Source organism: Sphaeramia orbicularis, chromosome 16 (assembly GCF_902148855.1).
Source record: "Sphaeramia orbicularis chromosome 16, fSphaOr1.1, whole genome shotgun sequence".
In the NCBI taxonomy this organism is placed as follows: domain Eukaryota; kingdom Metazoa; phylum Chordata; class Actinopteri; order Kurtiformes; family Apogonidae; genus Sphaeramia; species Sphaeramia orbicularis.
In genome coordinates this window covers 11,506,099-11,578,187 of record NC_043972.1, presented here as the reverse complement: position 1 = coordinate 11,578,187, position 72,089 = coordinate 11,506,099, and the positions used below count along the sequence as shown (strand labels likewise).

The 72,089-nt window shown below is 36.9% G+C and overlaps 1 long non-coding RNA gene across 1 annotated transcript; it reads right to left on the bottom strand.

Moving 5' to 3' along the window:
• Nucleotides 1-51,179: 51,179 nt before the first annotated feature.
• LOC115436169 (uncharacterized) lies at nt 51,180-59,873 on the bottom strand. Its single transcript, XR_003937781.1, has 4 exons — nt 59,819-59,873; nt 59,441-59,533; nt 54,366-54,369; nt 51,180-51,192 (listed from the first exon to the last, which is right to left on the bottom strand). It is a non-coding gene; the product is annotated as an uncharacterized LOC115436169 (long non-coding RNA).
• Between the last annotated feature and the right edge of the window lie 12,216 nt (nt 59,874-72,089).

Sequence of the window (72,089 nt, the reverse complement as noted above, 5' to 3'; positions counted from 1 at the left end):
TCCAAATGGGTCATATCTGATGACCATGAAAAGACAAAGAACTGTATTTTACACCAATTATTTCCATGTATTGATAGGATTAGTGGATCAGCAGGTATTAAACAGTTCCACCAGTGAATGGTTTTGGTCACTGGTGAATATTTGGGTCTTATGGGTTAAAATATTTTACCTACACCAACTGAGATGCATGGTAAACATCGACCTCAGATTGAACCTGGACGACACTCTGCTCGTCCCCATCCAAACTACAGGAAACACAGGATTAAAAACACACCAAACTAGAATCTAACAGAATAAATGAGAGCCAATCATTCCCTTCATTAATAATCACTGAACCCACCGTCTCATGTGGAATAGCAGGGGGCTAGTTCCAGAGCCGGACTTTAATCCAGCTCCTGCTCCACATAATAAAAGACGGAAAGAAGACGGAAATGACTGACACGACTTTGGCAGCGGCTGAAACGTCGATGTCGAGGAGAATCCAGTCATGTTCTGGTTATGGCCGAGTGTGAGGACGCCTACAGAGAGTGTGTTCTGATCCAGACTCCGACAACACAATGACACACAGCAGCATGTAGAGCAGAGGGCGGGGGTCTAAATATAAGGCCCATGGGCCAAAACTGGGCCGCCAAAGGGTCCAAACCAGCCCACGGGAGGAATTAATGACAACAACAAAGATATTAACAATAAATGATGACGAAATCATTTTAGTTCAGGTTCCACATACAGAAGAATATGATCTAAAGTGGATCAGAACCAGTAAAATAAGAACAGAATAATCTGTAAATAATGGCAAATACACGTTTCTCTTTGTTTTAGTGTGCAATGTTTGTTTCCTGCTGTTGGTAATTTAGTTCTCTCATTATTGTTATTATTATTATTATTATTATTATTATTATTATTATTATTATAATTATTACCTCCACCAGGAGGTATTGTGATCACTTTGCTTTGTGTGTTTGCATGTTTGTTTGTTTGTTAGCAAGATAACTCAAAAAGTTATGGACGGATTTTCATGAAATTTTCAGGAAATGTTGATACTGGCACAAGGAAGAAATGGTCAAATTTGGTGGTGACCGGGGGGGAGAAGACATCTGTCTTGGCGGAGGTCTGCGCTCTCCGAGTGCTTTTCTTGTTATTATTATTATTATTATAACTTATATTACTTGTATATTGCTGTTATGACTACTAATACTATTATCAGTTATAATTTTTATTCCGTGATTATTAAACTATTTCTTCTTCTTCTTCTTCTTCTTCTTCTTCTTCTTCTTCTTCTTCTTCTTCTTCTTCTTCTTCTTCTTCTTCTTCTTCTTCTTCTTCTTCTTTCTTCTTCTTCTTCTTCTTCTTCTTCTTCTTCTTCTTCTTCTTCTTCTCTTCTTCTTCTTCTTCTCTCTTCTTCACCACTCAGTGTTAGATATTTTCTTGGTTGATTTTGTTTTGATTTCACTGTCTACATGTTCAAAATAAAGATTTTAATTGTATTGTATTATTCTGCTGGTCCAGTTTAGATCCCAGTGGGTTGAATTTGGCCCCTGAACTAAAACATGTTTGACAGCCGTGGTGTAAAGGCAGCAAACGGACTCAGCTGTGCGTGTGTTTGTGTGTGTGTTTGTGTGTTCATGTTTGACTACTTGCTTTGGCTGACATCACTAACCCTCTGGACTCGGGCCTGTTTCTGTTTCCATGTCCAACTCTTACACAAAGTTCCATCCGAGTCAAACAACAGGAGGTTTCTACTAAAGTACTGAACTGCACAAGTCAGAGATTACAGCTGGATTTTCTTCTGTATTCACAGATATCACTAAGTGGCTAAATTAAGAATTAATTTTACCAGTATATTGATGCTTGTTCTTTTAACAGTGATGCTTCATAAACTTCAGGGACTGTAACTGGACACAGGAAATATACAAATGAGTAGCATCTCTGTAATAATATTTTAGGATTATCTAGTTGTTTTTAGAACAAATAAACAAAAAAACTACATTTCTGCTACTGTCTTGTTTTTATCCTGGGTACAGTATGTATGACATTTTAATTATTTATTTTAAGCTTTTATTAACATTTTATTCTAAACTGTAAAGCACTGTGATTTTATCTGTGAAAAGTGCTATATAAATAACATTGACTTACTTACTTAATTTACTAAATTTAAGTGCCACTCAGAGTCAGAGTCAGCTTTATTGGCCAAGTATGTACAAACAAGGAATTTGACTCAACCTCATCGAATGTTTTACAGAATAAATATATGTAGAAAAAATATAGAATAAAGCATAAGAATTTTCTACATAAATCTCACAAATAGTACCAGACAAATAGTCACAGAATAGTGTGAGTATAGAAACCTACAGTGCAGAAATAGTCTGGTGGTTTATAGAAATAGAAGGATTAAAACAGAATAAATGGATTATTTTAATACTAAGGGTAGCAACCTACACCTTAAATTACCCAAGTTAATCAAATGTATAAAATTTCGTAAAAAAGATAAAATGAAAGTAAAGTCAGTGAAGTCAACTACCATAGGTACATATATATTATATATATATATATATATATATATATATACACATATATATACATTCATATTTATAACCTCAGTATTATCTGTTTTCTCTGTACTCCCTCATTTTGTACGACTACTGCGCAAAAGTTTGAGGCGTCCTTTAGATCTGTTGTTTTTTCAGCGTTGAAATAAACATCCATATTTATTTCTCCTTTTTCAGACATGCACTTGTTGTTATTTTAGAATAATGTCGTTTTTGTTGCAGATTTAGAATAATTTAACACACCAACACAACCTAAAACTAGTGATGTCTGAATCTGGATTTTTTTTGCTTCTGATCTGATCTTTTGGGATTAGTTTTGCCGATACCAATATGATACCCAATTTTACTAACTGCATTTTGATTTAAATTTGGAGTCATATTTAGAGGTTATTATACTATTATTTTACTGAATCCCAGTTGGGCTGAATGTGGAACCTGAACTAAAACAACTATGACACCTTTGACTCTTGATAACTTTAGGTTTTTTTTTGTTTTGGGTTTTTTTTTTATTTTTCTAATGCCACTAGAACTGGGCCCAGATCGGCCTGATCTCATGACAAAATCCAATCCGATCCAGTCTTCTAAAAAAAAAGCCAGCTCGGCAGCCAATACCAATCTTTAGATCAGATCAGGATATAGAATAGAATAGAATAGAATAGAATAGACTTTATTTGCCATTTGCACAGATACGTTGCAGTATAGGTTCAGTGGAATTCTTGTGTGTTTCCCTAAGTCACGGAATTAAAAAAAGACATGAACAAAAACGGAAAGCAAACATAAACACAGTTAAAACATATAGGAGCAGTTATTGCACAGACAAACACAAATACACACTTGTAAAACAGAGTACTGTAACAGAAAAAAAAAGATAATAAAAGCAGTGGGAGGTAGAGCAAGTACAGGGACGTCCCTCAGTAAAACCTTTCAGAGTTCATGATCCTCCAGGACGCCTTCAGCTGAACATGTTCTCTTTAACACATATTTACAGTGGGTTTAACAGTGTTCCTGACATTTGGACTGTGCAGACATGATCCTGTTCACATGTTTTACACTGATGTAAAAAAAGCTGGTCCTGCAGCTGCTCATACGATTACAAACTCCAACAAACACAGCTTATTCTGTCAAACAACAGCAGCGTCACACTCCTCAGCTGTCGGAGGACGAACCATGAGCCTCTGTTTCATAACCAGAGGAACGAGGGTTATGAGGAGCACGGCGTTTATCAGGATGAGCTATGTGCTTCTGCTCAGGTTATTTGAACGAGCAGAAAGCCTGTAAATCACCAGGGTCTATTTATTAAAGCCTGCTTTGGAAATGTTCTCACTCACAGTCAAAGCTGCTGCGTTCGTGACGACTTTATCGCCACAAACTGTGTCACTTTATGACCTTTTTCAGGTGAAAGAAGCTGGAGGATGAGCTCAGTGTGTGTTTAGTGACTGGATTTATTGGACCAACACTCCTCAGCCCCCGAAAAAACAGCTCAGAACTGATAAAGAGTGTGACGTCGGTCTGTCAACCAACGTATAACAATGTTTTAGTGCAGAAACTTGACTGTATTTAATACTAAGTGGTAGGGCTGTGCAATTAATTGAAATTCAATTACGATTTCGATTATTACACGCAACGATTACAAAAATTATGTAATCGAGAAAAAACGATTATTAATTTGTAGTTGTTTTAATTCACGCGCACGCAAGCTCCCATGAGCTGCTCTGCCCCGCCCCCCTCTAAGATACTGCTGCTGCTAGCCGGCAGGTCCACCCCAAGAGGACAGTTGTACCTAGCGGTCTGGAAAAACGGCAGGAGAATCCCAGCAGAAGTGCTTGGTAAACAAAAAAGGCAAGTCAGATTCAATTGTATGGAATCACTTTGGGTTTGATGAGAGAAGACGAAGAGCAAAAACACATCACGTGCAAAAAGTGTTTGGTAGTTGTGTCCGCACCGACCGCTAACACAACAAACCTTTGTAACCATCTGAAGTTGAACCACCGCGACCTTTATCATATTCTTTATCTTATGAAAAACTAAAACGCATAAAAACAACTTCGTCCGCAATGCAATCTTCAGTCTCCGAATCTCTTTACGCTGCAACTCCCGTATTAACCTAACCCTAACCCATACAACCCTAACGTGCGTATTCTACAGGGTGTCCCATAAGTCTCCATACATAGGAAAAATAAACGTTTCTTGACATAAACCATTTTTATTTATATAATATGCTCTATATGACTGCCATTTTGTCGGGAACACATTTCAATGTGTGTCCTCCACTGCTGAAGAACTATAAAGAAGAAATATAAAGAAATACATGTTAGAACCATATGTATTATGTCTCCTATGTATGGAGACTTATGGGACACCCTGTAGATGGTGATGATGTAACAGAAGGCCTGAACTGAAACCTCACAGCACGCCACTGAATTTACTATGTTTCATATACATTGAACATACTTGAATTTATAATTTGCACTTTACGTTTTTTTTTTTTTTTTTTTTTATTGCTACAGTTCTATGGCAAGTCTATAGCAGTTTAATTCCAGTGCACTATTTGTTTACAAAAGGAAACAGACTTGAATTTACAGTACACTTATTTGCATTCAAAGATTTTTTTGTTTCATACAAAAGTGAAAATACTTTGTTTTAGTGGTTAAAAGCTTTATTTATGTTTAAAGAGTATATTTTACATTGTTTTGCAAGAAAAAAATAAACAACTTTAAGGTTAACAAATAATCGTTTTTAATAATCGTGATTTCAATTATTGCTAAAATAATCGTGATTATTTTTTTCTATAATCGAGCAGCCCTACTAAGTGGTGCCTGTATCACCAGTGATTCAGTTGGAATGAGGAGGTTCCATCACTTATATTTTCTGTTTTAAAACAAACATGTATGTGTGGACTAGAGGTGGCCAATATATACCGCTTACGATATTATCGCAAATGTTGATTTGATGATATGTAATTTTACATTATCGAGTATTCACACTGTCTTGAAAAGAAAACAAACGAACGGTGCATAGACGGTAAAGGAGAGGTGCATGAGTAAGTAAGCAAGTAAGTAAATTTTATTTATAGCGCACTTTTCACACTTTTCCCATATCACCCACCCCTAGTGTGAGGGAACCCAATCATTTTTGAATTTAGTAGGATATAGAGAGGTAACGAACATTCTAGATTCAAAACTACACTATTTCTGTTCACTAGGGCTGTGTATCAGCAAGAATCTGGCGATATGATACAAATCCCAACACTAGGATCACGATACAATATATCACAATATATCACGATACTGTTAAAAAAGGCTTTTGTTTGTTTCTTTAAAAAAAAACAAAAAAAAAACAAAGATTATTTCCTGGAAGAATGAATTACACCAGAAATGTTTATGTGATCAGAACAAGATCTAATGTATATCACAAAACTTTTCTAATTCTCCTAGTTTCCAAAGGAACTACCATCTGCCTCTCAGACAGTAAAAAGTGCTTTTAGGATGATTCAAATAACCATTATTTAAAAACAGTGTTAAATAATAATAAATAAAATATAAACAATAAAGAAAACAAACAAAAAAAAAAGTACCTCCACCATATCTGCATTTGAATAAATACCTAAAAATATCGATACAGTACTTTTAATATCGATACAGTACTGTAAAATAAAATATTGCAGTATATTGCAGAACCGATATTTTCTAACACCCCTAGTGTTAATCAACATGTTTATGGAATGAGTCCTACTGACACCTCACGATAATAAATAAACAAATCATCGTATTTGTGATTTAATGGACAAACCCACTTCACGCATTCTGTGTTTTCCACATTTACAAACTATTGGTACAGTTCTGTGCAGATGACTGATGGAAACTCCATCAGTGTTGGTCAGTCCTGCTGCTCGTCAGCTCCACTGTCTGGTCCACATCACACCGGTAGTCCTGCTGTGGACGTCCACACAAAACATTCCTTCTGTCTGAGCTCACCCCGACACTCAAATCTCCGGCCCAATGTAGCGGCTTACAGGCCGGGCGGTGGTTGGCAGGAGACCCCCCCAGCCCCCACCCCCGCTGACAACACTGACTCTGTCAAAGCGTCCAATAGAAACGTTAAGCCAATAAACTGAAACAGCAGAACAAGACCTGTCAATCACAGACGGAGGGAAAACAGCCAACACGGAGAACCACACCACTGTCATACGGGAAATTATGCTCATTATCAAAGATGAGTAACAGTGAATGAAGTAAATCAAACACTTAAGGTCTAGAACACCAGTGTATTAAACATTAAATGGGCTCAAGTTACACTATTATTTTCAATTCATTTGTTTAAGTAGGTTGTCTGATGTATTCAGTTAATATAATAAAGTGTAATTCCTCATATATTTATTTATTTTTTGCTCATTTTGATGATGTTTTCTCTATTTTGTCATTCATTTCCTTTATTATTCTATTCATTTTGTTCTTTTTTTTTTTTAGTTTTTTCATGATTTTATTAAATTTGGTTCATTTTGATGTTTATTTTCTCCATTTTTTGATTATTTTTTATTTCTTTCCTTGATGATTACCTTTACTTTATTCAATATTTTATTCATCTTTGTTCATTTTTTCATTGAATTTTAAGTTTATTTTATTTGTGAATTATTTATCAATAAAAGTCGACGAAACTATTAAAATACTTACAATTTGCTAGTTTACTTCTTTTTTCATAATAAATTATCTGTCTCAGATTAAATGTGTTAAATCTATATACTTTAACAAGATGAACTGAAAAACAAAAAGACCAAAGTGCTGCTTATCTGATGTTTTTACTGTATATGATACAGTTATTTCACAGATTTTTTGTTTTTTTTTTTTGCTCATTTTGATGATATTTTCTCAATTTTTAATTGTTTTTATTAATTTCCTTATCATTATATACATTTTATTCATGATTTTGTTCATTTTTTTTTTACTTTCTTCATGATTTTCTTAAGTTTTGCTCATTTTGATGATTATTTTCTCAATTTCTTGATTATTTTTTATGAATTTCTTTGATAACTCCCTTCATTTTGTTCATCATTTTATTCATCTTAGTTCATTTTGTTTACTTTGTTTTGTGAATTGTTTACCAATAAAAGTCTATGAAACTATTAAAATACTTACAATTCACTGGTTTACTTTTTTTTAAAAAAAATAAATGATCTCTCGGATTAAATGCGTTAAATCTTTCATACTTTCATAATAAGATGAACTGAAAAACAAAAAGACCAAAGTGCTGTTATCTGTTTTTAATGTATATGTTAAAGTGTTATTCCACATATATACTGGTTTATGTCCAATTAACCAGTAGATATGTAAATGTTCCAGTAAATAGAACCTGTAAAGTGAAGCATTTTAATGAACAGACAGTGTTTTATTCAGTCATTAATTCACATTATTTCACATTTTGACCCAAAACTGTATTTGTGAAACCCATACAAACAGCATTTGGACTGAATTTATATTTATTAGAAACTCAAGTTTTTCTTCTGGAGTCCTTTTACTTGTAGACCAGTGATATAATTACATGTGACATCTAAATAACTGGAGAATCTGCAGTAGCTGAGGTTATTTAGGACACAGTTGTTTTAGAAACTAAAAAAAGGCGAAATAAGGTCATTTTTTGGGGGCTTTCCATGTTTACAGGCATTCGTCCAGTTTTAATACTATTCTGTCATAAATAGACCTGCTAAAGAATTCTGGGAATTGAGGCGTAGGGGACTGGAACCATGGAGCAGATGACCTCTGCACGGTTCCTCCCATGCTCCTCCAGTCCAGAGGCCTCATGGGAGCTTTAAATGGTGTGAGGTCGTCCCAGTAAAAACACTCCCATTTAACTTGAACCAACAGCTCATGGGAGCAGGGCCGACACCAAACGGTTTCCTCTGACTTCCACCCTATTTGTGGAGTGAGAAGAACAGGGTGTGATTTAAAAGGTTTGTGCCATGGACGGTGCCCTGAGGAACCCCCCGCCCACGGGCTGACTCATGGATTTAACTCAGACTTGCTTGGAAATGAATCAAAACAGTCACTGGAGAGATGATATGGCTTTATTAAGTCTGAGAAGCAGCTACTGAAAACCAAGGCTGCTTCTCCCACTCTGATGAAAACATCCCACTCCCTGTGACGTCTACGTTTGAGATGAAATGCATTAGAATCTGGATTTACAGGCCAAGATCTGAATCCACAAAGCTTCCTTAAAAGTCCACTCCTCCTTGTTTGTCAGGTTTCTTGTTATGAGGACAATGGTCCACTAGGGGCTGTTCTTTCCCTGGAAACACCCAAAAAGGTGAAGTGAATCAGCATCACAAGCTGTGATAAATTACAACTATGTGGACAAAAGTATGTGGACACATTGGATCTTTTCTAACAGGGGTCTGGGATACAAAACAATAAATATCCTTACATTGGTTAGTTTGGGTAAAATTATTACTTTGTTCAAAAATGACTCAAAGATGGTTTGGACTGAAATTATATCAACATTGATTTAGTTTTTTAATCCATGACTATGATTTAAATTCTTCCTCTAAATTTCAAAAATATTTTTCCTGCTCTGACTGTAAATACTAATTTTCTACCACAACTAACCATCTACTTTCTTATTTTGTTTGTATTTTGCTCATCATGATGTTTTTCCCATTTTTGTTCATTTTGGGGTTTTTGTCATTTTTTTATGCCTGTGGTGTTCATTTTATTCATTTTGTTGCTTATTTGTTCATTTCACTGATTATTGTTATTTTGTGAGGAATTTTGTTCATTTGTTGCATTTATTGTTCATTTTGGGTGTATTTGATGCTTTTTTCTTCATTTTTTAAATTTTGAGGCTTTCTTGTTCTTTTTTGTGATTGTGGTGTTCACTTTAATTTTGTTGCTTATTTTGTTCATTTCACTGTTTTTGTTCGCGGTTGTTTATTTTGTCATTATTTTGTTGATTTTGTTGCATTTATTGTTCATTTTTGAGTGTATTTTGATGTTCTTTTCCTCATTTTTGTTCATTTTGAGGATTTTTTGTTCTTTTCTGTGTGTGTGTTCATTGGTTTTATTTTGTTGCTTATTTTGTTCATTTCACTGTTTTTGTTTTTTTTTTGCTCACAGTTGCTTATTTTGTTCATTTCACTGATTATTGTTATTTGTCATGTATTTTGTTCATTTTGTTGCCTTTATTGTTTATTTTTGGGTGTATTTTGATGCGCTTTTCTTCATTTTTGTTCATTTTGAGGATTTTTTTTGTTCATTTTTTATGCTTGTGTTGTTCATTTTTATTAATTTTTTGTACTTCTTCACATCTCACTGAAAAAGAAGAAAAATCTACCATTAATCTTTAAGGAAATGTATGTTTTTATGTCAAATCATCATGAACATGATATCTTACAGCTGTAGACATGATGTGTCCCAATACTTTTGTCCATATAGTGTAAGACATTGAAGACTGATAAATCACTCCCTCATAAATATTTAAGTTGTTTGGTGTTTACAGAGGAAGTCTCATCAATTATGGAAATATACACTTAGTCTGTGCATTAAACGGCTGTGGTGGATCTGACAGAAGCACCAGGATGCTGAACAACAGTCTGACAGGGTCTATCCTCAGGGGAATCCCCCCACCGTGGCTGTGTGTGAATGTGTGAATATGCAGAAAACAAACCCAACAGCTCTGAAGGAGTGGACTGCGGGCTGTCATCCGCTCACACTGCTTAGGTTTTACTCCACGGGCCTCGGTTCGGTGTCGGAGCTAAAATAAAGGCGTCACATGTCGACACTGGACCTGTTATATTGTCTGGTCTGTTGGTGGAGACGGCGGCGGTCCACGGCGACAACAGGCCCCCCGTCTCAGCTTACACCTTCATCTGAATCCAAACAAACTGCAGCTGAGTGTGAAATCGACCACATACCTGATCCCCATTTAGTGATACCAGGACCAGACCCGTCTCACCCATAATGCACTGGTTTAACCCTCTTAACCCTTTAAGGACGACCATAACAGACCACCGAGATGTATATACGTCAATTTTACAATAAGTGTCGGTTTTTTCAGAAGGAACTTAACTTTCAATATCTGTCCATTAATGATCATTATTATATGGAATAAATGCTTAAAACAGTGTATTATAGTAAAAAAACATTAAGGAAACAGATTGATTTTTTATCATCTATTATGAAAAACAACTAAAAATGTTTTGATTATGAGATGATGGAAAAAAAAACAACATCAAAACTTTCAGCTATTTTACACATGCTACATCATTCTGTGTCCATGTTCCAGCTTCTTATTTTTAGTTATGATGAGTCATTTTTAGCCTGTGTGATAGTCTGTTCACTTTCTGTCAGGTTGTAGACAAGCCCCAATGAACTATACAAACCAAGTAATTACAGGTCATAATATTGAAAAAAAAAAAGGCAAAAAATACAGTGAAACTCAACAAAAACACGGCAAAACACACTAGTAGAACACTCCAAAACAGCACTATCACTATTATATGCAATTATTTATAACAATTCACCACTAAATGCTGCTAAAAGTAATAAAAATCTTCCATGTCAAGCCCAATGAACTATACAAACTGGAAAATACAGGTCAAAATAGTCTAAAAAAAAGGACAAAAAAGAAAACAAAAACAGTAAAACTCAACAAAAACACAGCAAACACACTAGTAGAACACTCCAAAACAGCACTATCACTATTATATACAATTATTTAAAGAATCGACGACTAAAACCTCATTAAAATGCAGCTAAAAGTAATAAAAATCTTCCATGTCTCTCTCACCGACTGCACTCTGCTTTAAGCCCACCCACTTCCACCCTCCCTCTCAGCCAATGCAGACCTCTACCCTAATGTATTATATAGCAATTATTTTAGTTTTTAGCCTGTGATATCACTTTCTGTGTGGTTGTAGACAGAGCCACAATGAACTATACAAACTGGAAAAATACAGAACAAAATAGTACAAAAAAAAAAAAAAAGGCAAAAAACACAGCAAAACTTGACAAAAACACACTAGTGGAAAACTCCAAAACAGCACTATCACTATTATATAGAATTATTTACAAGAATTCACCACTAAAACTTCACTAAACGCTGCTAAAAGTAAAAAAAAAAAAAAAATTCCATGTCTCTCTCACCGACTGCACTCTGCTGCTCTAAGCCCCACCCACTTCCACCCCTCCCCCTCAACTCTCCTCATAAAAGTGTTATTTTCTGCTTATAAACTCGTATTAGTCTAATTTCCTCTATCGGTGGGGTGTACTTCCTGTCTCCGTCACTCTAAATGTATCATGGTCTTTTTCCGTCCTTCTCGATGACGCCACATTCATATCCGAGGCGCCGCTCTGACTTGTAGATGAGCGGAGGGACCGGTCCTGGACGTCTGACAGATTTATATCGATTCCTCCAGAGCCTCTGAACCTTCGTCAAACTGACACCGATGTGTGTGTTTCTATTCCAGACACTCCCACTGCCTCCGACTGGAACGACTGAACAGGTACTTTTACCACCAGAGGACGACGACACATGGACACCAGCACACAGTTAACACACATGTTCTATTCTACTCTACTGTATTCTACTCTGTTCTGTTCTATATTACTCTATTCTACTCTATTCTGTCCTATTAAATTCTATTCTGTTCTATACTGCTCTATTCTATTCTAATATACTATACTATTCTATTCTATTCTATTCTATTCTATTCTATCTATTTATTCTATTCTATTCTTCTATTCTATTCTATCTATTCTATTCTACTCTTTTCCATTCTGTTCTATTCTCTTTTTTTCTATTCTATTCTACTCTCTTCTGTTCATTCTCTCTTCTGTTCATTCTATCTATTCTATTCTATCTATTCTATTCTATTCTCTATTCTATTCTATTCTCTTTCTGTTCTATTCTATTCTATTCTGTTAAATTCTGTTGTTCTATACTGCTATATTCTATTTTCTTTCTGTTCTGTTCTATTCTATTCTCTTTCTGTTCTATTCTATTCTTTTATTAAATTCTATTCTGTTCTATACTGTATTCTGTTCTAATACTCTATTCTATTCTATTCTATTCTATTCTATTCTCTATTCTATCTATTCTATAAGAGAATAGAATAGAACAGAACAGAATAGAGTAGAATAGAATAGAATATTGTATAGTAGATTAGAATAGAGCAGTATAGAACAGAATAGAATTTGATAGAATAGAATAGAATAGAATAGAATAGAATAGAATAGAATAGAATAGAATAGAATAGAATATCCTGTTCTCTTAGACCTTGGACATTTACAGTAGATGGTTTCAGTGTAACTTCATCTTCAGGTCCATAATTCTGGGCCTTCAGTTGTGAATCTGTGGTATGAAGGTAAAGGCCACAGATGGATGAGGTACAGTCCAGGGTCATGACATTCAGCTCCATTATATAAGCCTTCACTGATCTGATGGGCATCAACAGAACCAGGCTTTAACTCACACAACAGCTGGGACAAGTTTGGACCACAACCGGAACACATTACACACATCAGACACGTTTTAGACCAGCGGTGTCAAACATAAGGCCTGTGGTCCAAAACAGGCCCGCAAAAAAAGAGTCCAATCCAGCCGACCGGAGGAATGAAAGCACCAGTGAAATAATACAATAAACAACCACAAACAATGACAACAACAAATGTTTATCTGGTTAAATGTGAAGAACTCCAAAAGAAAAATCACATCATGAACATTTTTACACTTTTAAACTATCCTTTCAGAAAAAAGGCAAATAACTTTTGAACAACATGAAATTTCTTACCAAAAAGTTGTGCAATTTTAATTCTATTTATTCTGTCTGTTGGTCTTTAATTTGTCCTTGTTCATATATATTACCCTGCACTTATCTGTTGTTTTATATATTTCTTCTCTCAGATAGTCGGCCTTTTGTATATTTCAGTATTTTCTGAAATTCTAAATATTCTAATACTCTACTGTACTATAGTACTCTAATACTACACTGTTCTAATGCTACACTACACTACACTATACTACTCCAAATCTATACTACATTATACTACTCTAATACTACACTAATCTAATACTATACCACACAATACTATTTAATACTATTCAAATCTAACACTACATTTTACTATTTAAATATTATACTACACTATACTACTGTAATACTATACTATTCTAATGCTATACTACGCTAACACTAAACTACACTGTACTTTTCTAATAGGATACTACATTATACTATTCTAATACTACACTATAATGTACCGCACTATACTACGCTTAAACTATACTATTTTATTGCTATACTAATACTATACTTTACTATTCTACTACTATACTACACTATTTTAATACTTTTATATACTATACTAATACTATATTATTCTAATACTACACTATACTATACAATACTAATACTGCACTATAGTATCTACTGGTCCTACACTACACTATATACACTAACTATACATACTACTATACTATACTACAGTATCTACTGGTCCTATACTATTCAACTATTACATTATACTATACTATACTATAGACTATACTATATACTATCTATATACTATACTAATACCACACTATAGTATCTACTGCTCCTATACTATTCTACTACTATGCTATACTAACACTACACTATAGTATCTACAGGTCCTATACTATACTATATACACTATACTATACTATACTATACTATTATAATACTAATACTAATACTAATACAATACTATACTATACTAATATACACTATAGCATCTACTGGTCCAACCCAGCTGAGGTCCTGTTGGTCTGGATGTGGACCCTGGACTCCTCTGTTCTTTTTCGGTTGGTTCATAGACCCTGACTGGTCAAATCCCAGCAGATCCACTGGGTTCAGGTCCAGCCCCCGTTTACAGGAAGGCCACAATTACACGATTGGAGGTCTGAGATAAGAAAACAAACAGCAGATTTTCCATGGTTCCAAATCTGACCTATGATTAGGACCCAGGTCCACACCCTTCAGAGACCAGGTCAGTGGACGCTGGGTCCTGTTGAGTTGGATGGAGCGTTTATCTGTGCACAATCAGGCCTTTTATGTAACAGTAATGTGAGTGACCCTTCTGAGGGGGAATCCGAGGAGTCCAAGTCCATTTAGGGCAGTTTGAGGTTCATCTTCTGTCAAAGTGCAGCAGAATCAGACTGAGAAAGGTATTCACTGCTGACAACCATCATCCCTCCTTTGGAATCTGAGGCTAAAAGAGATAAATGAGCTGGAACAGAGGAATGTTACAGCCTCTGCTGTGGCGGATTCACACCATCCACCCAGCATGTGGATCTACAGTCCTGGGTCCAAGTCTGAGTCCCCCAGCATGTGGATCTACAGTCCTGGGTCCAAGTCTGAGTCCCCCAGCATGTGGATTACAGTCCTGGGTACAAGTCTGAGTCCACCTTTAGATGTGGGGGTTTTCAGGGTTCAAATGATCACATATTTATTTATTTATTCAGATACAAGAAAACACAGGAAATCTGTGCACGGCCTTAACAGACATGTACTGTATCTTGCTGTTTAGGAAATGTTATTTGAAACTCTGCTTCTCTGAGGTGATTTATTACCTCCAACAAGTACATTCCCTGCACATAATGTGGAAATGACAACATTTTGTTTGTAATTTGTGCATCTTGTGTATTAAGATGTACATTGTCTCTATTTAAAAACACTGGGAAAAAGTCTTATTTAGTTATTTTGGGCATTTTTGGTCAATTTGTTGATCATTTGTTTTTTTGTTGATTAACTTTGCTATTTTTGTTCCATGTCATTAATTATTTTGTTATTTTTGTTCTTATTTTGGCCATGTTTGGTCAATTATTGATTATCTAGTTATTTTGTTGATTATTTTGGCCATTATTGTAAATTGTTGATTATTTTGTTGTTTTGGTGATTATTTTGCTATTTTATTCAATTTCTTGATCATTTTGTTATTTCTGTTGATTATTTTGGCCTTTATTGTTCATTTTTCCGTCATTTTGCTTGTTTTTATTTAATTGGTTACTGGTATGAAACATCAGAAAATAATATCATTAATTTCAGAAGCTGTTTTTAACCTGAAAGTGTCCTTTTTCCTGCTGTTCATCTTCACACACGTCAGACTGGATGTAAATACACAGACTAATGCATGTGTGGACATTACACCTTTAGTCAACCAACAAAGGCCCTTTTCCACAGGTCTGTATGTGCATAAACCCAGACAGACGAGCTGACTATCATGTATTTGCGTGTGAGCGTTCACATGGGACACATTCTCCGTGTTGTCAGCTGTGACGGGGTGACCTCCGGTGACATTCCGGGCCCATGTGGTGACTGTCACCAGCTCCAGTTGCCCTGAATATCACTGACCACCAATAAACTCGTTGCCTTTCAGCGTCCGGAAACCCAGAGCATTCAGACATGCACACTCATTACCTGGTAATACACCCGGGGGACAGGGCTATTTCCATTATTACTCACGCTGAACGTTACAACCCTCACATCTATTTAAATCCTATTGGCAATAAAGCGGAAATGTTTCCACTTGTTCTTCGGTTCCAGAAGAGTCTGAACTCTTTTCAATGTGAATAAAATTACCCCGACTATCAAATAGTTTTGTCCTCCCACAACAGAGCGTTCCTTCAGCCGACGCAGACGTTTCTAGGAATTCCAGAACAGATGGTTGTTCAATTACTGTAAACGAACGCCAAACAGCCCGTCAGCAGGATCACATCCTCATTTATCTGATTTATTATAAACCCAGTCTGTGATTTAGGAGAGTGACAGATAGTAACAGATAGTCAAGTGTTTTTGTTTGGCTGAAAAACTGATGTCTGTTTTCCAAAAGCAGCGAACAATGACCCTGTTAACATGAGCGTAACGTAGCGGTCCCTTGGATTCGGATTAAACTTTCAGACGCAGAGAGTTTCAAACAGGTGTTGTTTGAATTTCTTCTCGATGTCATTTTAACACCATGGACTTAGTAACACTGTGAAAACTACACAGCAAACACAGGGAAAACAAATACAGTATGTAGTCTCACAAACAATTCACACTTAAAGGTGACGTATGTAGGATTGTGGCCAAAACTGGTACTGCAGTCACATTCCAAATACTTTACAGCGTGGTATCCTCTCCTCCTCCCCCCAGACTAGGGGTTGACAGATCCAGGATGAGCGTCTACTATCAGCGTTTCCACTAATCCTTGCCACCACACCATAAATTTCATACAAAAAAATCATCACCAGACTTATTCTACATCAGTATAATATAATAGAACAGGACAAACGTCCCGCTACTCAAATGAAAGTTTGTGACGATTCAGGAAAAGGGAAAAGGGAGATGAGCCTTAAGTTTCACTTTTACGTCTGCGAAGTACAAGCAGCACAGATCACTACCCCCCCCCCCCAATACTATTATAAGAAACCGTCGACCCCCGACCTCCCCCGACCTCCCCCGGCCAAACCATGGACCCCCCTTCAGATTAAACACCGCTACATGAAGAGGTCACATCCACAGAAAAGATTCAGATTCAGATTTATTAATGGTCATTTAATAAAAACACCCCAGATGCTGTTACAGAACGAAATAGCAAAATGCACTGCATGAAATAAAAACACAGACAAAAAAAAAAAAACCACTGAACTACAAGGAGTTACCATGGTAAGCGACAAGTTCTACACCGGTACCCGGTCTCTTCAGCAGTCTCAGACCGTCAGTCTCTTCACCAGGACCAGGTGCAGAGACCGCAGCCCCAGCTCTCAGTGGTTCTTACGGTGGTCAGACTAAGGCAGAGCCGGCGTCACGTCTTCAAATCCTTCTCTGCTTTCAGCCGTCTCCATGTTTCTAAACCATCTCTTATACATCTCCTTGTTTTGTTTCTCACTTTGTCATGACATATTTGGGAATAATCAGAGGCCTTTTAGGCTTATTAACATCAGACATTTGTGATCAGAAATGTTCCAGCTGCAGCTCAGTGGAACTGCCAACCTGGATGAACAAAGGCTACTGACTCTGTGATTGGCAGACAGGTGATGGGCGGAGCCTTAGACCAAAAACACACAATGAAGACATAAACATCATTTCGGGGCTGACACTGAGCTTTTCAAATGCAAATACTCTGGCTGGACTACTACTGTCAGTGAGATCAGCATTTGAAATGAACAGGATTTCTTAATGTCTGGCGACAGTCAAGGCCATTTTATAATTACTTACAACATAAATCCTACATACTGCACCTTTAACTTTTTGTTGGTAGTGTACGGTTAAATTTCTTCACATATATTGACTTGCACCTGCTTCCCAATAAAAAAACAAAACAAAACAAAAATTTAAATCTCTGAAAAATGTGAATAAACTTTATAGACATCGTCCCAACAAAGCTAAGCATAAAATTTGAAATGAATCTGACCCGTAGTTTCAAAAGAAGAAAATGGTTTTATGTTATTATAATTATTCTACTAAGTGCAATGATTAATGTACAAACAAAAATAAACCATTCATTCATTCATTCATTCATAGTGATCGGAGTATTTATGTAAATGTAGACGGGCTCAGTGACTTCTATAAACTCCATACGACCTGAAAATGTCCAACATTAGTTCACCTGAGATTACACAAACCCTAAACACTCAGAAGAATCCGAAGTCTTTCGTTCCACATAACTCTGAGTATCACCTTCCCTTCATGAGCAAACACAAACGTACTCATGTGCAGCACAATCACACGCTTCACTCCAGTTCTACAGATTATTTGAGAAGGGGAGGGTTGGGAAATGAGGAGGAGGGAATGTTGGAGGGGCGACTCCTCTTCTTTTTCAGAGGCCTTTCCATCTACAGTAGCGTGTCGTAGCAGCGGTATGCATGTGCACCCGGCTGGAGGACGTCAGCGGGGTTGGTTTGTTTTCCCTTTAACCCTTTACAGGTCACTCGTAGAAATACTCGGAAATCCAAAATGTCAACCTTTGTGTGTAAGTGGAGGACAGAACAAGACTATATTACATTTGCAAAAATGTTTCTGTTTTTTATTGTTACGTAGAAAATCAAGGTCAGTGAAGTTACCATATTTGGTTCCTTACCCATAAGTTGCAAAAATATAAAAATTTTAAAAATTAAATAAAACAAGTGGTTCCAGGCACACAAACCTTACCCCTCGCATGTATTGTAACTTATTTTGGCATCGATCCGGCTGATGTCATCATGTCTATGCATGTGCTGATGTCATCATATGTGGGCGTGTCCTGATATAATTACGTCTGTATACATGTATGTATGGTCATATCAGCATTTGAAGCAAAAAACTGTTAACACTGAAATTACTTTGAGACAGATTTAGTGTTGTTTCAGTTCCATACAGTACACGCCTTAACTTTAGGTCACAGAGATGTACATCAGCTGCCTCTATATATGTGCCAAGTTTGAAGTAAAGTGAAACAAAATTGATGTTTTTATAGACGTGTGAAATTTTGACCATTATAAGTAAATTGGGAAAAAAAATTATTTGAAAAATTCATAAAAAATTTAACTTTGACCTACTTTTCCCAAAACGTAACCACATTCTGGGTCACTGGCAATTTACAAACCCAATAGTTTTGCTGCTAAAGTGTAAACAAACAAAAAAACAAACAAATGAACAAACCGAATCAAAAACAATACCCCTTGCCTCTCCTTTGGTGGACGGGGTAATAACAAAAAAATTCAAGAAGTAAATGTAAAGAATACAAGAAAAACACACATAAGGTGAAAGGAACATGTATTTTAGAACATTAGAGCATCATTTTTACAGCATTCCAAAAACATGCATGCTAATCCAGACCCCTGTCACAGACTGATCTCATGAAATCGTGTTCTATGTCACGCCAGTTGTTATTGCATTTGGCGATTTATACGTACACATTTTCATCCTTTTGCGTGTTATTCAACGCCATTTGATTGCGTGTCAATGTAATCCAAGATCTCCAGTTCACATATCCGTAACCGCTAACCTTAACCCTAAACCTGTGGTATTTTACACGGTGTGAATATACATGTGGAACGCTATAATGCATACAGATAACACGCCGATTAAAAGTGACGTGTTATTGTGTTCATGACGTGTGCGTATATATATATGATATATTCATGATGTCATGTTGCCTGTCCACATCCACACGACCCCTTTGAACATCATTCCTTACATTAGTTCCAGTACTTCATGGAAACGAACAAAGCACAGGTGGACCTGACAGACCCTGAAGACCACATTGGACCTGACAGACCTTGGAGACCACATTGGACGTGACAGACCCCAGAGACCACATTGGACCTGACAGACCCCAGAGACCACATTGGACCTCAGAGGTGGACCTTATAGATCCTGGAGACCACACTGGACCTCAGAGGTGGACCTCACAGACCCTGGAGACCACACTGGACCTCAGAGGTGGACCTCACAGACCCTGGAGACCACACTGGACCTCAGATTGGCGACTCACTGTCCTCACTGGAACTGTTAGTCACTGTCTTGCAATGTGTGCAGAAATTACCAAAAATAGTCACTTGCCCGATAAAGGGTTAAGTTTTTCATAGCTTGCTGGAGCCTCTAAGCTTCAATCCCAGACAAATACTGGACTTAATAAAGCGTCCCGGCCCTGGTCCTGCCTGCAACACAAAGAGTACTGGAGACACAGAGAGTCTTTGTGTCAGACCCAGCCCAGGTGTTACAACCTCAGGATTTTCCACACAAATGTGTTTTCCACACTTTTTTTTTTCCTTCAGAGCCATAAAGCCATGTGTTTGAGCTCCTATAAAAATCAGGGAGCGACTCCTGGTTTATGTAAAAAAAGAGCAGCGGCAGCGAAGCTTAAAAACACCCCAACACTGAGGTTTCCACTCAGTGTGAGACGTAAAGCGACAGCTGTTACTCAATCTGCCCGTTAAGCAAATCTAACGCAGTCCAAAAGCAAACGACATGTCAGATTAAATCAGATCCGAGTGGAGGCTTTGTCATGTACGACCTACAGAACGATGTGCGTTAGCGTTAGGTGGCCAGACGGCAAATATACCTCAGTCTGACTCAGCACATCCGTCAGCCTCCACCGTGGAAATGGACAGCAGAGAAAAGTGTCTGAGGCTTTAATAAACTGGACGACATCAGAGTCTAAAAGGACAGGACAGACGTTGGGTTTCATCATGTCATCATTACAACTTCAGAGGTTAAGTGACTCTAGACATAAAGTCATGCAGCTATAATCGTTTAAGGGTCTGTACGTAATATTTACACGATAAATAATGAAAAAAAGACCTAAAGTTACCCCCAGTGTGTGTAGAATACAGAGCTGTGAAGTTCTGCCGAAGATGGATCAAACATATATAGGGAATAGGGACGTAAACAATTAATCGACTATCGATTAATTGTCGATAAGAATTTGCTCAATTAAATTATTAATTGTCAGTTAATTGCCCTTGTCCACCTGTCCACACCTGTCCAAAGGCTGCAGGTTTGTCCGTGCTGCGACGCCACGGCTGGGATAGCCGGTCATCGAACCAGATCATGGCGCTGATGAGATACAATGTCTTTATGGACATGGTGGACCAAACACAGATGAACAGTTTCACGTTCATGTCTGTGGGGCACGGACTGCACCACCATGTACCCCCATAGCATTATAAGTAGGACGGAAAGTGATGCATGCACTTTTGCAGTTACCAACCAACACACACGAATCCCCTGGCCGAACTGCGCGCATATGGCCAAGTAACCCCCCCACACACGCATCGAGGAAATGCACGCGCGTGCACCCCCCGACAAAATGCATGCGCGCACACCCCACCCACCGATGAAACGCACCCCTCCATTACACACCACCACACCAACAGATGAATTCCACAGGGAACACTGATGGTACCCAACGGTTCAATAAATCAGTCAATAAGGAATATGACATGCTTTTTTCATGGAATATAAACAATTTAGCCTTTATTCTTATAGACCGATTGAAAGAGAAATTCAGGTTCTCAGGAAAATCACCGCTTATCAGTTCATCGTTAATCGATCGATAAGGTCAACCAACTAATTACAAATGGATTAAACACCATATTTACGTTTGTCACCATGTTTATGGAATGAATTCTTGTGTCATCTCGTGATCATAAATAAACAAATCATCACATTTGTGATTTAATGGAAAAACTGACATTACAAACTTTTACATTTAGTAAATATCGGTAAAGTTTTGTGCATATGTCCAATTGAAAAGCGACTAGTGACACTGAATGAGGAAAATTGTTTTTCTGTTCAGTTAATGATATATTTTGCAGAAAAAGTCACTTTTCCTTCAGTTTTATCTGTTCTGAAATAAACAGTGTAATTTGAAGGCTTTGGGGTGCCTCAGGGTTCTATCCTGGATCCTGTTTTCTTTGTATATGCTGCCCCATGGTTCCAGTTTTCTCTGCTTTCTCTGTTTTGATGTTCTGATCTGTTCTTATCAGTGAATTAAATATACAGAAATACACGGTTTGCACTGAAAAAACTCAACCTAAAGAGGGTAATATTACAATAAATGTTCAAAAATCACTTACAAAGGTTAAATACGGAGGAAAATAATTTAGGAACTCTCGTGATAATAAATAAACAAATCATCGCATTTGTGATTTAGTGGAAAAACTGACATTACACACTTCTGTTTTTTCGTCATTTAGTAAATATCGGTAAAGTTATGCGTATATGTCCAATGGAAAAGCAGCTATTGTTTTCTCTATTGGACTCAGCTGTAAATGTACAGATCAGGTTTATAAGTGATTCATCTGCTTTGTTTGACTCCATCTCCCTTAACGTTGTCTTTACAGTCTGAATCTGCACACCAGCGCTCCACGTCTTCACTTCCTCCTCCGACAGAAGAATCGAACAGACATAAAAACACCAGAGATTCCATCAGAAACAGAACTGGAGCTTCTGTTCTGTAACATCTGTGAGTGTTTGACAGAACTGGGAATCATCCCTCCGGAGCTCGTCTCACTCCCTTAAAAGGTCCTAAAGAACTCCCGCCACAGTTGCGCTTATCGAGCCTTTGTCCCGGGTTGACCTTTGACCTGTGCTGTGTGTCGCTGCTGATCTGTCCCAGGCAGTGACACAGGCCCACAGGATGCTGACACACATGAAAAATAGAAAATGAGCACAAAAAAAAGCAAAGCACTGGGGTTCTGGCTGCACAAATCTGAGCTGTTTCACAACACAGGGGGCGTGGCTAAAGAAGAAATGTCAAACATACGGTCCGTGAACCAGAACCAGACCACCAAAGGGCCCAAAACGGCCAATGGGATGAATTTACAGGGTTTCTGTGGGTCATTAAAAAGGAGTAAAAGTCATTTAACCCTTAGTGGTCTGAGCCTATTTTGTCCGTTTTTTCATTACTTTTGATTTTGCCTTTATATACTATATAAACAAATGTTTACTATACCCATGTTTGGTATCTTCTTTTTTCAGCTCAACCTCATCTATCTCATCTGTCTATTACTTTTTTCATTGTAACTGACTATATCAACATAAAAGGACAAAAAAACACACAAAATATATAAAATCTGATTAGCAAAATGTATATAATTTATTGCATAAATAACACACAGATGCTTAACGAACCTTTTCAAAGATGTTAAAAGTGAATATTGGTTCCAAACATTAGGTATATACAATTAAAATTATAATAAATTAAAACTATAATCAAATATTTGACATAAAAGCATATTTTACATAGACATTTTCTCTGGTTTTCTGGTCTGGGTCGGATTAGTGCTGTTCAAACTGTCTTTAACAGATCAGATACAGGTCACATATCGGTAAAAAAAATTGGATTTGGGCCACGTTTACCTGCAGTCTGAACGTAGCCTATCCTATTGGGTTGAATGTGGAACCTGAACTAAAATGATGTAATATACACTGAGCAAAAATAAACGCACCACTTTAACTTTTTAATAGCTTTAGGTGTTGCACAATATATTAAATCACACAGTTTATTCTGTTGATCAATGTGGGACAGATTAGTGTCCGTTAGAACATGATAGTGGTGTCTGGCATTAGGGACATTCATGGGACATGGTGGGGGCTGGCTGAAAGAAACCACAGCTCCATATCTCGTGTCCACCGTTGGCTTCCTGTAGAGCAACACATCGTCTTTTCATCGAGTTGAAATATTGAGCTATGGGATTAACCGGAAACATTCCCAGTTGATTTGTGACATCTGTGTCATGGTCACGTCTGAGGAAATGTGACATTTGGAGGTGTCCTTTTATTGTCTCCAGTATAAGGTGTGTGTGAATACTGAACGCTGTTTGAGCTGCGTCTGGACATGACACACCTGCGTGGTGGGTGGAGTCACTAGACCACTGAGCAAGAGATGGACACAAAGTTTTAAGTCAAGAAAATGAACCTTGTCTAACAATCATAAGACATCATGAGCTCATTTTGGGCTGTGTTTCTCAAGTTATACAAATACTGTACATGGTGCGTTTATATTTTTACACAGTATACATGCGTAAAGAGTGTTGGGCAAATTACTTTTAAAAAGTAATTAGTTACAGTTACTAGTTACTTACATAAAAAAGTAATTGAATTAGTAACAGAATTACTCCTTCAGAAATGTAATTAGTTACCAGGGAAAGTAATTATTGTGTTACTTTTTTGAAAAACCTTCAAATAGTGAAAGAAAACAGATTTTTGAGCGTATTTCACGGGCCACTTGCATAGAGTAGAACAGCAGACAGGTACTTCATTTAACTTCATATTTATTAGAGTGTGAACAAAATTAAAGACATCCCTGAAATAATACAGCAGGGTCATCCTTTGTGGGTTCTACTGCCTCTGCTTTTATCCTTTGGCAAATTTGAGTTAAGACAAGTGATCGAACGTTTACATCTTGAGGCGACTTCTGTCTGATATTATTAGTCCTGTCGTAGAGAAAAGACTCATTCAGATGGAACGCATGTTCAACTAAACACAGCTTCTATAACATAACTATGGTGAGGCTGGGGTCCACCAGGGCCCGGCTGGGGTCCACCAGGGCCTGGTTTTTCCACCACATAAGTGCATATGTGCATTTATAGGAAGAAGATGCTCCTCCAGTTAATCCCACATCTCCACTTTTTTCAGTCGCTCCTCCTGGATACTAAACGTCTTCAGTCCAGTCAGTCAGACTCACTGATAACTCCTCCCATAAGTTAGCTGCACACACAGCTGTGTTCAAGTGAATGGGGTGAGCTGGGACAACTCAAACTCGGAAATGTCATTATTTGTTCACGTAAAGGTATCGTGGACAGCTCAGACTCATGGGGCACACAGGTGAAGCATGAAGGCAGTGTGGGTAATTAGAATATAAGAACGGTTCACAACAAATCGGTTCTTATCACTTAACAGAGCCGTTCAAAAGACTCGACTTGTCCGCAAACGTCACACCTCTAGTGCCTGTCTGAGCGACTCAGGACGGATAACAGCTGATATCAGTGCAAAGTCATGCACTGCATTTTTCTGTCGGTAATGGTAACGGAGTTGTAACGTTTCAAATAGTAATCATTAGATTACTCGATACTGGAAAACAATAACAGCGTTAGTAACGCTGTTATCTTTAACACCGTTATTTCCAACATTGTGTGTAAATGACCAATTGAGGCAGAATATTGTTAAAATTGCACTTATTACCTCCGCCAAGGAGGTTATGTTTTTGCCGGCACTGGTCTGTCTGTCTGTCTGTCTGTCTGTGTGCAAGATAACTCAAAAAGTTATGGACAGATTTGGATGAAAATTTCAGGAAATGTTGATATGGCACAAGGAACAATAATTAAATTTTGGTGGTGGTTGGGGGGGGGGGGGGGGGTACTGATCTGCCTTGGCGGAGGTCTGCACTCTCTAAATGCTTTTCTAGTTTTTAGTAATAAATTTCAGTTTTTTCATGGTTTTTCATGGAGAAAAGTGTGGAGTTGACATTATTTCATATTATTATGTTAGTATGTTAGTGGTCTGAAGATGTGGAACCTGAACTAAAGTGCCTTGGACGCCCATGGACCTCCACACACACATCCAGACACACCCTGCATCTGTACAACCAAACACTGAAGTTCCATTACTGGGATTTTCCTTTTTTTGTTTCGCTGGCAGCTTCAGCTCTAAAAAGGGCACCGTTTGGCTGAACTGCAATTAGAGGAAATGTCCTAAAATGTCATGCGAGTGTTCGTAGATGCGCGGGCCAAATCCACAGACTTCTCCACCAACGGCCTACTTTCCATGAGCGTTTCACCTGGCACGACGTCTGCATATCGCTGACCTCAATATGAATTCAGCGCTTTGGGTTTGTCATAGTAGTGGCTGGAGCCGGTTCCAAAACAGGAACAGCGAACTGCAGCGGCGGGACAAGAAAATATACTGCAGGGTTGGACTGGTTTTACTGGCAGATGAATAACAGACATCAGACTGAAAATAGATTCTACCAACAGCCACGAGGAGTAGAGGACACACTAAGGTAGAAGGACTCTTCTGTCTAATGGTCATCATTTATAAGAGGTCCAGACTTTCCTTAGAGGACACTGGAGGTCCTACTGTTGTATCTGACCTGTAGGAACCATTAACCCTTTAAGGACTACCATTATAACAGACCGCCTGGATTTTTTTGGGTTTTTTTTGCAATAAAAGTGTCAGAAAATGTTTTTTGCCAATTCTTTTGCACTTTTTTTCGGGGAAGAACTTCACTTTTTTTTTTTTTTTTTTTTTTTAAATTTGATATTTTATTTTGTCTAAATTGTGACATGACAACATTCTCCAGAATAGCAGTAATCGAATCTAAAGCCCCCTTTTAAACTTTTCTTTGAATTTACTGAAGTGTTAAGACTGCTGGCGCACAATACACACTATGTGGACAAAAGTATGGGACACATTGAATTCAGGTGTTTCTTTTCTAACAGGGGTCTGGGATACAAAACAATAATGACTAATGTCAGAATAGTTTATTGGGATAAACATCATTGCTTTGTTTTGGTTTTTTTTGTTTTGTTTTTAACTTTTTTTCAAGAAGAAGTTCACATTCAGTATCTGTCCATTAATCATTATCATTACACGTAATAAATGCTTAAAACTAGAGCCGCACAATATATTGTTTGAGCATTGTCATCATGATTTACGTGTACGCAGTAGTCACATCGCAGGTCCAGCAATGGAGGAGGTAAATGAACTCAACGTGTTCTCGTCTAAGTTCAAGGGTAGGTGACACACAGCGATCCACCAGTCACAATTGTTCTCAGTCAGTTTGTACTCAGCTTTTAAAGGAAGCTTACAAGATTTTTAAGTTGTACTAAATATAGTTCTTTGTTAAGTTAAAGGCACAAACGTCTGTTCAAAATCAATGTTATTAAGTTAAGACTGTTTTCCTTGTTTTTCATTGAGACCAACTTAATAAAATAACTTAACTGATTTAAATGTGTACTTGTAACAAACTTACTTTTTTAACCAGAGAAAGCTCCTGATTTTAAGCTTAACTTACTAACCCATGAATCATTTTTTAGTGTGTTCTGATCACATAAAGTGTTTAGTATTTGTGCATATTTCTGGTGTAATTCAATTCTTCAAGGAAATAATCCTTTTTTAAAAAGAAACAAACAAAAAATTGCCTTTTTAACAGTATCATAATATAACATGATATCATATTGTGATCCTAGTATTGTGATTTGTATCATATCGCCAGATTCTTGCCGATACACAGCCTTACTATTAAATACAATTATTTATGGGAATTCACCGCTAAAACCTCACTAAAACACTGCTAAAAGGAATAAAATCTTCCACTTCTCTCTCACCGACTGCACTCTGCTGCTCTAAGGCCCACCCACTTCTGCCCCTCCCCCTCAGCCAGTGCAGGCCTCTACCCTTAATGTGTTAAATGCATGTAATTTCTCAAGAGCTCGGTTAAAATGGTTCAGGAGTTACAGTAATTTGAATGAGGCGCCGCAGACACAGCGGTCTTAAAAGGGTTTAAAATAGTTTGAATGAGTCACAAACGCACACGTTCAGCTGCTTCTCTGCTTCAATCATTCACAAATGTGTCTGACAAATGACTTCCCACGCTGTGCACGTATTAGAATCCACTACAGTCGTTCACACAGATAAAGATAGCATCTGCACGGAGGGAAAGATTCACGTCAGATGAGTTTTACCACAAAAATAAAAGCACAGTCACGCTTTGTATTCCTGTCACACACTCCACACTTTTCTTTCATCCGCTTCAAAACCAGACTTTACTTAATAATTCACAAATGTTTGATTTTTGGTTTTTTTTTCAGCCGAGAAGAAAGTGGAATTCTAATGACCCAAAGAAGCAGACAATCAAGCATTCCAAAAATAACTGTTTAATTAGACGACTGCAAATGGTCACGGCTATATTTGGTGGTTATTTTGGGCGCTGGGGGGGGGGGGGGACAGGACCTTACAGGACACACACTGAGGCAAACGGTGGATGCCAGCCGTGGCTTCGCACCCTCAGAGGTCCACCTGACATGATGGAGGCAGAACCCCCCCCCCCTCCACAGCCCTGTAATGTGGGCATCAGCTGCTCCCACAAATTGCATTAAAGGACAGTGGGAAGACAGCCAGGCCTTTACTGTCCAAGCAGCAATGAGACAGCACAGAGTAACTTTAGCAACAGCAGAACCACTCACTGACTGACTAATAGTATTTGCAGCATCATAATAACATCAGATTTATTTTATTTATTTATTGAGAGGAAACTGCAAATCCATAATGTCACTGCAGACAGTTTAAACACACACACAAGACATTAACCAACATATAACTCACAAAAATAAATACATACATAAATAAATAAATGAATGAATGAATGAATGAATGAGTGAATGAATAAGCACTCAAAGAGCACAGACCTCCACCAAAGCAGATAAGGACCAAATACTCAATAACTGTCATATTTTAACCCTTTAAATGCAGTGTTTGTAAACAAACCATATTTTTTTTATGCAATTTATTTTTTTAATATAGTACATAAGAATTGGATTACCTACTATTTGATTTATGCATTTGATTATTTTTTTATTTTCATTTTTTGTTTTTATTATTTTTTTGTTTTCATACACTTGCTTTTAACTTTTTAAACTTTTTTGTGAATTTTATCAACTTGAGGAATAAACAAAAATACCAAATACTCATTAACTGTCATATTTTGAACCCTTTAAATGGCATGTTTGTGTTGTAAACAAACCATATTTTTGATGCAAAAATTTTTTCCCCCAGTATACTGCATAAAAATTGGATTACTTATATTTTGCATTTGCATTTCATTACTTTATTTTCATTTTTAAATTTTTTCATAGTTTGTTCTTAATTTTTTCCCCCTTTTTTGGATTTCATAAAACTGATTCATAAACGAAAATACCAAATACTCCATAACTGTCATATGTTTAACCCTTTAAATGCAATGTTTGTAATGTACACAGACTGTATTGATTGATGCAAAAAAACCCATTTTTTTTCTTTTTTCAATATACTATGTAAAAATAGGATTAGGTTTTTTTTTGTTTTTGCAGCCTGACATGTAAATGATTAATACCAACATTGGTTAAAATGTAATATTAATAATTATTTTTTGTGTTAGATCAAATGTTAAATGCTAAAATGCATTAATGTGCGTTTTTTACTCACTTTGTAGAAGGGTGTTTGTGTAATATTTTTCCATTGGATGGGTTACCGGTATGTTAAAGGACGTTCTTAAAGTGTGTTTGTGGGGATTAGTAGGGGCCTTGGTATGTGTTTCCAGATAAAACCAGGCCAGTGTGTTGAGGATGTGGACTCAGGTATTTGGGACAGTGAGGTTACATTCTACAAGGACAAAGATATGAGTCTGTAACACAAAATATGAGCCAGGCTGGGTACTTTAAGAGAGTTCAACTGTGTACTGTACTCCACTCACAACACAAGCAGGGACAGTATTAACCCTTTATCAGGCAAGTGACTTTTTGGTCATTTCTGCACACATTCACATTATAAGACAGTGACAGTAACAGTTCCAGTGAGGACAGTGAGTCAACTATCACAGGTCCAATGTGGTCCCCAGGGTCTGTAAGGTCCACCTCTGAGGTCCAATGTGGACTCCAGGGTCTCTAAGGTCCATTGTGGTCTCCAGGGTCTGTCAGGTCCAATGTGGTCTCCAGGGTCTGTCAGGTCCAATGTGGTCTCCAGGGCCTGTCAGGTCCACCTGTGCATTGTTTGGTTCCATGCAGTAATGGAACTAATGTCAGGAATGATGTTCAGAGGGGTCATGTGGATGTGGACAGGGCATTGTATTTAACTTTTTATATTTTTGCAACTTATGGGTAAGGAACCAAATATGGTAATTTCATTAAGCTTGATTTTCTACATGAATAAAAACATTTAGAAATATTTCCCAAAAGTAATTAAAGTCTTGTTACGTCCTCCAAAAACACACGAAGGTTGAAGTTTAGAATTTCAAGGTCAAGTATATTTCTGTAGCACTTTAAAACAACACAAAGTGCTTTAAGTCTTGTACAAATCTGCAGATTCAAATGCAAGATATATTAAAAAGTAGTAAAATAAGAATAAATGCAAGACATACTAAATCTGATTTAAAAAAAAACAAAAAAAAAAATGGATATACAATAATATAAATATCATCTAAAAACACAACCAGAAGACAAAACAAATAAAAGTCACACTTTTTTTAAAGCCAGTGCAAATAAGGTGATAAATCCAACCTAAACCCACATCAGGTTCAAGTGAAAAACTGAAATGTCAGAGTATTTCTAGAGTGTCCTATAAAGGTTAAAGGTCAACATGGAGTCCCTTCACATAATGGGTTTAGATGCTTCAGGTAAAAGTACTTCTGTGTGTCATGTTTCGGTCTGATTGGCACAAATGCCAACAGTAAACGACAGTGAGCGGAAAACGCAGCCCGTCCAGACCAGCGCTGTGATTGGCTGAGTCACACCGTGCCTTAAAAAGGAGGAGCAGGATCTGTGAGGACGGACCAGAGGAACGTCCTGAACATAAACACCTGCCACCGGCCCACTGCTGCCTTCACATTTGCTCCAGGTCCAGACGCAGACCCAAAACACACAACCAAAACACACAACGCAGGCCAGGCTACGGAAGACACCACCTGATCATGTACAGATTCATCCGATAGTCTGAGGGAAATGAACCAGGGTCGCCTGAAAACGCCACGCTGATGCTAGTTTACTGACATTTAGGAATATAAACGGTGGATCCACAAAGCAGCCACCGACCCAAACATGCAGGACGGTCGGACACTGCAATGACTGTGTCTACTACCAGCGTTCCACTAATCCTTGCCACCACACCATAAATTTCATACAAAAAATCATCACCAGACTATTCTACAAATAAGTATAATAATAGACCAGGACAAACGTCCTGCCCCCTCAAATGAAAGTTTGTGAAGATTCAGGAGGAAAGGGAAAAGGGAAATGAGCCTAAAGTTTCACTTTTACTTCCATGAAGTACAAGCACCATGATCACTACCGTACCCCCCTCCACCCCCCCACCCTGACCACCCCAGGGCCAGGAGAAGAGACCGCAGCCCAGCCCCGGGAGAAGAGTCTGGGACCGGGTGAAGAGACCGGAGGTCTGGGACCAGGTGCAGACAGACCAGAGGTCTGGTGACCAGGTGAAGAGGCCGACGGTCTGGGGACCGGGTGAAGAGACCGCGGCTCTCAGTGGTTCTTACGGTGGTCAGACTAAGGCAGAAGCCGGCGTCGGTCTTCAAATCCTTCTCCTCTTTCTTCCATCTCCATGTTTCTAAACCATCTCCTCTACATCTCCTTGTTTGTTTCTCACTTTGTCACAGTGTATTTGGGAATAATCAGAGTCCTTTTAGGTTTATTACGTCAGACATTTATGATCAGAAATGTTCCAGCTGCAGCTCAGTGGAACTGGCATCCTGGATGCTGAAAGGCTACTGAATCTGTGATTGGCAGACAGGTTGATGGGTGGAGCATCAGACCAAACACACGATGTCAACATAAACATTCATTTGGGGGCTGACACTGAGCTTTTCAAATGCAAGTATTCTGTCTGGACTACTACTGTCAGTGAGATCAGTATTTGAAATGAACAGGATTCTTTAATGTCTGGTGACAGTCAAGGCCAGGGGTCAGCAACCCTGGTCCTAGAGAGCCACTATCCTGCATGTTTTAGATGTTTCCCTCTTCCAGCACACTGATGGTCATTATCAGGCTTCTGCAGAGCTTGATGATAGGCTTATCATTTGAATCAGGTGTGCTGGAAGAGGGATACATCTAGAACATGCAGGATAGTGGCTCTCTAGGCCCAGGGTTGCTGACCCCTGGTCAAGGCCATTTTATAATTACTTAGAACATAATTCCTACATACTGCACCTTTAAACTTAAGGAAATATTGATGTTTTTATGTCAGATCATGTGAACAGGACATCTTACAGCTGTAGACATGGACGTGTCCACATACTTTTGGTCCATATATAGTGCACCTGAAGACGAGAAAACACGCTGATGTAGAGAAAACTAAAAACAGTGATTCAGCAAAAGCTCGGTTGGATTCTGACAAGAAAAAGAAAAAGAGGAAGAAAAAGAAAAAGAAAAACCAGGCCAGTATTATAGCAAGAGCTCTGTCTTTTCCTGACCTGATGAATGGACCGGATGAAAGACAGAAAGTGGAAAGATGACATGGAAACGCATCACCTGGAGGACGCTCCGACTCAGTCGGATTTGTCCCATTTGAAGCCAGGACCCTGCCCCCAAAGGGGAGGTTTGTTTATTGTTGTTTGTTTGTTTACACTTTAGCAGCAAAACTATTGGGTTTGTAAATTGCCAGTGACTCAGAATGTGGTTGCATTTTAGGAAAAGTAGATCAAAGTTCAAATTTTTTTTTAATTTTTTTAAATCTTCTTAAATCATTTACTTATAATGGGCAAAATTTCAAATGTCTGTAAAAACATCAATTTTGTTTGAATTTACTTCAAACTTAGCACATATCCAATCCAGTTTATAATCTATTTTATTTATAAAGCACAAATTTAAACACAACTCAAAGGTTTCCAAAGTACAGTAAAATAAATGCAATAAAAATAAAAAAAATAAAAAAAGTTGCCCTTAGTTGTTAGACAGGCTCAGTCTCTACCTGTCTTTAAATCACGTATAAAACGCACTTTTTCTCATTGGCTTTTACTCAATGAGTGACATGTCTGTTTGGTTTTTTTTTTGGGGGGGGGTTTATGCTGTTTTTATTCAGATTTTAATTTGTCTTTGTTTTTATGATGGTTGTATTTTTGTTGTTCTTAGCCCGCTTTAAACCCTGTGTTATCAGTAGTTTTACTTACTATTTACTTTTTTAATCCCTTGTTTTATGTTTGGTGTACGGCACTTTGGCCAGCTGTAAAGTTCTTAAACTGCATTATAATAAAGTTGTATGGTCTGGTATAAAAACATAATAAAAAGATAAAATCCTAAACTAAAAACACAATGAAACATCATAATAAATAAATAAATAAAATAAACTGTCCACCCCAGATAAAATATCTGCGCACATGCTACATGGTGTAAAAACATATGTGGAGTCAGTTGATATGATGACATCATCAAATGCATAGACATGATGACATCAGCTGGATTGATGCCAAAATAAACTACAATACGTGTGAGGGGCGGGGCTTGTTGTCCCTAGAACCACTTATTGCTTTGTGTTTTGGATGTGAAGTTGATGTTCATTTGGACTAAACTTCATCCTAGTGTTTCATTCTGACGCGCCACCGTAAGATTTCCAAAAAAAGGCATAAGACGAGAAGCTGCAGGAGAATGTAGCGGAGGCACGCTGAGCACAGCGCTGCAGGAGATAAAGGGATAAAGTGAGAGATGGAAATCAGAGGAGAAAAGCATGAACTCCCTGAGGTGTATTAATGAATTTCACTGTTGCTCAGCAGCACCTGTTAATGTACGGGGGGGGGGGGGTGTAACAATCAGCCCAGTGCCAGGGCTTAGACTAACCCTCCGGAGGTCAGAGGTCGTCGGAGCGGGCCGGTCGCTACGGTCACATATCAAAGTAAAGCACTCCTGTAAATCCTGTGGACTCTCAGAACCGCAACACACAGACAGGGAAGAGTGACAGCAAACATGTGCACAGATCGATGAAACTGTCAGCGATGGACGGACGAAGAGAAAGACCAAAACACACAGCAGGGTTCGAAACATAAAGGCATACACAAGTGGACCAAAAGTATGTGGACACGGTGGATTCAGGTGTTTGTTTTCTACAGGGGTCTGAGATACAAAACAATAATGATAATGTCAGAATAGAGTTTTATGTTATGGGATAGATATCAGTGCATTGGTTAGTTTGGGTTAAATTATTATTATCTTTGTTTCTCAAATGGCTCAGAGATGGTTTGGACTATGACTGTCAATGTTCTACGCTAAAATATTTTTCGTGCTTGACTGTAAATATAATTTTCTACCACAAACTAGCCATCTACTTTATTTTATTATGATGCTCTTTCTTTATTTTTGTTCATTTTGATGCTTATTTTGTACTTTTCAATGCCTGTGTTGTTAATTATTTTATTAATTTGTTATTTATTCTGTTAATTTGACTGTTTTTTTTTAACCATCTACTTTCTTTTTTTTGTGAGTAATTCTTCTCATTATGATGCTCTTTATTTTTGTTCATTTTGATGCTTATTTTGTTCTTTTTGACCCCCCTCGTTGTTCATTTTTATTATTTTATGCCCCAATACTTTTGTCCATATAGTTTATAGATAGTTAAATAAAATATCAAATTCTACTGCATTTTGAGTGGATTTATCCACAAGGATTATAGTTTTATTTTGGGATAAATATCATTGTATTGCATTGGTTAGTTTGGTTTAAATTGTTATCTTGCTTCCTTGTTTAAGGAAATATTGATGTTTCTAAACTATTGGACAAAAGGATTGGGACACATCATGTCTACAGCTGTAAGATGTCCTGTCATGATGATTTAAGATAAAAGCATCAATATTTAATTAAAGTTTAATGGGAGATTTTTCTTCCTCAGTGAGATGTGAGAAAGTAGATGGTTATTACCTCCGCCAAGGAGGTTATGTTTTTGCCAGGGTTTGTTTGTTTGTCTGTTTGTTTGTTTGTCTGTTGTTTGTTTGTCTGTCCGTTAGTGTGCAACATAACTCAAAAAGTTATGGACAGATTTGGATTGAAAATTTTCAGGGTTTGTTGGAAATGGGATAGGAAGAAATGATTAAATTTTGGTGGTGATCGGGGGTGGGGGGGCCCACGGGGGGGGGCCACTGATCAGCCTTGGTGGAGGTCTGCACTCTCCGAGTGCTTCTAGTTATTTTGCTGCTTACCTTTCTTCATTTTACTTAAATTGATTGATTTTTTCTTCCTCAGTGAGATGAAAACAAAATAGATGGTTAGCAAAAAGAAAAAAATAAGTAAAATTAACAGATTAAGTCACAAAATTAATAAAAACGAACAACACAGGTGTCGAAAAGAACAAAATAGGTATCAAAATGAACAAAATAAAGAAAAGAGCATCATAATGAGAAGAATTACTCACAAAAAAGAAAGTTGATGGTTAGTAAAAAAAAAAAAAAAACAGTAAAATTAACAGAATAAGCAACAAAATTAATTAAAAAAAAAAGAACAACGCAGGCGTTGAAAAGAACAAAATAAGCATCAAAATGAAAAAAATAAAGAGCATCATAATGAGAAGAATTACTCACAAAAAAGAAAGTTGATGGTTAGTAAAAAAAAAAAAAAAAACAGTAAAATTAACAGAATAAGCAACAAAATTAATTTTAAAAAAAAGAACAACGCAGGCGTTGAAAAGAACAAAATAAGCATCAAAATGAAAAAAATAAAGAGCATCATAATGAGAAGAATTACTCACAAAAAAGAAAGTAGATGGTTAGTTGTGGTAGAAAATTATTATTTACAGTCAGAGAATGAAAACTATTTTAGCGGTAGAACATTTAAAATCATAGTCTTGGATAAAAAGTAAGTATGTAAGTAAAAACCATCTCTGAGTCATTTTGGAAACAAAGATAATAATAATTTAACCCAAACTAACCAATGCACTGATATCTATCCCATAATATAAACTGTATTCTGACATTAGTCATTATTGTTTTGGATCCCAGACCCCCTGTTAGAAAACAAACACCTGAATCCAATGTGTCCACACACTTTTGTCCATTTGTGTTTGAGTATGAGCCTAACGTACACAAACAGTCACATGGTTCCACCTGTGTCAAACCCAGAGGTGGATAAGCCCCTCCCCCCTCAGACCCACTCGGACCCCTCTCCTGGTGCATCCCTCTCACCTTTGTACTTCTCTCGGACGTTCTCGTAGGCCTGGATGAAGTCCTGCTCCTCGGCGTTTGGAGGCAGGTAGGCGGGCTCATACATGGCCATGCCAGCGGCGTCTCCTCCTCCTCCTCTTCCTCCTCTTTCTCCTCTTCCTCTGGTTTCTGGGCGTCTGGATGGACGAGGCTCCCTGTGCGGTCCCTCCTCCTCCGTCTGCGCTCTCAGCTGTGTGTGAACCCTCCACTGCTCCAAACTTCAGTCCACAGCAGCGACACGCCCCCCCACCACCGTCCGCACCCCCCCACCCACCCACAGCCCGGCTCACAAATACTAATAGGAGAGTCAGGCCCCGCCTCTTAAAGGGCCGGCAGCACAGATTCAACACTGCTTTCCAGGGAAAAGAGGGCTGTGAGGAACCACTTGACAGGAATCAGACCATGACACAAGTCCAAGAAATGAACCAGGGACAACAGTGACGTCAGCTGACAAATGGAAGAGCCACTCACTGTTGGAATATTTACAGTTAATCTGACACTCAGATGGTTTTCAGAGCTGACACAGACACAGAACTGATGTTTGCAGTAAAAATGTAAATGTTTTTGTCAACTTTTACAGACGCTGACACAAAACTTTACAGAGACCCACGAGCAGCTAAATTGGGGGGGGGGGGGGGCATTTAAGTGCAGACTGACTGAAAAATAAATAAATAAATAAATGAATAAATAAATAAACATTTTACCTTGTATATATCCTTTATATGTTGTATATATTTCTTCCGTTTATGGTACAGTCGACCTTTTGTATATTTTAGTATTTCTTTGTAATTGGTTTTATTGTCAATTTTATTTAATTTTTGCACTTTAATCTGCTGTAAAACATAAACCTACTCTATCCTATCCTATCCTATCCTATCCTACTCTACTCTGTTCTATTCTTTTCTATTCTACTCCATTCTATTCTATTCTACTCTACTCTATTCTATTCTATTTTAAATGCTCGTAAGATGTCAATGAAATCAAGTAAAAAGAGCTAAATTAAATAATATTTCATCAATATTTACTAACAGATGTCTAATCTGGGGTCATTATAAATAAAATAATTTAAAAAAAAATTGGTTCAGTGCTAAAAAAGCCTGAAAATAAATCTCCATGCATTAGACACATGCAATCACACAGTTGTCAAAATAATATCACCAAAAAAAAAAACAAAAAAACACCAGAGCCGTCCTGTTTTTTCAGACAGACACTCCAACCTCCTTATTCTTTAGGTTTACAGGAGCCCGTTGCTCTACAGGATGTGATATCTGCTCCATCTGTTCACTGTCCCAAAGAGCAGCCGCCTGCAGACCAATGAATATACATTTAGAGGAAAGTGAAGCACACATCTGCCCTTGACATCCACCTGAACTTCACCTGAAAGATCAACTACTGAATATTCAACAGACGTGCACAGATGACAGTCCACAACAAAATACAGACAAAGAACGTGTCCTGACTTCATTTAGGTCCATTTACATTCAGTTAATTTGGCTGGTTGATGCGCTGATTATTCACATGCAGGTTGAGAAGAAAAACAGTTTTTAACCTTTAGATTCATAAATGGGTCAAACTGACCCGATGAGGTTGATTTATTTTAATATCTTTGAAATAAAAAGTTGTTATTATTTCATTTTCCAGGTATTCCTAAAAAAAAAAAAAACATGTTATTGACATGATAACTTTAACATTCATTGCTTAGTTTTTGATTTCCAACCCCAGGCTTCCATAGATGGGTCAAACTGACCTGATGAGGTTGTTTTATTGTAATATGTTTGGAATCAAAAGTTGCTATTTCATACTTTGTGTGTCACAAAATCTTGTATCATATAATGGGAATTTCTTTCTTTCTTTTTTCTTTTTTTGTGCTGTACTTGTGAAGATGCACTATGAAAATAAATAAAAAATTGATTAAAAAAAAAAAAGTTACAATTTCATATTCCAGGTATTGCTCAAAAAACATGTTATTGACATCATAACATGTCCATTTTTTAATTTATCTTTTACAGAGTCGCATCCTGCATGTTTTAGATGTTTCCCTCTTCCAGTCTACCTGATGATCATAATCAGACTTCTGCAGAGCTTGATGATAGCCTTATTATTTAAATCAAGTAAGTTGGAAGAGGGATACATCTAAAACATGCAGGATACCGGCCCTCGAGGACCAGGATTTGGACACCCCTGTTATATACTATGCATTTCAAAATATTAATTAAAAAAAAAAAAAAAAAAAAAATTAGAATTGTTAAAATTGTAAAAAAAAAAAAAAAAAAGGAAAAAGGAAAAGAAAAAATATTTTAAACTTGAAATCATTCTTTTGTGGACCAAAATATAATACAAATGATTATTTCTAAGAGGAGTGTCATAAAACACTGATTTTAACCCGGGTCATTTTGACCCATCTATGGATCAGTGTTGGGTCCAGACCCTCGTCCATCTAAGGGTTAATGACAAAGACAGGACGGTATCAGCAGAGACAAACTGAACAAAATGAACGGTGTCGTACTGGAAAATAAAAGCACACGACATAACGACCGGAAACTGCAGACAATCTGTGCAGTGTTTCCATTCTGGTCGGTACCAGCACAATGGTGTCGGACCGATGTAGGAACAGGAAAACCTGCAGCTGAAACGGACTGTCAGACGAAGCTTTGGCCTCGGACACTTTCCTGAGAGGAAACCTGATAAGTCTGAGCTGCTGGTTTTCTGCCAGAGCAGTGAGAGTTAGAGTGTTGTTTATCTACTGTTTATCGAACAGATGGGATTAAACACACACTCCATGTCTCTGAGACCGCTGAGTTAAATACATTTATTTAAGGTTGTTAAGCACTTATTTATTAGGATCAGGTATGTTTACTATAAAAGTACGGAACAGGATTAGGGCCACTGGGAAAAAAAAAAAAGGTCCGATATATTTTTTCAAATTATTATTCTGAGAAAAAAAGTCAGAATTCAGATTTTTTTCCTCGGAATTCAGACTTTCATCTTGGAATTCTAACTTTTTTCTCAGAATTCTGACTGTTTTAAATACTTTTTAAAAAATTACTGTTCTGAGATTAAAGTCAGAATTCCGAGGTAAAATGTCTGAATTCTAACTTTTTTCTAACCGCTAATCGCATGATATTTGAAATCCAGAAATCTTATAATGCATACAGATAACACGCCAATTAAAAGTGGCATGTATGGCATGTATATTTACACAATTCATGATATCACGTTGTTATATCATAGAACACTGAAAACATCACAAATGTTTCCTGAATCGTTCAAACCATTAAATGGTCCAATATCACCAAAACTACTGAAGACAAAAGGCTGAAATGTTTTATGGGGTTAACTCAGACTAATAACATTATTTTCTGAAAGTATGAAAAAAATTTCTGTTGGTCAATCAGGAGGACTGTGGTTTTTACACATGGACTTTTGTTTATTGTTTTTGGTTACACTCACAGCTTTGAGCGTCTCACAGTACGATATACTAAAGGTGCAGACACACCAACCCTATTTTTGGTGGTCAGGCGTCATCGGTCAGTCTGGTGAGGTCAGTGACACGAGTCTGTTTGGTGTGTTCCGTTTGATCGGCCGTTGTTAATGCCGTCTCAAGTCTTTTCGGCTGATTCAACATGTGTAATCAACCTCTACCCGTCGTTTAGATGGACCAATCTGATTGGTGGAGGGATAGACCTGGACTAGTGAATGAGTGAAGGAGAAGTTTCCATGTGAATCCAGCTCTACCAAGGTACTGCCCACTATTATTGTCTTCTAGAATAGTCCATTCACTGCTCAGATCGGATCTGAATGAGTGACAGTCAGTGCTGACTATGGACTTCATTCCATCAAGTCAACACTGTTAGCATTGTTAGCACAGTGCGATTTCTCCTCAGTTTTCAGCAGTGACATCTTTCTTCTTCCACAAGTAGAAGCCCTAGAGCTGACAACACCAGTGTCTTCTTATTATTAACCATCTGTTCAACAAGTACAACAACACCAACCCTTCTGGACTACTGAACACTGACAACACCAACCCTTCTGGACTACTGAACACCGACAACACCAACCCTTCTGGACTACTGAACACCGACAACACCAACCCTTCTGGACTACTGAACACTGACAACACCAACCCTTCTGGACTACTGAACACTGACAACACCAACCCTTCTGGACTACTGAACACTGACAACACCAACCCTTCTGGACTACTGAACACCGACAACAATGACTGACGACAGCGAGCTCTGGGTTTAGAGAGATGTTCCATCATTTTCAGGTTTCACGTCTCACGCAAGTGCAAACCGTACGCTCAAGTTGGTAGTCCATCTGATGTGTTCTTCACACTTTTTTGACTGTGCCAGGGAGACGGGAGTCGACTGATCAGTCGAGCTACCTTTACTGGAGATGATCAGCAGTCGGGTTGGTGTGTCTTCGCCCTAACATGTTCTTTAACCCCAACTAAAGACATCACTAATGCCATGTTTCGACTACATGGAACCGGTTCGACTCGACTCTGGTACCAGGTCCTATTCCTGGAGACCGTTTCCATAACAGGAAACTACCGACTTTACAGTACATGGTCGTCATAGCGATGTGGCGCGTTACTTCCGTGTCATCTGCTCAGAGTCACTGATAAACTCGCTCGTTGCATGTTGTCTCGTCAAGCTCATGTTAAATTTTTACGTCGGCCACCAAAGACTGAATCTCCTCGACTGACCATGGTGTAGTTTTGTGGGCTGTCATCCTGTGGATTAACCTACCGATATATTTACTGTCAACTTCCGCATCTGTTTTTTGTAAAATGGAGGGTCACAGAGACAACTCTGACCAATCAGTGGTCTGCAGTGTTTACGCATCACATTTTAGTATCGTTCCTCAGTCTCGGAACCTCGGTGGAGGTGATACCAAAAAACTAGTACTAGGTACCAGATTCCAGGTCCTTTTTTGTAACAGAAACACAAAAAGGCCGAGTCAAGTCGAACTGAGCCAGTACCACATAGCAGAGACGTCCCAGATAAGTTTATCTGAGACCAAAGCATGGTCGAACCCACCATCACCCAATATCTGTTTTCTCAGCTTTAGACATCGAACTCCAAAAGAGAAAATACTACAGACAATAATAAAACCATATGAAAAGCACAAATATGACTTAATATGATGAAGTCAAGGCAAAAACACAACAGGTACATGGAGGAACCGTCTACATCTGCAGCTCTGTGACATCATCAACTGCTGATCCAGATGTTTGAAGCCAAAAGCCTTCATACTGACGCACATTGCAGCCATATTTCATTCAGACTGAAGTCTCCTAATGTTGGATAATTCTACTCGAACAGCTGAATGGCCTTATTTGGCTTCCTGGACATGTGTTTATTTAGTGAAGCTGTGACTCTTTCAGACTTGTGATCCTGTGATGTGAATCAGTCAAAGAAAATCGGACCAAAAACGGGAATAAAAGTGTGAGAAAAAACAACAACAGGGTCAGAGAACAGAGCAGAATTCAGCCTTTGGACATGTTCCTGCAGAGAGCGAGGAGCGCAACGCTATCAATTAAATATAAGATACAGACAGGAGGAGATCTGCAGCATCAATGTATGTGTGAGTGTGTCTGCATCATCTATAACTGATAATCCACCTATTAATGATGGTATTAATGACAGCCAATAAGTACAAATATTAATTTAACCAGGTCGTCTGCATCCCTTTACGTCTTAAATGTGAGAGTGCATAAAAACAGTTCCAGTACGTCAACCTCTGTTCTATGTGGATCAGAACCAGTTGAATGTGTGAGGTTGTTCTGGTTCTGTTCTATGTTCCAGTCCTGTGGTCTGGATACACATCAATCTAACTATAGAAGTGGGCGGGTCTTTCACTGGAGGAGAACTCAACTCATCCAATCACAGTCCATACATGACTTCTACCACTGATCAATAGGAACTAGACTGATATCTGGAACCATTTACATGTTCTAAGCCAGGGCTCTCAAACTCATTTTCTTTCAGGTTCCACATTCAGCCCGATTTGATCTCCAATGGGCCGGACCAGTAAAATATTAGCATAATAACCTATAAATAATGACAACTTCAAATTTTTGTCTTCTTTTAGTGCAAAAAAACCTCATTAAATTATGAAAGTACTTACTTTTATAAACTATCCAAAAAAAAAAAAAATGTAAATAACCTGAAAAAACTGAAATTTCTTAAGAAAAATAAGTGCAATTTTTACAATATTCTGCCTTAACTTATCATTTCTACATGTGCATTATGGAACAGATCTACAAAGACACTAAACACTGAGGAACAGGCAGAAAATAGTTTAAATTGTGCTGAATTTTCTTTAGACATTTCAGGTTGTTCATATTTATTCAGGTTATTCACATTTTATTGTTACAGGATAGTTTGTACATGTAAATATTTTCATAATTGAATGTTATTTTTTGCACTAAAACAAAGACAAAAATTTGAAGTTGTCATTATTTATAGGCATAGTGTAATATAGTTTTTTTCACATCAAACCGAGAAGAAAAAATTTTTTGTAAGTTTTTTGCTGTTATTATTTGACTGTAGATCATATTGATCTGTATGTGGAACCTGAAGTAATGGTACATCTTTAATATTTCAAAAATGTATCAAAAATTGCACATTTCTTTAAACTGAATACACTTTGTAGACATTGCCCCCCCGATCTCCACCAAAATTTAATAATTTGTTCCTTGTGCCAGTATCAACATTTCCTGAAAATTTCATCAAAATCCACACATAACTTTTTGAGTTATCTTGCTAACAGATGGACAAACAAACAAACAAACTCTGATGAAAACATAACTTTGGCCGAAGTAATAAATCCAACCAGTGGTTTTTTTTAGAAGAACATTGTTGAAATCTAGACATCAGTGATCTTGAGTTTGACCCTTTAAGGTCCCACAAGGTCAAAGGTCGTGGGCCCAATTGAAAGTCCATATACATCTACTATCAGTGATCAATAGGAACTATATTGATATCTGGAACCATTTACATGATATAAACCATTAAAATATGGACCATTATACATACAGGAACATTCGTCAAAAATTCAAAAAGCTAAATTTCTAAACCAAACTACACGTTCAATATCGTTCTTCTCAGTACCCAGAGGACTTTAGTAAACAGGCTGTTTTCTGTTTTATTTGACACATACTTTAAAGTTATTATTAATGCCTTTCACACTTCTGTGTTCTGAGAATGAGATGCAAACGCACACAAACCACAGAACATCTTTTATATTTAAGTATCGAGGGCATTAGTGAAGCACAGCTGATGGAAAAAACACCAGACAAACAAACCCATGAGTCCAAAGACGACAAAACACACACATGAACACAACAGGGTTTAGTAAAAAACCTGTTATTAAAGCAGAATCCACTAAAACTGACTGACCCGCTGACAGACTGTGATGGAATGGAAGTTATTCTGTCAGTATGAGCCTGTTCTTGTGTTTTCCACTAATGCATTCCTTTCTGCAAATTAGGAATCAAACCAAATCTGTGTCCATGTCCAAAACCCACATTAGACTCTGATTAATGACACTGCAGAATAATTACGGGTCAAAGAGAATGTTCCCGTCTGCAAAGCCACAGTGGATACGTTCAGGTATTTTCTGTTTCAGTTCTGTTTCTGTTTCAGTTCTGCAGATGTGGTCAAAGTGTGTGGGATGTTCATCTAAACCAGTGGTTATTAACCTTTTTGGTTTTCTTTGCTCAGGTCGCACAATTTCAACATAAACACAAACACACTTAAACGTAAACCTAATATAAACAAACTTTTGACTAGAGACAAGGACAACAATGAGTTGAAGAATAGAATAAAATAAATATAAATAAATGAGTAGATGTGTTTGGAGGTCAATTCTGTTATTATCTATTATTTACAGTGAGGATTTATGTTGTCAGTATGTACAGAGTGGAAATGTAAGTTTGTGAACGGATGGAATTGAGTCGGGGGGTGGGGGTGGAGATGATAAAGTAAAATGAGTTGCTTTTCTTTGCCTTACCATTATCTTTTAAAACATTTATTCACCAGTAAAACCCATGATGTTGGATCAATGACAGTGGATAAAATGAAGAAAAATGAATAAAAAAAACAAAGTAATAAATAATGAGAAAAAAATAAGCAAAAAAAAAAAAAAAAAGAATAAAATAAGCAAAATGAGCAGACAGAGCCAAAATGATTAATAAAATGGAGAAAAATGAAGAAAAAAATAATAATGTGGAAAAAATAAGCAAAAAAATAAAATAAAGTTTTAAAAAAAGCATAAAATAAGCAAAATGAACAAACAGAGCCAAAGTGGTTAATAAAATGAAGAAAAATTAATAAATAATGTGGAAAAATAAGCAAAAAAATACTAAAATAAAGTTTAAAAAAAGAATAAAATAAGCAAAATGAACAGAGCCAAAGTGATTAATTCTATAAAGAAAAATGAATACAAAATAATACAAAATGTGAAAAAATAAAGTAAAAAAAAAAAAAAAAAGTAAAATGAACAAACAGAACCAAAGTGATGAATAAAATGAATGAAAAAACCCCCCAACAAAATAATAAAAAATATGCAATAAGTTAAAAACAAAAAACAAAAACTAAAACAAAGTTAAAAAAAAAAAAAAAATAATAATAATAATAAAACAAGCAAAATGAACAAACAGAGCAGAAGTCATTAATAAAATGAAGAAAAATGAATGGGTGAGTGGGTGGGGGGGTACTGACACTGGGTGGGTCATGAGGTGGTGCCTGGAGAGAAAAACTGGGGAAAAAGAAAATTCCCAGATTCCTCCCACTGGACCATATCAGACCTTTTGGCGGACCAGTTTTGGCCCACGGGCCAAATGTTTAACACCACTGCCTTACACCCATGAGCTCGCTGTCATCGTATCATGTGATCCCCGTCTGGAAAACCAAACATGTGGGTCTGAATCGACTGAACTCTCCAGGTTCGTGCATTAATACTGTAAACGTCACTGCTGTTCCAGGTAAAACTGGCGTGGCGCCCCCTGCTGGACGTCCACCAAACACAGATAGAGCTGCAGAGTCACGGCTCATCCACACAATCCAACACTGACGCTCAAGTTCAACGCTGTTGCCCTCATGAACCGTGAAGGTCCAGACCAGAACGGAGCAGATAAAGGCATTAGTGTCTGACGTGAACTTCCCTCCAACCAACGTCTGATCAAACATGTGTCTGTGAAGGCAGCAGCAGCACAAGGAAAACCCTGTGAGTCCACCTCCCCATCTGAGTCCACCCCCCCATCTGAGACCACAGGGGGAAGTGACACACATTTTCCAGAAGCTCAGAGGAACGTCCACCAGGAACACATGAAACCCAGCAGACCTGAAGACACAAAGCGCCTCCTGGTGGTCAAACGCATTATTACCGTCAGATGGATGAACTACACAGAAACCAGAATGAAGAAAGCAAAGTCCAAATATGAACCAGTTTAAGAAAAGGTACAAAAATATTTTGTTTAGCAGTTATAATTGATAATTGATAATTATCATTACTGACTATGGTCCTTTACTCATTGATGTGGCATAGGGGTTATGGGAATGTATATGTGTATGTATGTAACAGTGTATATATATGAATTTGTACATGTATGTAAGTGTATGTGTATGAGTATGTATATGTATATGTGTGTGTATATGCATATATGTGTGTGCATGCATGTATATGTAGGTGTATGTATATATCTGTATATGATGGTATATGTGGATGTGTATGTATGTATGTGTATGTATGTGTACATGTATGTAAGAATGTATAGAGAGATAGAAAAATATAAAAAATAAGCAGCAAAATTAGTGAAAAATTAACAAATTAGGACAAAACTAATGAAAACTGAACAAAACAGGCAAGAAAACGGACAAAACACAATGAATAAGTAGTACAATGGACAGACAGACAGACAGATAATGGGAAAAAAAAGTCAGATTGATTCTAAAAGTGAAAATGAGGAAAAAATGGACAAGCATAAGCATCTAAATGAGCAAATACAAAACAGTTAGCAGCATAATTAGTGAAAAAATAACCAAATGAGACAAGATTAAGAAATACTGAACAAAATAGGCAAAAAGATGGACAAAAAAAAACATTAAGTAGCACAGTGAACAAAAAGAATAGACAGATAATGGAAAAAAAAAAGTCAGATTGATTCAAAAAGTTTAAATCAGGAAAGAATTGATAAACATAAGCATCAAAATGAATAAAGACAAAATAAAGCAGCAAAATTAGTGAAAAAAAAAACAAATTAAGACAAAATTAATGTAAACTGAACAAAACAGGCAAGATGATAGATAGATAGATAGATAGATAGATAGATAGATAGATAGATAGATAGATAGATAGATAGATAGATAGATAGATAGATAGATAGATAGATAGATAGATAGATAGATAGATAGATAGATAGATAGATAGATAGATAGATAGATAGATAGATAGATAGAAGTAAAAAAAAAAAGAATGAAGATCTATGAGAGGACTGTTCAGGTTCCACATGAAGAAAAATAAATAATAACAGTATAAATAAATAAATAAATAAATAAATACATACATACATACATACATACATACATAAAAACAGAATGAAGATCTATGAGAGGACTGTTCAGGTTCCACATGAAGAACAACAGGTTCTCAAATGGGTCAGACCAATAAATAGTAACAGTAAAAATAGTCAAAATAGTAAAAATACAAGATGAAAACATTTACATCGACCAATTATCCTTTAAAAAATGTGAATAACATGACATTTCTGAAATTTCTTAAGAAAAATAATCACAATTTTAACAATATTCTGCCTCAGATTAGCATTTAGTGACATGTACGATACTGTTAAATTACACTTAATTCTCATTCTCATGTTGGACACACCTGGTCTATGGTAAGATGACATTTACTCTGCTATTTTTGAGCTGAAATCAGAAGGTGAAAGAGTGAAAAACAAAAAAAAACCTGACTGAACAGATGAAGAATCTGATCAGAAAAACAACCCGGCTTTGAGGAACAGGATTGGATCGGACAAAAACCTGCAGCGGCGACAGGAAAACCAGACTGAAGTGTGGGTGAAAACGCTTCAGCAGACGTTCAGAGGGTCTGGGTGTGACGGAGGTTTTACTGCAGCGTCCACTCTACTCTGAACAGATGATGGACGACTCCTGATACGAAGGTGTTCAGCCTCCGTTCATCAGCACTAATCATTCTCAGCCAATCAGTGACGTCACTGCAGCATCACAGCGTGGAGCAGGATGTGGAAGGAACGGAACAAAACACAAGTCGATTTTCCACTGATTCTCGAATTGAGCGAATGTGACTTATGCATAAAAATTTGTGCAAACTCTGCTGTCGTCACTTCATTTAATAAAGTTTACAATAATACACGGTGCACTTTACAACTGCTGCTACTGTTGGTTTTAGATGTTTACTTTTATTTATTTATTTAAACTACTCATTTACATTTAGAGCTAGTTTGCTTAGGTTTTTAGATTTGTTTATTTATATTTATTTAGACTCCCATTTTTTTTTTTTAAATCTTTTTATTACCTCTTCCAAGGAACGGCTGAGTTAATATCTGTTTTTCAAAAATTCCATGTCTATAAAGTTGTGCAACAATTCAACATGTGTCCATTTATTGCAGATGAAAAACAGGCATTAGTTTAACTCTAGTGTATTTACAGTAATCTGAATTATTATACAATGTCCATGTTAAATAAACCAACAATAAATAAAAATAAACATTAGACATTTGTCATCCAGATTTCTTACCCAGTTCATGTTTTTTTTTCCTCCTAATATATTATGTGTAGTGTGTTCTTTCTTTCTTTCTTTCTTTCTTTGCCTTTTTGTTCACTGTGCTACTTATTTATATTTATTTTTGTCCATTTTCTTGCCTATTTGTTCTGTTTTTATTAATTTTGTCTGATTTTGTTCATTTTTCACTAATTTTGCAGCTTATTTTTTGTCTTTACTCATTCTGACGCTTGTTTGTTGATTTTTTCCCCTTATTTTATTAACTTTTTCGATTAATCTGCCATCTACCTATTATTATTATAAAGGCATATTGTGCATTTTTCTACGTCATTAATTACACAAAGTTTCTAAACAAAAGGAGAAAAAAGCTCATGTACCTGTTTTTTTGGTTTTTTTTCTAATGGTGCATTCACTGCCTCCTGATGTGACATTAGTGACATTTCTAGTCCTGTTGCAGAGCGTGGAGCTGTTCCATTCTACACATTCTTCTACCCAGGATCACAGACGACCTCTGACCTCTCCTCCTCCTCCTCCTCCACCTCTTTCTCCTCCTCAGCTCCTCAGAGGACAGTAAATCCAATCTGAGATCAGTCCAACAGCTCAAAGCCTCCAAAACACTCGACTCCAGACAATGTGAATGAATGAACACGTCAGCACCCAGACATGAAATGGTTCAACCTCCAGATAGAAACGACGTAAAGGCTGGATTCACCTCCTCCACCCTGGATCCGCTGGTTTTAATTAAAGTCCTCACACACACTCTGCTCATTTCCTGATGCTTCATCCCAGAGGTGATTAGAAAAGTGTCAGAGCGGCTCTAATGGGTAATTAAAAAGACAAACGTCAAATAAAAACTTATTTAAAAGTCTGCACTGATGAGTTATCAAACTAGAAAAGCACTCGGAGAGCGCAGAGCTCCACCAAGGCAGATCAGTAACCCCCCCCCCGCCACAATTGCCACCAAAATTTCATCATTCGTTCCTTGTGCCAGTATCAACATTTCCTGAAAATTTCATCCAAATCCGTCCATAACTTTATGAATTATCCTGCACAAACAAACCCTGATGAAAACACAACCTGTGCCGTTCCTTGGCGTAGGTAATAATTCACACACTGCTCATAAAAAACAGAAATTAACACCTTGTAAAGAGAACATCTTTACAATAATAGATTTGGTGTTTTTTATGCAATACAGATGGAATTTAAATTTTTTGCAGAAATACATAAAAAAAAAAAAAAAAAACTAGAAAAGCACTCAGAGAGCGCAGAACTCCGCCAAGGCAGATCACCCCCCACCACCACCTGCAAAATGTAATCATTTGTTTCTTGTGCCAGAATCAATATTTCCCGAAAATTTCATAACTTTTTTGAGTTATCGTGCTAACAGACAAACAGACAAACAAACAGACAGACAAATCCCAATGAAAACATAACCTCCACCGTTTAACTTGGCGGAGGTAAGAAACTGATGCAGAAAAGCCAGTGAAAACAAAGTTGGTGCAAAATTTGTGTATTTGTGTGATCCATGGAGGATAACGGATATCCATTGTGGTTACCTGAGTGCAATTGCTGTGAAATTTAAGATATTGGAGGAGAATGGTCACTACAAGGACAAACAAACTTTGTTCCATGATCCGAGGCTTTTCATTTTTTGGGATTCATTTGCCTTATGGGCTGGTGAAAGTGAATCTTCTGGACTCAAAACCAAAACTGGAATGACATTTGTCTGTTTTTTACGAATGTCGATCTGCTGGTGAATTTACCTGCACTGTAAAAAAAAACCCCAAAAAAACAGTAATATTCCGGCAGCTGGGGTGCCAAAAAAATACTGTTAAATAATAGAAAATAACCATCTCATAAAAATACAGTAATTTTCCATTATTAAAATACAGTTTTTTGCCCTAACTTTACATGAGATTTTGCATATTTGTTTGACTTTTTAATGTTTAATAAAGAATATTTACATGTATTAAAACAATCAAATTACCTATAAATATATACATAAATAATTTTCAATAAGACTAAGTTGTACAATCCACTGATAAAAACTGTATTCGGACAGTTTATCAGTGCTGATACATGTTATACATTCACAAACATACATTTATTCAACATTTTTGTTGTGAAACCTCCCGTAATTACACAAGATATTTGTCAATAGACAACCAAGTCTTGTTAAACTTACAGAAGAAATACTTCTTTTACAGTTAATTGTAGTAATTTTATCTGGTTTTAATATTTTTTACAGTATTAAACTTTAAATTAACAGTTTAATCTCATAAATAGAAAAGAAATATTTGTGAAATTACAATACATTTGCAAATGTATTTTAACTGTATTTTTCTGTGAAAAAAGAAAAATTTTCCACCAAAGGTCCCAGTCCTGACCGTTGGTGGACCAGCTTTGGGCTGCAGGCCTTATGTTTGACTCCTCCCCCCCAGACTAAAACCATACAGAAAAGCTTCGGTCCGCTGTCTGATTGACAGGTCTATTGATGGGAGTGACTGAGCTGCAGATTAGACGTAGCTGAGCGTGTTCTTCTTCCACTCAGACCTGGTTGATTAAAGCTGTGAATAACCCGCTTCTCTCTATACACTCAGGGATTCTATAGCAGCCAGTCCGTCTGTCCGTCAGCAGAGTCCACAACAAAGGCTGGGGCCGACCCTCTGGTGCTGACACAGCCCGACCCGGCCCGGCCCGGTGGCGGACACAGGAAGTGGAAGCGGACCTATTGTAGGTGCTCCAGTTATGTAAACTTCCACTTAACCCGACAGGAGCAGAACCGTCCAAAACAACACACACTGACCTAAAAGTGGAAACCAACACCAGGAAGTGCACATGAAAGCAGCGTCTCCATCCTGAACCAGCCTCACACACGTGTTTACAGCAGGTTTTATGAAGGATGTCCGTTAGATTCACTGTATTTATTCAGCCTGTGGGACCTGATCCGCACCAGTAGGGCTCCGCAGACTCTTATTAGCTTTTATCAGCGTCTACATTCTGCAACAGGGACGTAATAATAACCTAAAGAATGACATGCTCTGATAAACTCTACTAAACGTCAGGCTACGACACAAGAATCATACTAGAAACATCAGTGCATGTTGTCCACCACAACAGATGTGAAGAGGCAGAGCTACCGACCCATTTCAGCCATTTACTCCTGAACATATGTGTGCTTCTGTGACACTGGTCCTAAAAACAGGACAAAGGGGCTAAAAATTCAACCCGGATGTAGACTGTTGTTATGAAGCAGGTTTAGAAGCACTTTGGGTTTATTTTAAAAATAAATATTTACTGAGATAAAAGAGAAACTATTTTTCAGATAAAACACATTTCTATGCTGGACCAATAGGCTGCTAAGGCTACGCTCAGACCTCAGGCAAATGTGACCCAAATCCAATTTTTTTATCCATATGTGACCCGTATTTGATCTGAAGACAGTTTGAACAGCACTAATCCATCCATCCATCCATCCATCCATCCATCCATCCATCCATCCATCCATCCATTTTCTTCCCCTTATCCGGGGCCAGGTCGCGGGGCTAACAGTCTAAGCAGGGATGCCCAGTCTTCCCTCTCCTCAGACTCCTCTTCCAGCTCTTCTGGGGGGACCCTGAGGTGTTCCCAGGCCAGCCCACAGACATAGTCTCTCCAGTGTGTCCTAGGTCTTCCCTGAGGTCTCCTCCTGGTGGGACATGCCCACAACACCTCCCCAGGGAGGAGTCCAGGAGGCATCCGAAACAGATGCCTGATCCACCTCAGCTGGCCCCTCTGGATGTGGAGGAGCACTGGCTGTACTCTGAGCTCCTCCCTGGTGACTGAGCCCCTCCCCCTATCCCTAAGGGTGCACCCAGCCACCCTACAGAGGAAGCTCATTTCGGCCGCTTGTATCCAGGATCGTGTCCTTTCGGTCATGACCCAAAGCTCATGACCATAGGTGAGAGTAGGAACGTAGACCGACCGGTAAATGGAGAGCTTCGCCTCTCGGCTCAGCTCCTTCTTCAGCACGACTGACCAATACAACGACTGTATCACTGCAGACGCTGCACCGATCCGTCTGTCAACCTCCCACTCCATCCTTCCCTCACTCGTGAACAAGACCACGAGATGGCTAAACTCCTCCACTTGGGGCAAGGCCTCCCCACCAACTCGGAGAGGGCAGACCACCTTTTCCTGGTCTCCTGGCTCCAGGGTGGGGCCCTGGCTGCGCCATACTGGGCGACGTCCCGGTCCTTGATTTTAAATTTTTCATAGGGGCTTTTGAACTGCCCTTAGTCTGGCCCGTCACCCAGGACCTGTTTGCCATGGGAGACCCTACCATGGGCATAAAGCCCCCAACAACATAGCTACTGGGATCATGTGGGCCCTCACCATGGTGAGGTGGCAGTTCAAGGGGGAGCAGCACAAATCTGATTTTTCAAATCCGACCCAGACCGCTTTCATATGTGGTCCTAAATCTGATACAGATGTGTTATTTTGCAGTGCAACTTTAGCCTGAACGGCCAGTTCGCACTTATCCGACATTTACGTCATTGAAATGTGACAAACATCATAATTCTGCATCCCAGGAGTGTTACTTTCGTAAACACAGTGTGTGTCTGTGCGGTCATGTATTCTGTCAGGACCTCTTTAGTGCATGTGGGTCACTTCAGGGTCACATACAGTTCAGACTCAAAACTGATAGAAGTCGCATTTAATGTGAAATATAAATGAACACACAAAAAAAATCAGATTTCACTAAAAATCTGAATTGTGCATTAACACCTGCTGTGTGACAGATGATTATTTCCAAATAGCTTTCAGCCCAAATCATTATCAAAGGTATGCAGTGTAGTTCCTGTTGAATATTTACCCTAAACCAACCTTTCTTCTTATTATTGGATGTTCTTATTATTGGAAGTGCAGATTATTATAAAATGTTGCATTAGTAAGTGTTCTGTATATGATGTCTGTATAATCTGCATCATTCTACTCTTACATTCTCAGCTGTAGACTCTATAACTCCACCTGTTTTGGTCTATAAACGTGTCTGAGATCAGCCCAGTGCAGCTACGACACTGCAAACCAACAGTGTAAATAAATAATGTGTTTCCAACATCTTCACAGTTCAACTGGACACGTTCCCAGTCTATTGTCTGAGCACTACAAAGACAAACACACCTCTGAGGTGGAAAACTGCCACGAACCCAGAGAAAAGAGTCCAAGAAAAGACCAGAACGATCTACAGTTAAAATCTGGAAGAAAAAAGGACCTGCTGTTTAGAGGAAAGAGTCCAGCTAGAGATCAGATCTGTCCACACGTTTAATTTGAATTCAAAATAAATATCAAATGTCTTATATTTTTAAATATATTTCATTTTTCACTCATTTGTGGTTTTTCTGCCTGTGGTTTTTTCTGCACTTGTTTGTTGTTGCTGTTAATGATGAAATTAATAAAAAAGTCTCATCTTATTTGACCTTATCTTATCTTAACTTACCTTATCCTATCTGACCTTATCTTGTCTTAACTTATCTTATCCTATTTGACCTTATCTTATTTTATCTTATCTTAATCTTATTTGACCTCATCTTATCTTATCTTACCTGATCTTATCTTATCTTATTTGACCTCATTGACCTTATTTTATCTTATTTGATCTCATCTTATCTTATCTTAATCTTATTTGACCTCATCTTATCTTATCTTACCTGATCTTATCTTATCTTATTTGACCTCATATTATCTTATCTTAATCTTATTTGACCTCATCTTATCTTATCTTATCTTATTTGACCTCATTTGACCTTATTTTATCTTATTTGACCTCATCTTATTTTATCTTAATCTTATTTGACCTCATCTTATTTTACCTTATCTTATCTTACGTAATTTCACTGTTGCTGTTGCTACATGTACCATCACTTTAACTGTTCCTGTTACTTTAACTGTTACTGTTGCTGAATACTGTGTAATTTTGTACATATTAAGAATTTATTTTATAAATTTTTGCATATTTTATGGTTGTTTTCATTTTATCCTTTTACCTTTAATGTATTTTATATTTTATCCTTTTATCTTTCTCATGCTAAAAATCCCAGACCTTGGGAAAAAATTTCTGTTCTTTAACGTACCATTGGTCCAATGACACTAAAGCTGAGTCAGATTTCACTGCATTTAATAATCATTTCCACCATTTATAAACGAAAAGAGCAGCAGTAGTTAGCATCAAATAAGGACAGAAACTCAGACTCAGATAAAACGTGTCTGAATATGATTTACATGAAAAAAGTGCTGATACACCTGATCTTTTCTTCTATTCCATTAAACCAGGACAGACATTAAATTTCCAGTATGTGTGAGATCATCCATTAGACACCAACGGCTTCATGTAAATGACATACGAGTTTAGGAAACCACTGAAACACACTTAAATTACAAGCAGGAGATAAAGCTGTTCAGTTCATACAGTAGGAGGTGAGTTATTACAGCACATTAGCAGGTGCTGATGCTGTACTAAGGCAGAGGTGGCAAACATCGGGCACGTGGGCCAAAACAGGACCACCAAAGGGTCCAAACTGGCCCACCAAAGGCTCCAAACCGGCCCACCAAAGGGTACAATAAGGCCCGCCAAAGGGTCCAATCCAATAAATAACAGAATGTAGCTTCTGTTTTTCACCCACAGTATCATTTATAGGGTTTGATGAACTGTTCTTCAGTATGTTACACTACAATAGGACAACCGTAAAAAGCAGCAAAACACCAACAAAACATTGGCAAAACACAGACAAAACATTGGCAAAACACCCACAAAACATTGGCAAAACACCCACAAAACATTGGCAAAACACCCACAAAACATTGGCAAAACACCCACAAAACATTGGCAAAACACTCACAAAACATCAATAAAACACTGACAAAATATTGGCAAAACACAGACAAAACATTGGCAAAACACAGACAAAACACCAACAAAACATTGGCAAAAAGGACAAAACATTGACAAAACATTGGTAAAACACCAACGAAACATTGGCAAACACAGACAAAACATTGACAAAACATCGGCAAAACACAGACAAAACATTGGCGAAACAAGGACAAAACATTGGCAAAACATCAGCAAAACATTGGCAAACCACCGACAAAGCACCGGCAAAACACTGACAAAACACCAACAAAACATTGGCAAAACACAGGACAACACATCGGCAAAACACCAACAAAACATCGACAAAACATCAACAAAACCATCAGCATAACACCCACAAAACACCAAAAAAACACCGACAAAAGATCAGCAAAACACCAGCAAAATATTGCCAACACACCAACAAAACACCAGCAAAACCCCAACAAACTATTGTCAAACCACCGGCAAAGAATCAAGAAAACATCAGCAAAACACCAACAACACATGACGCACCTCCTCTGCTGTCATTAACACAAAGGACTAAGGTCGGTTTCACTTAATTTTCTGTTGTAAACGTTTAAAAGACCCTCCTACTGCACCTGTAAACAGAGCCGTCATGTCCCAAATCCACCTGGGTCAGGTTAAAGACCACCTTATCCCCCTAAGGGTTAAAGACCACCTTATCGTGGGTCCGTCTTACCTGCGATGCGGATCACAGCCCTCTCAGCCGGGTCCAGGACCTCCCCCGACGCAGACTTGGACCGTTTGACCCTCTGGTGCTTGGACAGGTTCCAGGGCAGCGTGTCTCCGGGACAGGGGGCGCCGCTGGCCTCCCCGTAGCCTTCGTCCACCGGGGGGGCGCTCTTTACGTCTGTCTTTACGGGACGCCATGGCCTTCAGCTGGAGATTCAAGGACAGAGTCTGAGATAAATGTTTATAGAAATGTTTAGTACGTAGCAGATACAAACCGAGGCCTTTACAAAACACAACTTACAGGTTATTCTGTTATTATTTCACTAGTCTGGTCCACTTTAGATCATATTTTGTTTGTTAAAATGATTTTAACACCGTTGATTGTTAGTGTCTTCAGTGTCATTTTTGTATTTCATAAATTCATCCCATGAGTCAGATTTGACCCTTTGAGGGGCTGGTTTTGGCCCACGGGCCGTATGTTGGACACCTCTGCTCTATAGGCACACATCAGAAGGATTACTTTGCACCAACCAATCCACTTTCCATCAGTAAAAATATTCTGAAATTATTGGATCTGGTTAACCTCAACACTGATGTATTCATCTATAAGGTACATAATAACCCACTTCCACCTGCATACAGGAGCTGTTCTAAGTCAGAGAGTCCCAGTCCAACCTTAGGTGGACCAGTATGTTCAAGAAAACAAAGGCAAGGACCAACACAAAAGGCAAATGCATATCTGTAACTGGAGTAAAATTATGGAACAACCTCGATAAAGAATTAAAAACATGCACATCAGCCGCTACATTTAAAAGGATGCTTAAAACTAAGGTATTCAATAAATATAAAATATTAAGATAAACTAAGCCAAATACCAGTATAAGTCTAAAATTTTGCTTAGATTGTATTATTTGTTTTATTATATTATTGTTTAAAACTGGGCCATCTTGTTATCTTGTTTTGTTTCTGCAACTTTCCTTTTTGTTAATAAGTCTACACCTTTTCGTCCATGTTTGATATAGAAATCCAAACTGTATATATGTATGTATATGTCATGTTCTGTTAAATGGACAAATAAATGACTACTAAATTACTACTACTAGGCTCCATACACGTGTACGTAAGAGTAGATCTGTTTCTATAAAGTCGAAGTGTTTAGTTGAATTCCTCAGGATGTGAACGCTGCGTTCAACTGAAGGTTTTTCCGTTTGACCTCATTCCTCTAATGTTTAACTGTCACTGAAAAGAAAACCAAGATAAACCCCCAACGGCCTGATGATAGGACGTCATAAAACACAAAATGTGGAGACTATCACCCATAATGCACTGTGTGTAGAGGTGCATGCTGGGAGAGCCAATGCAAAACAGAACCTTATCCAGCGGACGACATGAAAAAATCTAAGACCAATGGGAGGGAAAAGTGGAGTGAAAGTAACGGAGATAAACTTTAACCCTTTAAAGTCCAGGCTGTTTTGAGGATCACTGCCTTCAGGTTGGATTTGGACTAAATGTGCAACGCTCTGACCTTTGTCTATAGGTTAAATATTTACCAGCCATGTGCAGTTTTACTTCTAAACATTGACGAGTCCAACACAAATCACCTGCGTCACTGTGAAATATCACATCTCCATATGGATGAAGTCATTTCAGCTTCAGCCTCATTACTCTGCAGATTCAGACCAGAGGTTTGGAAAGACTCAGCCAAGGTTTACCAAAGGATTTATCACCGTTTATTCGAATATTATCCTCTGTTTTGGGGGGTTTTCAGTGTAAATCAGGTATTTTCTTATATTTAATTCACTGATCAGGTAGCTGTCATAAAAGCTCAGAGTAAAGTTGCAGAGAAACAGAGAAAAAGAAACTGAGAAAAGTGAACAATGGAACACAGGGGCAGTATATACAAAGAAAACAGGATCCTGAATAGAACCCTGAGGCACCCCAAAGCCTTCAAATTCAAGTATTATTATATCAGAAACATAGAAAACTGAAGAAAACATGACTTTTTTTCAACAAATCTCTCATAAACTGAACATAAACCCAGTGTGTCCATCCACTGTCATTGATCCAACTCCATGGGTTTTACTGGTGAATAAACATTTAGCTTTTTTATTCATTTTATTAATGTTATTGCTTATTTTCTTCATGTTATTTATCATTTTGTAAATTTTCTTATTCACTTTAGTTAATTTTATTTATAATTGTACCTGTTTTTGTTAATTTTCTTGCCACTTTTTCTTCAATTTAGTTCAGTTTGTGGCTTATTTTGTTCATGTTACTTAGGTTTTGCTGATTTATTTAAAATTTTTGTTCATTTTATTCATTACGTTGGCGTTTTTTGTGCCTTTTGTTGCTTATTTTATTCTTTTTTTTACTTTATTGTAGGAAACATTTTGCTTATCTTTTCACATTTATTATTTTATTGGTTTCTTCTTAATTTTTTTTTCCTTTTTTCCACTATCATTGATCCAACTCCATAGGTTTTACTGGTGAATCAATGCTGCAAAAGATGACGGTGTTTCCATGTTGACATGCTCGTCATATCTGATGACCATGAAAAGATGATAAACTGTATTTTACATTTATTTTCGATACTGCAGTTACTTAGTTGGATAATACAGTAGCTGAGTGTAAATACAGTCGCGGGAAAAATTATTAGACCTTCAAAAATCATCAAAAACAATGATTATGCAATCCAGTCCTAATGCCTGTGTGTGTCATGTGACTAAAACAGACAGAAAAGAAAACATGGAATGAATAAAAGCACTGTTTTGTCAGTACAATGCCATAGATATTGATGGAAGAACTGAAGTGATTTTGTTTTTTATCAAGAAAACGTGTTAAATGGATAGATATCAGCTCTGAAATTAAACTACTATGTGCTATGTTTGTTGTTATCATTATATTTGTCCAAACAAATGGACCTTTAGTTGGACCAAGCATTAAAATGAACAAGAAACTGAAGAAAACAAAGGGTGGTCCAAGAATTTTTTCCGCGACTGTATGTGAAACTTAATACATATGGTAACAGTAACGACAAGAGTGAAAATACTTTTAATTATTAACCTGACCTCATTCATTAAATGAGTCATTGACTGAAATAAAACTGAAGCTGTTTCTTTTTGTCACTTCCTGTTTATATAAAAAAAAAACAAAAACAAAAAAACAACTGAATGTACAAACGTCTGGATATTAATACGAAAACAAACACCAGGTTGTAAGAAAACCTGAGTGAAGGAATATTTGTGTGTTTGTTATGACATAGACACACCCACTGTGAACAACAGGGACACACACCTACTGTGTTGTCATTGATCTGGGGTCAGAGGTCAGCTTTGTTACTGCACATGTACATTTTTGGATCCAGTTCAACATGTGACTCATGACATCATCATCTTCCAACAGTAAACGGTGACCGTGTCCAACGCACACAGTCATAGATAAACATTAAGATACGTTCATTTATTAGATGAAGTTTATTTAACAGGTCGTCTCTGTTGACAAGGAAGGATCTCATTACCTGTGACATTTGTTGAATTTATTGACTTTAGGCTTAGAAAGACAAACATTCACTGGTGTTTCTATGTTTATATCATATTACTGTGTTCATTATACTAAGATATTGGATAATACATGCAAATATAACTATAGTAAAGCCTCACTTTAATCATTTATCATGTTCAGGATGAGAATTTCTGCACATTTCTTCATACTTATGATGTAATATTATGGTCACAGTCCAACATGAAGCCCCCACAGACACACACTGTGCTCTGTTGTGGGATTAAGGTGAAAATGAGGCTTCAGTATGGAGTAAGAAAGGTGTCGAAATACTCATGTGAGGGAATGCACACGTTTACGCACTTTTAAAAGACATTTGAAACTGGTTCAGAGTCAAGCAAGAATATGACCACGAAATAAGAGGAGATCAAGCCGTGTGAAATAGATTTATATTTGTGTATAGACACTGTTTAGACTCAGTGGATCATTAAAGGAGTGATATTTTGCTTTTATAAAAGGAATTCTTCATTTTCAAACATTTCCCTGTGGTCTGTATAAACTGCTTCCCCGCTCTAATGCTTCTAATGTTTTATGTAAAGCACTGTGAATTGTCTTGGACATGAAATGTGCTATAGAAATAACCGTGCCTTGCATTTTTTTTTTTTAGATATTAATACTTTTATGTTTTAGAAAATAGACCAGTGGGAACAGTCTGGGAAACATGACTATTTTTCCATACATTTGTTTCCATTTTCCATACTTTTCCAGACCTGGAAATAGAGTTGCAACCGATTAATTGACTCATAGTGATCCAAAAAAAGTCATTCAACCACAATTCTCCTGAATCAAAGCTTTGTTTCCGTCATTTCTCTGCTGTTAAACATTGGTTCCACTGTTGTGTTTCACACGGACGCTTATTGCGACGCACAACGAAGTTTCAGTTCAGGAAAACTGCAATAGAATATTTCACTTCAATCAATTTGAGTTGATTAATCGAATCGTGAATTTTTGCATTTGCTTCAAGCGCTTAATCAATTAATCGGTTGCAGCTCTACTTGGAAATTTATCAACTCAAATTCCATACTTTTCCGTACTTGCGTTGAAACCCTGGAGAGAACACAATCGTAAAGTCGCGTGTTTTTAATTTTTCTTGTCATAACGTATTCATTTTTATTCTAATAAAAAAAACACACAATACATTTTATGTATGACTCAACTCATTCAAGAGTTTACACATATTTATTTTAAATATACTATTTTCTTAAGTTCAGACAAGGTATAGTTTTTAGATGTTACTGTCACGCTTTTTCCAACTTTTCCAGTCTGCGGAGGGCCTTGACATTGTCATATCCAAAACTTTCTTGTGTAAGGCTAATGACGTTCATTTTGTCTCCTGTTTATGTCTGTTTCTATAAAAACTACACCTTGTCTGAACAAAAGAAAATAGTATATTTACATAAACAGAAGACAAAATGAACATCATTAGCCTTACATATTTATTTTTTTTAACTACAGACTAATCTTATGCACATGAATATTTTGACACCAACCTAACCCCATATCTCCAACACTAACTGATCCTACATTCTGTAAAGTCAGAGTCCTTAAATGTCCCTGCTGGAGCTCCAGTCCAGGTCCAGGTCCAAGTCCAGACCCCAAATGTGATGAGGTCCCAGTTTGTGCTTTTGTTGACAGCCTCAGTCTGAGTGTGTGTTTAAATAAACTCAACACATGAAGGAAAACACACACCAACAACACACCAACAACACACCGGGTCCAGCTATGCCCCCCCACCCCCACCACCGGCCTGATGCACCTGCACCAAACGGATCCCAGACCAGCCCACAGTGGATGAATGAAGCCTGGGAAGGACACCCTGGACCCTGTGATCCCCTGTGGTCTTACCTTTTCAGTGGATCCGGATCGGTGCGTAAAACCCCGTCAGTCCGCCATGAACGCGCGTCCGTCCGCAGTTCTCACCGCGCGCACATGCAGCCTCCGACAGCCTGGCGGCGGTCCGCGTGTGTGCCGGTAATGTTGACGTAGCCACTCCTTTAACGGAGGCAGGGCCGGACAGAAATCCGCAGTCATCCCCGTCCCGGTCCCGATCAGTCACGCGCGTCCGGCCCGGATCGGACTGGCCGGAGTCCGGCACGGATCATGTCCTCTGGATCCGCCTCCGGTCCCGCCGGACGGACGCACCGACCGGACCGATCGACGGCAATTAAGTCCGGTTGTCCTCCAGCCGGGTCTGGTTCTGCGGTGGAAGACACGTCACGCACGGTTCGATTAGTTTTCCTGTTTGTCCCGAACTGAGGATGGAAACACCAAGAGAAGAAGAAAAAGAAGAAGAAGAAGAAGAAAAAAGAGGAGGAGGACTGGAATTTACACACCAGAGTCCGAATGTTAGTGTTTTTAAAGCGCTTTATTCCAATTATTTTGATCATTTGAAGAACACTATGAACTCTAAAGCAGGTCAAATAAAAAAGACTGTGTTAAGTATATAATCTGATTTAATTTATGTAATTTCTATTTTTATACCTCAAGCTTTTTTATTTTTTATTTTGATTTATTATTATTATTATTATTATTATTATTATTATTATTATTATTATTATTATTATTATTGTTATTATTATTATTAATTCATTTTTTACTTACATTTGTGTGTGTGTGTATATATATATATAATGTAAAAAATATTTTGTGAAATGTGACTTTTTTTTATCCTACTTTGATGTAATATTATTGTGCATATACACTGTTCAACTGTTCATTGTTCAATTAAAAAAGAGGAAGACTTTATTTATTATTTTATTTAAATACCAAAAGAGTTGAAATACAAACAGTAAACAAGAAAAACACTCAGAGAGTGCAGACCTCCGCTAAGACAGACCCCCCATCACCACCCAAACTTAATCATTTCTTCCTTCTGTCAGTATCAACATTTCCTGAAAATTTCATGAAAATCTGTCCATAACTTTTGGAGTTATCTTGCTAACAAACAAACAAACACACACGCATACAAACACACAAAGCAAAGTGATTACAATACCACCTGGTGGAGGCAACAATTTTAAAATAAGAACATGGTATAATAGATGGACCAGTGGTTATGTACATGAAATAAAATAAACTCTATCAGTGGGTCTCAGACTTTTTACAGTGGTGGAGTACCCCCTGAAATATAGATTTTTAGTCAATTACCCCCGAAATTCACAGTCCACCCCTTGTTTTCTTCAGTTTCTTCTTCATTTTAATGCCTGGTTCAACTACAAGTCCATTTGTTTTGACAAGTATAATGAAAACAACAAAAATAGCTCATAGTAGTTTAATTTCAGAGCTGATATCTATCCATTTAACATGTTTTCTTGATAAAAACCAAAATCACTTCAGTTCTTCCATCAGTATCTGTGGCATTGTACTGACAAAAACAGTGCTTTTATTCATTCCATGTTTTCTTTTCTGTCTGTTTTAGTCACATGACACACACAGGAGTTAGGACTGGATTACAGAACCATTGTATCTGTTGACTTGTGATGTTCTAATCCTGTATATACACAGTATATATTCCTGTGCTGTTTTGTGTTGTGCGCTTGTCGCCAGTTCTCAGTTGGACAGACGCTCTAAACATCAGCTCAGTCCATCTAATAAAAGTCCATCCATCAGATCCATTAGTGTAAAGCACTTCCACCTCCACCCACAGACTGAAGCATTTATGTCTGAATCTGCAAAAGGACTCACATTTACATTCACACATTATGGTCTTCAAATACACATCCACCCATCCACCCATCCATCCATCCATCCTAAACTGACTTATTGTCATATTATCAGATTATTTTAACATTAATCATCCTCCAGATTTAATTAACTTTACAGATTTTGGAGTAGGGCATCAGTGACTCCAGATTTATTCAGATCGACTTATTTGCCAAAAAAGTCGAAGTCGAGTCGACTTGTCATATGATGATGTCATCACATTGACAGTGGAGGAACAACACAGACACACAGCTGTTCAACAATGAGCAACTTGTACAAACGTTTACTGGAACATGAACAATGTTCAGTAAAGAACAGAATAAAAAACTAAGACACAAGCCTCAACAGTCCTTCTCAGACATTTAACCAAAACTAAACATAGGTTAACACCTGGAATTTTCTTTTAAATTTAACTGTACAACATGTCCATCCATCCATCCATCCATCCATCCATCCATCCATCCATCCATGGTTCCTGTTAACCTCTGATGGTCGGAGGAAACTCCATTATCTTGTCAGTGTCAAAAATTCCTGTCTGTGTTCACAGTCAGATGTTGCAGACGCCGCAGATGCTGCTCACTGACCCGTAAAAGGCCATGAGTCGAATAAACCTGGACAGAGGCAGAAGCTTCAGCCGCATCTACACAAACAGAGTTCATTTATGTTCATTTTATTCACCGCCTTTTAGCAAACTCTATGGGTTTTACTGGTGAATCAGTGTTTACATTTTTTATTTGTTTTGTTTATTTTATTGCTTATTAACCTTTCCTAGGTGATTTATCTGCATTTATTGTAAAATTATGAATGAATGATTTATTTATTTTTAAAATAGGACAGTTTGTGTTAATGAACATTTACATGTAAATATGAGAGATTATACCCATATGACTGATTTCCATCTCGAGTCCAACTGGTAGGTAAAAAAAAAAAAGAACGCTTACAAATATAATACCATAACTGAAGTAAGACAAAAAACAGAGACCAAAGCAGCCACAGAGCAATAATTGATTAAAGTTTGCTCATGAATTATATCATAAATATCCTATTGTTGCTATTACACATGATTGTCTTCTGAATTTTTCCTCTTTTTTTGTGAAAACCAGGTATTTTCCTACATTTAATTCACTGATCATGTAGATGTTCATTAAAGTTCAGATTCAAATTTAGGGTTATTATATCAGAAACAGAAAAAAATGAAGAAAAAGCGACTTTTTCAGCAAAAATATCATTAACTGAACTTAAAAACAAATATGTCCATCCACTGTCATTGATCCAACTCCATTGGTTTTACTGGTGAATCAATGTTTAGATTATTATTTTTTTTTATTGATTTTGTTCATTTTTTTTTGCTTATTTTCTCAGTGTTGATTATTATTATTATTATTATTATTATTATTATTATTATTATTATACATAAAATAGGAGCGACTGTGCTAAAGCTCTGTATAGAATCATCTACATCCTGCATCACAACCTCAACATAATCAGTTTCTTCCACATCCGGAAAATGAGATGAAAACCTCAGGAATCGCATCCATGACACGAGTAACTATAAAACAACATGAATGAAACATGAATCTGATCAATAGCTGGATATTTACAGAGGAAGGAATTGATTTATAGTGTATATACTGTATGTTGGAACAGGATTATTCAGTTTAGTGTAAATAAATCCTGCATGTGACTGTTCAATCTTTTTTTAAGACAGATACAGACAGACATAAAAAAAAAAAAAAAAACTACAAAATTGTAAATAATGTGGGGAAAAAATAAGCCAAAAAATGGCCAAAATAAAGTAAAAAAAAAAAAAAGCAACAAAATAAACTAAAACAGCCAACATAATGACTAAAATGAACTAAAATTAATAATAAATCTACAAATAATAAGTAATGTTAACAAAACACTCATGAATTGAATTACATTTTTTAGATGTATAAGGTTTAGAGTCAGTTAATGCTAGATTTGACTGAAAAAAAACATTTTTTCTTAAGTTTTTTCTGTTTTGATATAATAACCTTTGAATTTACTCTGAATATTATAGAATAGAATAGAATAGAATAGAATAGAATAGAATACAACAGAGTACAGTACAACAGGATAGAATAGAATAGAATAGAATAGAATAGAATAGAATAGAATAGAATAGAACAGAGCAGAATAGAATAGAATAGAATACAGTACAATAGAATAGAATAGAATAGAATAGAATGGAGTAGAGTAGAACAGAACAGAGCAGAATAGAATAGAATAGAATAGAATAGAATAGAATGCCCTTTGTTGCCATTCTACTGAATGTACAATGAGATTGAAGAGCTTCTCCTTTTTCAGTACAAACAGGTAATTACAGATAAAATATAAGGAATTTTATAGACATTCTGCACCTTTAAAATATAAGTATTTGAACTACATGTAGATTAAATCTGGTATGAACTAAAACTCTCCACGGTCCCTGATAAATCACCCATTTCATCCCACTAACCCTGCATGTGTTAAAGCAGACCCAGAACAACAGTGCCCTCTGGTGGTCGTGTCAAACACAGCCTCAGTGTGGATCAGAACCGGGCTGCAGTTCAAGGCGGGTCAGGGAGGATTTGACCGACTCCTGGTGAGAACAGTGGAATTAAACCCAGTGGAAGAAAAGGCTGTTTTCTGCCCAAACCCTCAGACAGAACATCCACCACATCAGTCCAGATCAGCGTGTTCCTCCAACATTCTGCAGGCTTCGACTTCCTCACCCAACGGAAATACCACCTTAGCCACCATCAGCCTTTTTCTGCTTAAAGCATTAGAACACTCAGAGTTTTTATGTGTTTTTTTGTGATGGAAGGCGCATATTTGCAGACAGCCATCACACCAATAAAGCCATAAAGTAATGACGGAAATCTGGAACGCAACGACAAACCTTATATTCAGTCTATATGATTTACATAAACAATAAATGGAAAGAGTGAACGGCTGTCCGCAATGAGTCACAGGGAGAGCACAATGCATCATGGGAGAGATTGTCCAGGCGGTAACATGTGAGTGTGTATCAGGAATATTAACCCATAAAGGCCCAGAGCGACTTTTGTGGAATTATCTCGATCATATTAAACTAAATTAACTCATATTAAAGTTGAAGGTTATTTAATCAAAAAGAAAGAAAATGGAAGAAAAAGTGACTTTCTTAGTCAAATATTTGAATGAATGAATGAATGAATGAATGAATTTATTTTGGTTTGTACATCAATCTATGGAAGCATATTGCATTCACACAAAAAAAATTAATTTGTCTGTTTTTTCGAATTAACGAAATAATTATCTCATAATTACATGAAAAAATAAGTTTTTAAAAAATTCGGCTCAGTTTTTCTGAATTAACGAAATACTGTTTTCTGAAAAAATTTAAATTCGGCTCTGTTTTTCGTAATTAACAAGATATTATCTCATAAAAACAAAGCCAAATTTAATTTTTTTCAGAAAAAGGTATAAATAAAGTATTTTCCTGTATTTTATTCACTGATCATGTAGGTGTTCATGAAAGCTCATATTAAAGTTGAGGGTTATTGAATCAAAAAGAAAGAAAACTGAAGAAAAAGGGACTTTATTAGTCAAATATATGAATGAATGAATGAATGAATCAATCAATCAATCAATCAATCAGTTTATTTTGGTTTGTACATCAATCTACGGAAGCGTATTGCATTCACACAAAAAATAAATTTGGCTCTGTTTTTCCGAATTAACAGGATAATTATCTCGTAATTACGAGAAAAAATAAGTTTTAAAAAAATTCGGCTCCGTTTTTCTGAATTAACGACATAATTATCTCATACAAACAGAGCCGAACTGAAATTTTTTCAGAAAACAGTATGTCATTAATTTGGAAAAACAGAGCCGAATTTTTTTTAAACTTATTTTTTCTCATAGTTACAAGATAATTATTTCGTTAATTCGGAACAACAAAGCCGAATTTATTTTTTTGTGTGAATGCAGTACGCTTCCGTATCAATCATTGCACTTAGTACAATAAACGTAATACACATAGAAACCAAAAAAGGAATAGGCTAGAAGCAAAATCTTATTTTTTTGCCTATCCTTTTCACCTCATACACCGCTGAACAGCTTCGAGCATTCAGACCATAAACAGAAAACAATCAACAACAAAAACCATATCGGCTCTGTTTTTCTGAATTAACAAGATAATTATCTCATAATTATGAGAAAAAAATAAGTTAAAAAAAAATGTGGCTCTGTTTTTCTGAATTAATGAGATACTGTTTTCTGAAAAAAAAATTAAATTCAGAGAGGGAGGGAGGGAAGGAAGGAAGGAAGGAAGGAAGGAAGGGAGGGAGGGAGGGGGGTTAATAGAGAAATGGAGATTGAGATAGAGATAGAAATAGAAATAGAGCGATAGAGACAGAAATAGAGATGAGATAGAAATAGAAATAGAAAAAGATAGAAATCAAAATAGAGATAGAAATAGAGATATAGAGATTTTGAGATAGAAATAGAAATCAAAATAGAGACAGAAATAGAAATAGAGATAGAGAGATAGCTGGATAGACTTCATTAATCCCCAAGGGGAAATCCAAAATACAGTCACTGCTCCACAAAAACAGTCATACCACATCAACAATAAATAAATAAATAAATAAATAAATGCAGAGTATGAATAGCTAAGAATAAGTTAGATTAAAAAGAAAATCAATCAGTGTTCAATAATCAGTGTTAGATCAGTAGATAGTTTGGGTCTTTATGGGTTAAAGTGGATAATGTCACTATTATTAAACACCAAACACTCTGGGACACATGCAGGAACATGGAGAATCTGCACACACGGACACACAAAACCACAGATACACACTGCCTCACCATAAACCACAGTCACACACACACACACACACACACACACACACACACACACACACACACACACACACACACATACCTCCACTCAGACGGCTCATGCCAGTGCACCTCACTCCCTCAGCCACAGAACAGATGGGTACCAGCTGTTTGGACCGAGCCCCGGGTACACAGCTACTGTATCGCACAAACACACAAACACACACTCCAGCAACACTTTAACCCTTTATAGGGCACTCATAGAAATACTCTGAAATTCAAAATGTCAACTTAAGTGTGTTATTGGACATAAGACTTTATACTTTTATGAAATTATCTAAAGTTTTTATTGTTCTATACAAAATCAAGGTTAACCCATAACGACTAAAACCATCTACTGATCTAAACTGTTTAATCCCTGTGGATCCACTAATCCTATCAATACATGGAAATAATTGGTGTAAAATACAGTTCTTCATCTTTTCATGGTCATCAGATATGACCCATTTGGACGTTCAGAGACTCTGTAGTTACCGTGGAAACACCATCATCTTCTACAACATTGATTGACCAGTAAAACCCATGAAGTTGGATCAATGACAGTGGAGAAAATGAACAAAAATGATCAAAAAAAGTCTACAAAATAATAAATAAGGTGAAAAAAATGAGATAAAAATGTCCTAAAATAGAATAGAAAGAAATAGAAAGTAAAAAAGAATAAAATAAGCAACAAAATGAACAAAAACTGCCAAAGTAATGAATAAAAGGAATAAAAACAAATAATAAATCAACAAAATAATAAGGAATATAACAAAATAAGCCAAAAACTGAACTAAACTGAGAAAAAAAGAAGCAAGAAAATGTTAAAAAAAAAAACAAGATCATTAAGAAAAGCCCGCAAAAATGAAGGAAAATTAATTAATTAGCCAACAAAATGAACCAGACCAGCCAAAGTAATCAATAAAATGAACAAGAAAATGAAAAATTAATCAGCAACAAGAACAAAATAAGGCACAAACTGAAGAAAATTGAAGAAATATGTTGAAATAATTGGTGTAAAATACAGTTCTTCATCTTTTTATGGTCATCAGATATGACCCATTTGGACGTTCAGAGGCTCAGTAGTTACAGTGGAAACACCATCATCTTCTACAACATTGATTCAGCAGTAAAACCCATGGAGTTGGATCAATGACAGTGGAAAAAATGGACAAAAATGAATTAAATAAAGTACAAAATTGTAAACAATGTGGGAAAATTTACTCAACTAAAGTTAAAAAGAATCAAATACGCTACAAAATGGACAAAAACAGCCGAAAACGGTATACAAAATGAACAGAAATTAAAAATAAATCAACAAAATAATAAGTAACATGAAGAAAAGAAGCCACAAACTGAACAAAATTAAAGGAAAAAAAAAAAAAAAGCAGGCACAAAAATGTAAAAAATTTACTCAAATGTGGAAAAAAAAGTGAATAAGAAAACCTACAAAAACAATTTACAAACTAGAAAAGCACTCGGAGTGCGCAGACCTCCGCCAAGGCAGATGAGCAGATGTTTCTTCAGTGAAAACTGAAGAAACAGTGACTTATTCTACAAAAATACCAACAACTGAAGGTCAAAACAAGTGTGTCCTTCCACTGTCATTTATCAAACTCTATGGGTTTTACTGTGAATCATTTTGTGTTTGTCTTTTATCCCATATCAGTGCTACTTATGTGTCAGTTCGCAAAAAAAATCTCTCTATTTAACCTTTCTTAAGTGATTTATCACAAAATTTTCATAATATTCTCTCCATTTTCCATTTTTAAGTGAAAATCAGGTATTTTCCTGTTTATTTTTCTGATCATGTGCTTTAATCATCATGCTGAGATTATATTTGACAGTTATTTCAAAAACAGAGAAAAGTTGAGAAAAAGTTACTTTTTCAGTGAAATCTGTCATTAACTCAGTGTTTTTCAACCTTGGGGTCGGGAACTCACGTGGGGTCGCCTGAAATTTCTGGTAATTGATTTAAAAAAAAAAAAAAGAAAAACTTACTAATTAAAAAGTATATTGTCAGTTGAGAGAAACAATCACAACACATAAAAGACATGACAAACGGTGGTTGTGAAACTGCAGCACTGTGGTTCTGTTTATCTGTCAAATGTTCATTGTGGTTGGTTTCAGATGCTGCAGCTCTTTCATAATTCATAGTTTGAGTTCTTGTTTGTTCAGTATTAATTGTCAGCCTTGGAAATCCAAGCTGGACTGACTGTACATATCCTGACCAAGGAAAATAAAATTTTCACTTTGTGCAGTAATCTACACCTGCTTTACTGCCTCCATCCACAATAATATACATTATATACAGAGTGGGGAAGCAAAATTTACAATATTTTGAGGCAGGGATTGAAAGACAGTGTATGACCAATTAGTTTATTGAAAGTCATGAGAATTTATTTGCCACAAGAAAATTTACATAATAGAAAATGTTTTTATTCTATGTGTCCTCCTTCTTTCTCAATAACTGCCTTCACACGCTTCCTGAAACTTGCGCAAGTGTTCCTCAAATATTCGGGTGACAACTTCTCCCATTCTTCTTTAATAGTATCTTCCAGACTTTCTCGTAATAGTTTTGCTCATAGTCATTCTCTTCTTTCCATTATAAACAGTCTTTATGGACACTCCAACTATTTTTGAAATCTCCTTTGGTGTGACAAGTGCATTCAGCAAATCACACACTCTTTGACGTTTGCTTTCCTGATTACTCATATGGGCAAAAGTTTCTGAAAAGGTATGGATAATAGTGTTAGGTATGATTATGACATCAATATATGTTTGGTTTCAAAACAAGTGATGTAGTGCCTGCTGAGAAAAAACAACTAAATGTTCATTGTAAATTTTGCTTCCCCACCCTGTAGACTAAACGTCCTCTAAAATTAATCTTCATTTGCAACATAGTATAGCAAACTACAACATGATCAAAAACAAATTAATTTTAGCCAAACAAAAAGTCTCAGTTTTGAATGTTTGGGGTCGCCAGAAATTTGTGATGTTAAAATGGGATCACGGTTCAAAAAAGGTTGGGAACCACTGTGCTAAACCGAACAGAGAATTTCTGCGAACTATCGTCTGTCCTGGTCATGTTTACAGAACCAAACCCAGGCTTTATATGGGACCAAACCGTGCATCAGCTCCTCTTCAAACTGTGAAATGGTTTCATGTTCTCAGAGTTTGTTTTCTCAACAGTTGCGGCCTCCGTTTCCTAAATAGATGTCAAGTTCAGCGGATGCACGATCATCCCAGATTGTGTCTCTGTGTGTTTGCGTTTCCTCCCCGAACCCAAACGTTCGTGATCTGACCTCAACAATTCGCTTTCCTCCTGTGAGTCAGCTGAGGTGGTGACTGGTTCAGCTCATTACAACATAACGAACCCAAACCAAAACTCTGCTGCTAATGCCTGGGATGCATGCCCCCCCCCCCCCCCGTCTGAGCACCATTAGTTACAGGCGGTGGTCGGTCCCTCTTATTACATCCACTTTGAACACAGTCTGTCCCATTAACCCTTTAAGGACTAACATTAGAACAGGCCCAGGTTTATTTAGGCTGTTCTTGGAGTAAAAGGGTCAGAACATGTTGTTGTTGTTTTTTTTAACTATGCTTATCTGCACTGGAAAAAATCTAAATCTGACCAAGTGTATTTCTCTCATTTCTAGTCCAAATATCTCATCACACTTGAAATCAGACAGAATCACCTGAAGAGGAACTTTTCAGTGAGATAAAAGAACTGATTTATAGACAATAGATCTGGAAAATCTGATTTTAAGAAATCTTACCAAGATAATTTTCAGTTGTTCCATTGGCAGATTTTTGTTTTTCTTTGCTTGAACGAAGCAAAAAAAGATCTTGAATTAAACAAACAAAAAAAAAAATCTGAATGAAGTAAAAAAAAATCTTGAATTAAACAAAAAAAAAAAAAAAAAACTTGAATTAACCAAACAAAGCCTTGAATTAAACAAAAAAAATCTTGAATTAAGCAAAAAATATCTTGAATTAAGAAAAAAAAACTTGAATTGAGAAAAAAACCTTCAACTAAACCAAAAAAATCTTGAATTAAGCAAAAAACAAATCTTGAATTAAGAAAATGAACTTCAATTAAGCAAAAAAAATCTTGAATTAAGAGAAAAAAAATCTTGAATTAAACAAAAAAAAATCTTGAATTAAGCAAAAAAAAATCTTGAATTATGAAAAAAAACTTGAATTAAGAGAAAAAAATCTTGAATTAAACAAACAACTCTTGAATTAAGAAAAAAAAAATCTTTTGCTTAATTAAAGTTTTTTTTTTCATTTAAGCAAAAAAAAAAATCATACACATTTATTTTATTTCTTTATACAAATTAATTTTTCATTAGTTTTTTTTTTTTTTTTTTAGGGGATTTTTTTTCATGCAAGTGTATTTTTTATTTAAGGGCTATATTCACTTTTCAGATACTTCTTTTTAAATAACTCACAATCTCCTTTTTTTTTTTTCTTATAGTGGATAATTGTTTTTGGGCTACTGCACCTGTGGGCCATTGCACATTAGCTACAAAATCTGTAAAGTTATTTAAAGGGCTCATATTTGTCTAAACCCTCTTTTCTTAGTCTGTGGTTCATTTCTTTGTGTATTTGGACACTAATAGTTCATACAGTTTGAATTTGAACCCTCCAGCTGCTGCAAAACTATCTTTACATTCATTTAGGCAAAAATCCAGT